This window comes from Nelumbo nucifera, chromosome 1 (assembly GCF_055504915.1).
Source record: "Nelumbo nucifera cultivar China Antique chromosome 1, China Antique-T2T, whole genome shotgun sequence".
Lineage (NCBI taxonomy): Eukaryota > Viridiplantae > Streptophyta > Magnoliopsida > Proteales > Nelumbonaceae > Nelumbo > Nelumbo nucifera.
The window spans coordinates 94,773,746-94,845,834 of record NC_142649.1 but is presented as its reverse complement, the minus strand read 5'-3'; the positions used below and the strand labels follow the sequence as shown (position 1 = coordinate 94,845,834).

Below are 72,089 nucleotides of genomic sequence, written 5' to 3'. Positions count from 1 at the left end.
AGGAAGAAACTTGATGACAAGGTTGAAAAATGTATCTTTCTTGGTGTAAGTGAAGCATCCAAGGCATATAAATTATTCAATCCATTGACAAAGAAAATTGTGACCAGCCGGAATGTTGTTTTTGATGAAGAGAACACTTGGGATTGGAATAGGCAACAACCTACCCAAGTCCTTTATGACAACAATGATGAGCTGGAAGAAATTTCAGCACCTTGTATGCATGAAAAATCATCAAGTACAACCCCAACAGCCACTGAAGTCAATGAAGAAGAAGCTCAATCTCTTCGTCGTGTTAGAAGAAGGCCTGTTTGGATGGAAGATTATGAGGTAACTGGAATTCAAAAACCAATTACTCACTTTGCTTTATTTTCAGATTGTGATCCTACTACTTTTAAGAGTGCTATTAAAGAAGAAAAATGGCGAAAAGAGATGGATGATGAAATTGATGCCATTGAAAGAAATGATGCGTGGGAACTATCTGACCTTCCAAAATGACACAAAAGAATTGGTGTAAAGTGGGTCTATAAAACAAAGCTGAAAGAAAATGGTGAAGTTGACAAGTACAAGGCATGCTTGGTTGCCAAGGGATACAAGCAGCAATATGGGATTGATTATACAGAAGTTTTTTCTCCCGTTGCAAGACATGACACAATCAGATTGGTGGTTGCTTTGGCAGCACAGAATTCTTGGCCTATTTTTCAATTAGAAGTCAAATCAGCATTCTTGCATGGGTACTTGAAGGAACAAGTATTTATCGAACAACCCCCTGGTTATGTCAAGATTGGAAATGAGCATAAAGTTTACAAATTGAAGAAAGTTCTTTATGGGCTAAAACAAGCCCCATGGTCTTGGTATAATCGCATTGAATCTTATTTTCTTAAAGTTGGTTTTAGAAAATATCCTTACGAGCATACACTTTTTGTGAAGATTGGAGATAAAGGGAAAATGCTCATTGTTTGTTTGTATGTTGATGACCTTATTTTTATTGGAAATTGTGATGCCATGTTTGAAGAATTTAAGAAATCTATGATGAACGAGTTTGAAATGTCTGATCTTGGTATGATGCATTACTTTCTTGGAATAGAAGTGGTGCAATCATGTGATGGGATATTTATTTCTCAGAAGAAATATGTGGGAGAAATTCTGGACAGGTTTGAAATGAAAGATTGTATCCTGTAAAAACTTCATTTGAGGTTGGTTTGAAACTGCACCAAGATCATGAAGGGAAGAAGGTTGACAGCACACTTTACAAACAAATTGTGGGCAGTTTGATGTATCTAACCGCAACAAGACCAGACATTTGTTGGTAGCAAAAAGAATCCTTCGTTACTTGCAAGGAACTAGGGACTTTGGGTTGTTTTACAAAAGGGGTGTAAAGTCTAATTTCCTGGGATTTACTGACAGCGATTATGCAGGAGACCAAGATGATAGGAAGAATACTTCAGGTTACGTTTTTATGTTTGGGACAGGTGTTATTTCATGGTCATTCAAGAAGCAACCGATTGTCACCTTGTAAAGAACAGAAGCTGAATTTGTTGCTGCAACATCTTGTGCTTGTCAAGCGATTTGGCTAAGGAGAATTCTTGAAGAATTGAAATTCAAACAACCAGATGCTACTACAATTTTTTATTACAACAATTCAGCCATCAAGTTGTCCAAAAATCCTGTGTTACATGGAAAAAGCAAGCATATAAATGTGAAATACTATTTTCTAAGAGATCTTAGTAGTGATGGCACCATTGATCTGAAGTATTGCAAAAGTAAGGAACAGTTGGCTGATATATTTACTAAGCCTCTCAAAATTTCTCCCTTCCAAACTTTGAGAAGGTTGATGGGTGTTCGCACTTTGAAGAATGTTGATGTTGCTGCTGCACAAGTAAACTGAAGCACTACAGTGTTCAGTTTAAGGGAGGGATTGTTAAGATAATATTAATTGTTTTCTGCACATTTATGTTTCTAATTGTAGTCTCAGTCAATGTGTTATAGTCTTTAGGAGATTAGTTACAGTATTTGAATATGGGTTTGTTTAGAGTCCATAGTTAAATTTATTGTGCAGAACGTGGGTTTGTTTGGAGTCCTATTTACATGCATTTTCTGTTATGAATTTGTCTATTTATTGGGTTCAAGACTTTTGAATAAAGATACAGAAACAGAGAGAGAAAGAAATGTATTTCTCTTATCTAAGTCCTGGGTTCTCTGTCTTTTCAATTGTTTTTGTTAACAATCTGCTCATTTAATTTCTTTTATTGATAAGGCCAACATTGGATTCAATCTAAATTTTTTTGAGGTATAACCCATGAGTCAAGTAGCAGCCAAATGGATTCAAAATCTTCAAAGGTATGCAGCAATAAGGGCTCTTTGAAAAATGAGTAGTTCTTATAAGATTAATATGGGAAGTGAGAAATGGCAAGTTTTTTCATGGCAAAAAAGTGGATCCCACGATCCCCTTACGTAACTAATATGTAAGAACCTTCTTCATGTTCTGTTACCATGATCAACGAGGAGGCTATATTGAATCAGAACGCTCTACCCTTCAGAGATAACACTTATTCTAGCTATTTATATTGATAGCTCTTTTGTTCCTAACTTGCAGGCTGGTATTGGCTTCGTGGTGTTATCCCAGCAAAATATTTTGTTGTAGCAATTGGAAAACATTTGAAGGTTATTAGCTAAAAACAAGTGAAGAGATGGCCAAAAGAGCCATGTTAATGGCATTGAATTGAATTTTAAATTTTGGTTTTGAGACGGGTTCAAATTTTCATAGATTCTACTACTCATATCTCCCAATTATCCAACAAAAGAAAGATTAGAAGATGGATGTAACAGGCATTGAATAAGAAACTTTAGTACATTGTTAATCAGTTTGCCCGTTATAAAGTAATTTATATCAAAAATCAAAAGAAGCCACAATATCATAGCTCATATACAATATCAAGAAAATCTAAGCAAAAAGGTGATATGGAATATTTTGAAAATCTAGGCATTAATGCTCTTTTTTTAGTTTTCCCAAAAAAAAAAAACTGACTTCCTCTTTTAATCCTATTTTTATTGTCAAAAGCAAATTCCATGCAAAAATAAGAAATAAAAGGAAAATTAATCTTAGGCAAATATTTCTAATTAGCCTTTACCCTTTACTCAACGAAGAGCTTTGCTTCTTGTATCATATTCTCCAATAGATGACGAACTCCACCTACTACTTTCCCATCCAATAAAATGGCTCCAAGTAGGTTTCCAATTGGTGGCATGCCTATTGGATCCGGGTTTGGTGGTGAATCCATTTTCATTATTAATTTCTCCTTCTATGATTTTATCCCGATACTGGTTCATACTTCTATATTTGAATCTTAAAATATTTATCTTAGTTTCCAACTATCCAACCTGATTATTTCATGAATTCTCTGTAAATGTTCTCCTTACCAAATGGTCTATAAGGCAAATTTGTTATTACTTATTAGCTACTACTTTGTCCCACTTCGTGAAATTCAATTTAAGGAAAAAGGAAGAAAATAAAAATTCTTAATCATGTCAAATAAATAACTTTGATATTTGATATTTTAAGCTTGATGACGATGATGATGATACCACATAATTCCTTTTTTTCTTTTAATTAAGAGATCTGGAAAAATAGAGATTTAGCTTTACACGGTATGGGCAACGTGGAAACCGATAGTGTCGTAGGAGGATTGCATACTAGCGTTAATAACAAACCTGAATACAAATACAGTCTCAATTTGGGAAGAATACAAATAGGAAATATATATATATATATATATATAATTAGTTGGGACCCATGCGGTGTACTAATTTTGTTAAGTGAAAAATGAATAATAGAAACACATAAGAGTAGGCAATTATTTTATATTTTAATTTTTTAAATGGTTAATAATTATCTATATTTTTATACTTTTTTATAATTTTTTGCAATACAAAAATAACAATAATTAATTTCAACTATGAATGTACATAGAACCAATGAAACCAATCAAACTGATCAAACTGACACAACTCGACCTAAGTTGATTGATTTTCTAGTATTTTTAATCAGCTTCTATTCAGCAATTTCCCAACCCCGATCAAGTTGGATTAGTTTCAATTTAGTCATTTTTTTAAATCAACCAAAATAATAATAATTAATTTCAGTTAGGACTGTTCATAAAACCAATCAAACCAATGCAACTCAACCCGAATTGGTTGATTTTCTAGTATTTTCATTTGGCTTCAGTTCAACAATTTCCTAACCCCAATCAGATTGGATTAGTTTTGGTTTGACCATTTTTAAATAGACCAAAATTGAACATGGTATATTAGTAATGTTTAATGGACAGGTAAGGGTACAACCGTCCAAGAGGCGGATCATGTATTGGGTCAACTACCTACAATAGTGAAGAACATATATACTGATTGTGATTGTGTTCAATGTGGGTACATTGAAATGGGCCAATTTTGGTTGCCTTCTTTGCCCAACTAGTAAAATGGACTATATAGAAACCATATCATCAACAAAGGCATTTTCTTGTTGTTTCTAGCAAAATATCAAAACCCATGAATTGAAAAATAATATTGTTTAGCAGATAGGACTGTTAATGCATGGATTGAGTTTACTCGACAAAATTGAACCGACAAACCATATATGTTGGTTTGGCTATGTGGTTTTATCACAATCAATAATGGCTTGAGACTGGTTTTTGTTGTTTCGAATTGATTAAGATCCAAACCAATCATATAATTAATAATGCCTTCTTTTATTTAATGTCTAAAAGAATAAATTTTATAAATAGCACATTAGTTAATTATTGTTAGAAACACATATTTTAGCATCTTAATTTCAGTTTTGTTAAGGTTATATTATCAAAGAAGTTTCTAGATTGTTATTATCATTGGTAATTGGGTCAGGTCAAACTTTATTGTCGCAATTAATATTAATTTGGTTTTGGGTTATTCTTATTGTCTTGATTAATAATGAGAATGGAATTGATACACTCTATTCTGAACCAGACCCAATCCATCGACAACTCTATCAATTAATGGACTTAGATTCTTATTTTAGAAATAAAACCTACTTTTCTTTTATCATTTTTATCTATCATGCTGGTTTGGCACCTGGCAAGTTAATGGACCTTAGATATTATATATAGTCATTAGGGTCTTGTCCCTTTCCCCACTCCCACCTAGCTGTGTGATATGTAAACTTGATGCCGAAAAGGTATGATATGCATGGGAAGAGCTTTTTGATCAATCAAAATACCACGTGTATAATACCAATTGATTCTTTATTTTTTGATAATTATATGGTACCGATTAGCTCTTTCCATTGGCCAATCAATGTGAACTTGATTGATGCCGGAAAGGTATGTTATGCATGGGAAGAGCCTTTTGATAAATTAAAATACCACGTGTATAATACCAATTGACTCATTTTTTTTTATATAATTATATGGTACCGATTAACTCTTTCCATTGACCAATCAATGTGAACTTGATGTCGGAAAGGTATGATATGCATGGGAAGGGCTTTTTCATCAATCAAAATACCATTTGTATAATACCAATTGACTCTTTTATAATTATATGGTACCAATTGACTCTTTCCATGGCCAATCAACGTGACTGATCATTTAATATCTCCTCTCTCTCTTAAGTGGAATAAAAGCAAATAGTGAAAACAAGAGAGAGAGAGAGAGTTTTGGAAAGAAATGTGAGGGTTAATTATTGAGAATATTAATTTATGAAAGGTTTTAGGAGTTGAGATATTTTAGATAGGGATGACAATTTCTACCCTACCCAGTGGGTATCCACCCCTATCCTCTCTGATGGGTAGGTTTTTTTTGCTTGAAGGATGGGTTTTGGGGCGAGAATAGATTTTGGTATTCTACAACCTATAGGGTATGGTATTAGGCTAAACCTAACCCTCCCCAACTCACATATTGTTAGAAGCATATAAACTTTATGTATTAGGTGCTAAATTTAATAATATTTTGAATTTTATATAAAGGGTAATTGATAGTTTATGTGTTTTCTACATGTCTTAATCAAATAATTGGAAATTTTGTTATATATTTGTGTTATTTTACTTATGTATTGTTTATATATGACAAGAAATAATAGGAAATTAGATGTAGGTTCTAAACCCAACATGCCCCTAACCTTGGATGATGGGAGGTCTAGGCCGGGGAGGATTTTGCATTTTCATGTGCAGGGAGGGTTTGGATTCTCAAAATCGAACTCGCTATGGGCTTCGGGACATGTATGGGTTTGGAGGTTTAGGTAGGCTGTTAGGATATAGAATTTACAAAATCCTCCCTGAACCTGCCCCATTGCCATCCCTAATTTTAGATGACATTTAGGAAAAGAAATAAAAAAAAAAAGAAAGCATATAATTTCCCTTGATAGAAACATAAGGCATCGAGGATATATCCAACGGGGTAGAGATGGTGGAAAAAACGGGTGATGAACTGATAATATGGCATTAAGGAGAGGTTTGGAAATGAGCAAGGGAGGAAGGAGAGAAAATTAAGGAGAAAGCAAGGAAGGGAGGATGGGAGAAGAAAAGAACCACTGATGTGGGACTTAATCACTTTATAATATAGTATAGATAGATACAAATACAGTCTTTGTAAAACAAAAGTGGAATTTCCTTATTCAGTCAGTTTGTGAAGAATACAAATAGAAATATATATAATGCATATACAACGTTTAGAAATATCATTAATCTTTAAAAAAGAAATACCATTTATAAGGTTTTGTATTGTACATATTTGTATTTATATCCCTCCCAATGAAACTCATTAGCCATATTTGTATGTTCATATCATTCCCAATGAAACTTAAGAGCCAACAATTCTGAAGAATGCAATTCTTAAATCCTTGTCTTGTTGATGATACTGAACCATAGCTTTCGATGAGCCTCTTCCAAAATTCACTCTCATTGATTAGACCTGTTTATGGCCAGGTAGCCCGACGGGCCAACCCGGCCCCTAAATGGGCTTGAACACACATTTGAGCCTACGGGCTTGACTTCGGGCCTAAAAGCCCGATCCCGACTATGTTGCGGGCTGGGCTTAGGATTTGTTAAAAAAGCTCGGCCCGAGCCTGGCCCGGCTCAACCTATAGGTTAAATAAAAAAACCCTAATATCCTAACCCCTCTTCTCATTCATCTCTTTCTTGTCTAACTTAGTTAGTCGAACCTCTTCTCAGTTTTCACAATGACTCACAACCTCACACTCTCAGGCAAACACAGAATTGGCGAACACTCACCGGCGCAACCAATAAACTCCAACAGACTGACGTTCTCTCTCTCTCTCTCTCTCTCTCTCTCTCTCTCTCTCTCTCTCTCTCTCTCTCTCTCGTTCCTCTTCTCACTTCTTCTCTCTCAAAATCCCAGACGCGAACTCAGGCACCGACAAGGCAACAAACACAGGCACCAACGGTGGCGGTGAGTCCTCTCCCTCTCTCTCTCTCTCATTCCTCTTCTCCTTCTTCTCTCTCAAAATCTCATATGTGAACTCAGGCACCGACAAGGCAGCAAACACAAGGCACCAACGGTGGCGATGAGTCCTCTCTCTCTCTCTCTCTCATAGATGCGAACTAAGCACCGACGAACATAGTCACCGACTGTGAGTCTTTTCTTCTGTTAGGTCGGGCTTCAAGTTTGGGCCCAAGCTTCGAGCTTTTTATTAGGACCGGGCTCGGGCTTAGGCCTAACAAAATCCTGTTTATAAAGAGTAAAAATCTGGCCTGGGCAGCCCATGAACAAGTCTATCACTGATGAATGTGTATTGAGGTATTATTGCTCTTCCTCCTAAATATCGTAAGTGGAAAAATCCCGAGGATGCTCATTCTCTTTATAATCATAAACACATTTATGTTTGGGATTAGCTGAGTACAAATTAAAAGTTGTGCCACCTGGCTAACACATAAAGACCTATTAGCTGAGATTTTTAAACTTGCAATGCAAAGTGGTGACAATAGGCAGATGGGTTTGGCCGGCTTGGGATGGCCCAGCCCATACTAGTAATTGCTAATCAGGACGGGCTTTGTTGGGCATGTCAAGCTTTGGTCGGCTCACATCCATATCACATAGTACTCTTACAATTTTACCCTCGTTGTACTTTTGGTTAAACGGCAGCACAGGTGTTTAGTTATATTGCACTTTGATTGGTAAGAGTGCAAAGGCTGGATTGAAGAAAATTGCATTAGTTTTGCATGCATTTGTTTGATACTTGTGGAAAAACAGAAATAAAAAAATAAAAAAAAAGTCAGAAAAATGGACTCTAAACCAGACATCATCCTTGACAAAGCCAATACTCAGGCCTCATTTGCATCTTAGTAAATGATTTACTTGCGCATCCAAAGTGCTTAATTACCAGTATTCTTTTATTCCCCAGCTAAAGGTGTACAATGATCAATTTATTTTAAAAAGTGACCTTATTAAAAGGATAATATTGCCCCATTGCATATTAGTGATTTTCAGCACATATGAGTAACTAATTTTCCCAATTTTTTTTAAGCCATAAGGCAAGAACTTTATTCAACTTTTAACTTGAAACATTACATGCCATCCAGAATAATAGACCGGATACACTCTGGGGTAGAGGACCAAGTAAATGATCGATTCTGTCTTAGAGCAAATTGGGCTAGCCCATGGCTGTTCTATTACAGGACCAAGGGGTATGATACCAAACACAGGATGAGAAATTTCTTGAAAGAGATTTGCAATCCAGGGCAACTAACAGAAATCTCCAGGGGGGTTCCAGATCTGAAGAGAGAACCTGGATAGCAACCTGTGCATCACTCTCTATGATAACCGGGTCCATGGATAATGATCTTGCCAGCTGAAGACCTTCTAGAATTGCTCTGGATTCAGATTCATTGGTTGAAGAACATGTCACCATCAATGCTCTGGCTACCAATAGAGATCCAAATTCATCTAGAGCAATAACACCAATTGCAGCTTTTGAGGGAGTCTATGCTCCATCTGTATTGATTTTGATGTGTAGACCACTCCATCTTTATTTCTTTTCTATGGGACCTGCCAATTTACCTACCCCCACTTTCCAAAAAACTAATGAGAACTTAAAAGCCAATAACGGGATGGTGTGAAAGAAAATGTTGTGTTTGGTTTGAAGGAAAAGGTAGGAAAATTATACAAACCTTGTACAAGTTTTCTTACTTTTTCTTCAAACAAAACCTCCCCAGTTTACATCAGATTACAAACCCCCCAAATCAATGAGATCAAAATAAATTTTGACGCTTCAAGCAAGATGGATCTCAGTGCTTATAGATGCATATATATATATATATAGCTAGGAATATATATGCATAGGAGATTCAAAAAATGACAATGCCTTCTCAACAAGACTTAACTAGGTTGGAGATGCTGAAATCCTCTGTCCCAATGAAAACAGATTGTGCAGAGAAACGTTGTTGAATACACGTTCAAAGACATTCAGGGTATAGATTGATGAGTAGAAACTACCCTAGCTAGGGATCTATTCTATATTTCTTGCATGGATGCTTGGGATCATTCTACCCCCAGTTTTTTATTTTTTTCTGCTTTTAACTTCAATTTTGCTCTCATTGATGAATGGGGTATGCTAGGCTTTTTATGTGGGGAAGGGATTTTTAACATGGAAAATTATTAGACAGAACTTTAAACATTAAACCTCTTATGGATGACATCACTAGGAATAAGCCAAAAGAAATTATTATAAACAGAAATTTTGATCCAAGCAGCGCATACACACTGTATACAAAAGCCAAAAAAATAAAATCAGCCTGTCTGTTTTATAATCTAACTTGAAGGCCGAAGCCCTTTTCCATCCGAATCAACGGGTCGGTGGTTCAAACTATTTGAATAAATCCATGATATCATCATTATAAATAATAATAATCGGTAACCTATTGAATTGATTAGGGATATCAACAGTCATCAACTGCTCAAATGGATGCGGGTTACTGATTCAATCAACAGTTTTTCTGTAATATAGTGGATTAGAGCTTGACCCCACCAGGATTCAGGATTGTCATGCATAAACACTGCTAAAGGTTTATTTGGTAGCATCTTAATGCAACATTATATTTCTAGAGTTGGGGAAGCCGGAAAATAAAAGAGCAACTACTTTGTTTTGGCATTTGGCTAGCAGGAACATGAAAAGCATTATGATGGAGCTTACCAAACCACTTAATTATGTTAAAGGAATTCAATTAGTGATTATTTTGTTTTTTGTTTCTATAGTTTTTTAGGCTCAGTTTGAAAAGAGTACAAATGCAAATATATAAAATACAAATACATACAAAAATAATATAAAATATAAAGCTTTGCACTCTACAAATTTATATTTGTACTCCTTCCAAACTGAGAATTAGAAAAGAAAATTTGTTTAGCTTTCACATTTTTTTTTATCAAAGTTGGTATACCATAAAAATGCACGACCTTCAGCTCGTAACTGTTACACCATGAGCAATTTAATGTTGCATCCATCCTACAGAACTGGTTTTGTAAGTATACATGATGATGAAATATTATTGTGTTCACGTTGCCAAAAGAATTAATTTGTTTTGATATTACACGGGAAAAGGAAGAACGAACAAATTGTGTGGTTTTGGACCTTTTGGACAATGTGTAAAGTCCAGATCAGATTGTTTACAACCTAAACTATATATAATAGGCCAAGTCTTACTCTCAGAGTACTAATTTAGAGTATTCAGCTAGTCATGCATTACTACGTCCACAATGCACATGTTTATCAAGAACCCAGATCTCCTCCGAGTAAAAAAAAAAAACTCAATGCACACAGCATTCAATTTATTGGAAGAAATTCCCAATATGCAACGGGCCGACGTTTATGCTTTCAGAGTATGTATAGAATTTTTCCTTGCAGAAGATCCTGTCGCATAAATCAATGGCCAGTTGCAGATTCAACTTCTTTACCTCAGATGAAGGGCTTATCCAGTAGTCTCCATCCTCATTGCTGTACTCCTTTCTCCCTATTCCATTGAAAATAATCACAACTACAACTACAGATGAAGCGAAGTTGTATTAGGGGTGCAACTTGGGTGGATATGGGTTGGGGTTTTCTCAAAATTTGATGAATGGGCCCAGTGCAATGTAAAATCTGAAATTCTGATACCCGATTTGCCCCCCCAAGTTGTATTGCGACTGTTAATAATGCTTCTGCTGGCGGAACTTTAAACATCAGCTCCTCAAATTACAATCCTTTTTATTCAAAAATATAACCATTAATCAATGTGCACAAGGGCATCTTGTGAGAGGACATGCAGTTGACACAAAACTGTGATGCGTTATTTTGTGACTTACAGATTCAAACTGTATTTGTAGGGTTTTCATCTACTGGAACGATATATAGTTGAAATTTCATTTTACCCTCCAATAAAATGTGAATGCAATCCCCATTTATTTTATGGCATCAAACGCAAAGTAGCCCCATTAATTCTAAAAAAAATAAAATACCCTTCTCTCCAAAACATGGACATAAAACAAAATCTTGAATGTGTCTCACAATTAAGATGCTGATGTGGCATGTCCAATTCATTCTATGTGGGGTTAGGTTGTAAGTCATTTCCTGCATTTAGAAGGTATGGGTTGAAAATGGGGAAAGGTAGGCTCTCCATGTGGGCTTCAAAGAGTTCTGATCTGCTTCTCATACTGACCTCACAGCATGTATAAACCGCAGGCTTCAAAAAAACCAGACCCTTGGGCAAAGCCACATCACCATGCTGCACTGTATTTAATGCGACAATAGGGTGTTGGGATGTGCTGATCGTTACCTACCAAAATGGGATCCCCGGCCATTAGAACTCACCTTCTTCAAGCCTATAAATGCAGGCCATATAATGGGGCAGTCTGTACTTACACAGTACACAGTCAAAGGTGTTTTTCTAGCAGATATGATATGGAGAAACGCTGTGGTCAACTGTAATCAGAATCCATTGGCGTATTAAGATATATTAATGTCCTCTAACCCCAAAGATGTTCCATCAATCCAACAACCATGCTTCATGTTGCTTAATCTTGTCTTTCTCTTGAGAAAACAAATACAAGAGAGGTGGAGGGGGGCTAGTTTTTCAGATTAAAGTACCACACCCACCAACCAGATATAGTCTGACACAACACCTTCATGCCAAAACTTAATCTGAATTAAATGTAAAGAGAAAGATACATACCTAACACAGAAATGCCTAAGGTTATATTTAATTAACATCGGCTGCATTGTTTAGAAAAAAGTATGGGATAATGAAAAACAAGACATGCATGTTTAATGTGAATGGTTGATAATTAGATTTAAGATATACATCATACATCATAGATGAACAAGTCTTATTTTATATTTATTGGGTGACTTTTTTCTTTTTAATTTTATTTTAACTTTACATTGACCCCCAATAGTAAGCTCTAAATCTGCCGCGTTGGCTCAAATCGAATAAATCATATATTTAAGGCTGCGTTTGGTTGTGATCAAATGTTATGTTCCCTAAAAATATTATCAAAACCGTTTAATATAGTAGGTGCTACGATCCTCCAACGACCAACTCCAATTGTTGACTTAATTTTGTCATGTTTGGGTTGAACGAGAAGTGGAGATTTATGACGGACGGATAAACAACGACAATTTTGCCTAGTTTAAGGGGGGGAGACGTAATCGAGGTTGATTTCACAATGTTAATGCAACAAGGAAAAGGCTGTATTTTAATTACCACTTGAGTAACCACATAGGATATGACTGACCAAAGGAAATGCTACCTATGCATGTATGGAGACTTTTAATTTATTTCCACAAATGCATCTTCATTTGGACTCAACATGCAGCAATTGCACCTTATTGCCATTGTCTTAATCCCCAAATGAAATTAGATACCATCCATGCAAAAAGGAGAGCAAATCAAAACTCCCTCTTTGTTTCAAACCCTTTTTCTAATTTTTTGTTTTTTCTTAATTTTTTATTTTTTAATTCCAGAACCTAAGGGTAGGGATTTTATATATATATCTTAATCCCCAAATGAAATTAGATACCATCCATGCAAAAAGGAGAGCAAATCGAAACTCCCTCTTTGTTTCAAACCCCTTTTCTAATTTTTTGTTTTTTCTTAATTTTTTATTTTTTTTAATTCCAGAGAACCTGAGGGTAGGGATTGTTATATATATATATATATATACTAGTTTTGTTAAGTGAAAGCTAAACAATATAAATACATAAAAGTATAAAATTGTTTTATATTTTAACTTGTTAATAACCAATTCAATATAACTCCACCACTTCGCCCAAGTTGGTCGATTTTCTAGTATTTTCGATCGGCTTTAGTTCAGCAACTTTCCAATCTGACCAAGTTAGGTCAGTTTCGGTTTGACCATTTGTAAACCGACCCAAATATGTATATATATATATATATATATATATATATATATATATATCTTAGTCTAAAATATTTTATATCATAAATTTATTTCTTTTCTAATTTGTTTTTATTAATAATACCATTGTAATTTATTAAATTTAAATTCAATTTTTAAGCTTAAATCTTTTGAACAAACAAACTAAACCAAAAATAGACCCAAAACGATACAACCTGAGTTGACGGGTTTTCCCTAATGGTTAGTCAGTTTTGGGTGGCAAACTCCCGACCTAACAAAGTCGATTTGGTAGGAAAAATAACTTACAACCAAACTGAATCAAGCCTTGAACACTCCTAATTTTAGCTAAATTAATAGTTTAATCTTCAATAATTATTGAAAATTTATAGCAAGAATACACAATTATTGAAAATAAATTTATAATGAAAATACAATAATTAGAAAATTAAAATAAATACTGAAATATATATATTCAATTAGTCAATAAATAGGGTAATTTCAAATAATAGTTTAATCTCTAATAAATTATTAAAAGTACATAATTACTAAAACTAAATTTATAACAAAAATACAATAAATTAAATTTCAAAATTTAAATAATAGTTGTTTACTCTCCAATAATTATTAAAAATTTTCTGTTAAATAAAAAACAAAAATAGATTTATAAAAAAAATTATTAAAATATATTTATCAAAAAATATAATAAATAATTACTGAAAATACAATAAATATTAATTTTAGTACATATAAATATATAATGAATATACACTATTATCATAAAATTATAACTAATAAATATTATTTTCTGAAAGTTATTTTCTAATATTACTAATTGATATAAGTGAAATTAGTTATTTACAATATTATTTAGTTATTTAAAAAATATTTCTATTTAAAATTATAAAATACTAACTATTCATTGAATTTAATAATCTATAAAATTATAATAAGTACTATTAGTACATAATTCGTGATTAATTTTGTAAAATATGAAATTATTATTAATATGAATACTATGAGATATACTATAATTATATTTCTACTTTTGAGATATTTTTTAAATTTATTACATGATTTTGTTATTTTAACTATTTAAAATTTATTCATGTTAAATATTTTGTAGTTTAGATATTTAAATAATATGTAAAATATTTAAAATTTTTCTTTTTATTTATTTTAAATTTATTACATTATATTAAATATTTTTTATATAATTATTTTTGCTATTTTTAGTGTTTTGTTATTTAAGATAATTCATAAAATTATAATTTTTTTGTTACTAAATAATTTCGATGATGGATTTTGTAAAAATATAGAATTATTAATAATATGAACATTATTAAATCTATTATAATAAATTTTTGTGTTCTGAATAAATATTTTAAAGTTAGTATATAATTTTATTATAATATTTAAATAGTTCTAGAATGTTTTTAATTGACACTTTCTTTAGATAGATATAGATAAAAAGTGGGGGAGAGGATAAATAGGAATTAGTGATAGTTTAGGAAATAATTTCTCTACTAAATTATAGATAATTTAAGAGATAAATAGGAGTTAGAGATAACTTAGGAGGTCAGTAGGAATTAGAGACAATTAATTTAGGAGAAAGTGGGGGAAAGTGAGTCCATGTTCTGTGCACCCATGGGTGCACTAGACGCATAAACCCGCGAATCATTTTCGACCACATAGTCCATTCAAACATTAATGGTTAAATGTACATTAACATGGGTTTGGCGGTTCAATTGGGCACGAATTGGCCACAACATGACCTATGGGTGCATCAAAAATTCCCCAAACCTCATATTGTGAGATTTTTCCCCTGGAAGTTTTCCTCCTTCCACCGAACCCTCCCTCCATCAGCGGCATTAAGGATAGCTCCAGCAACAAGGAAGTTTTCATCATTCTTCTTCTTTTTTTATGGAAAATTTTCATCATTATTCCTTCAATTAAAGAAATTTTCAAAAGAAAAAAGAGATAGAGCACTTCTGAAAAATAAGTTATTCTGTGAAAGAGACCTCAACCATGTATATGATCTATTTAAGCTATAGGCTGTGTTAATTATATGCTTAGTACTCTTCACTCTTGACTTGATGTAGTCACACTATTATACTCTTGACTCGTCTTTCAGCTTTCAAACTAGTGTCTTGAGATTGAGGTTTTAAGCAAAGAAGACCCTGAAAACCTAGCAGGTGGGCTAATTAAAAGGTAAAGAGAAAATCCAAGGAACACTTGGAAACCCACAAGAAATAGCCATGAAAAATGTGAGTACCAAAAAGAAAAACAACAGGAAAAAGAGGAATGGAAGGTGGTTGCAACACAGACATGATCAAACCAATAACTAAGAAGGAATAGTTTTTGAGGGAGAGTTAGAATAGAAATAATTGCAATCAATCATAGATTCAAACCAAAATTGAGGAAATCTAGAGATGTGCATCTCATATTTCTTTTCTTCTATGATGTATATTAGATTTCAATATGGAGGACATGAGGTGGGAGGCTACGACAAGACTTCGGGGGGATTTGGCAATTCAAAGGGCTCGAAGCTGCAACACTATAAACAGACATGGACATGCTACTCATGCAAGAATCGCTTCCAACCACCATGTTACTAGCTTTAATGTCCTCGCTTTCTTCATCTTCACTAGGAAGACGGTGGAAATTAGGGTTAATAAAAGATGTTGCAACTAGAACTACGATGCTCCTAGCAACGAGTGACCCTGCAACATCCCTCCAAAGTTGGCGTAGTCATTGTCTCTGGTAATAACAATTGGTGGCTTGGGTTTGTTCTTCAACCCAGGTGGTCAGCCTCTTGGTTTCCGAACAACTTCCACCGTCGACCCAACATCTCCCTCGATTGAATTGCCGAACCCATATTAACGTTTGGATGGATGACGTGGTCGAAGATGATTGGCGAGTTCCCACATACAGTGCACCCATGGGTGCACAAAACATGGACTCAAGGAAAGTGGTGCCACTTAGCTTAACATTAGAAAATCAAATCCCCCTTTCTTTATGGTTGTTAAAAATAGTTAGGCCTATGTTATTTTTATTAAAAAAAAAAAACAGGAAATTAGGAAGGGGTTTGGAGCAAGGAGAGGCATGATGAGGTGGACTGCTTTGCTATATATATATGCAGATATTATATTATTTATATTAAAATATTTTTATATTTTAAAATAATTTCCCTTATTTTCAATAAATCTATTTTTAAAATTAAAATAATTTTAATTTAGAAATTTCAGAGATTCAGGTCCCCAATGGGGGAACCCATCTACACCAGTGATATGGGATGGAGGGTTGTTTTCAAGGTTCAAAATTTTGATACGTATCATTTTAGGGACTTCCCAATATGCCCCTACAGGGGGTGTTTTAGAATTTAACCTGGTTCAGGGGTAGACAGGCCTTAAACCAAACCCTCTGAACTAGGTTTAAGAAAACTAAAAAAACTAGGGGAGCAAGCCCCAATACAGTCCAATACATCCCTATTTGGCATATCGGGTTGTATTTATATTTTGAACCTTGGTTATTTTATCTCCGATGGAGACTGGGATCACAAATAAGGATTTATTTCAAAATCGGGAATAGGACAAGGGTATGGCCCCTGCCCTCATTTCTTCTTTTACCTTCATGGCATGGTTTTGAAAATTGGACCAGACCAGATGATCGGACCGATTGACTTTGGAATTGATTAGGCAACTGGTTCCGTTTCACCTTAAAACCGCTCATAATCCAAAAATCATTGATTTAGTCAACAACCAACTGACCCCGACAATTGAACCGTCAATCTATTGACCTGGACAACAAATTTTGATTATTTTTTTATTTTAATTATTTTAATTATTTTTTTAATCAGAATGGGCTGTCCCTTCGAATTAGATGGTCAGACCATTTAACCTGAAAACGGTCCCCAAAACCGTGCCGTATCCGATTCGATTTCTAAAACCTTGCTTCATGGTATCATATCTCCACTCTTGTCTCAGGCCCGGCGTCCGACGTGACCAAAGCGCCCGTCCGGATTTCTTACATTTTCCGGCATCCTAAAAATGTAGCGATAGTTAAGAGCGATGTCCTCTTCAGAGTCTTGAAAAAAACAAAATGGAAAACGGTGCAAGTAAAGACAACCATCCAACTTGTCAAATTAAAAGCGGCCCCATTTTTGCTTATCAAAATCAAACACGCCTCTATTTATTTTTTTTCTTTTCTTCTTCTCTTTTATTATTATTATTATTTTTTTTTTTTTTATAAGCAGCCTGTGTGGATTGTTACGGGTCCATTCATCCATTGAGAATACTCAGCCATGTTTAATTTCGAACAAGCCATCAATTATTGTCTTCTTTTCCATTTTGTTTGGTAATCATATAATAAATGATAATATATTATGAAGCATTAGTTGATTGTCGCTTTATGCCCCACCTAACAAATCATATGATCAGGGAAACTAGGGAAGGTTTTTTCACCTACCCTCTCCCTATATTAGTCAAAAAAGAGGGCCATGCGGGTCAGGACTCAGGAGTGACCCATTTGGATTTTGGGTTGAAGGGAGCATTCGTAGTCCTTATCCAATATACATTTCGATATATCGTTGTAATTCTGTACATACAATATCTAATAAGTGTGTGCCAGTGCCACCCTATACATAACCTGATCCGATCCAACGGTGGGCTTCTCATGCAATGGATCCGGATTTTCAATTAATTACGAATTTTCTATTCTTTGTCCGCCCAAGGTTTTTATCAAACATGGATACTGGTCCCGGGTTTGAAAATAGTACAATCTGTGCACATCATTATTGGTTGTTGAGTTGGAATCTCCTCAGAAAAATAAAGAAGGGATGCATAGTGACATTGGTCATATGACTCGTTCTGTGCAACATATATACTTAAGCTGCCAGGGTTGTGGCGTGGGTTTGGCACCCATGCCGCCCGACAAATGAAGGCCACAATTTAATTGTGAAATTAGTTAATACTAATAGTTAACCTCTCTCTTTGTTCTCGCAAATTTAGATTTTGCAGGCCGAAAGATTAAATCTTCCGAATACCATATTACTTTGTTATCTATTACAACCGGTACCAGTATTACATATACTACAAAGGAAATATAGAAAAAAGAAAGAACAAGATGACCTACCGTCCCTTTGACCTACTTATATCCTCTGCTGGATGTCTACCTCCCTCTACATATCTCACAACCAACCTGAAGGGAAGAAGAAGAAGAAGAAGAAGACACCCCGGCCACCTGATTCAATCAACGGAACATATAAAACTAAAAATAACTGTAACGTCGATATCATGAGGGGCTGTGTTTGAGCTTCTCGGGGCTCTGATTCATCTTCTTCTCATAATCGTAATCGTAATCGTGGACTCCCTCGTCTTTGTTAAGAGAAGGATCATCTTTAGCAATAGCGACACTGATCAATTTGCAAGGCTCAGCGTCCTCCAGCATTTGAACCACCGTCCTCATGGAAGGCCTCAGAGCTGGAAGCCTTGACGTGCAATGCACCGCTATTCTCAACACCTTAACTGCGTCTTCCTTTAATCCATCCGGAATCCTTGAATCCACCACACCCATCACGCTTTCTCGGCTCCCCATCTTGCTCAATATCCACTGTACGATGTCCTTGTTCTCCCCGTATTCTGGTTCTATCGGCCTCTTTCCCGTCACCAGCTCCATTAGAACCACTCCGAAGCTGTACACGTCGCCCTTCTCGTTCACCTTGCACGTGTATGCGTATTCTGCACCACCCCCCAAACCCAAATCAAAGAATCAGAAGTCAGTCCCCTTAACATATAAATTGAATTTGATAAATGGGAACCAATCCAACGGTGTCAACCCATTAAAATCGCGATACTAAAAAATATCTGAAAATGAAAAACGTAAAAAACTCACCGGGAGCAATGTAGCCATGCGTTCCTGGGATGACTTGTGTCGAGTCCTTCCCGCCATTCGCCTGCACAATCTTCGCGAGCCCGAAGTCGGCGATTCGAGGTTTCAAAAACTCGTCCAAGAGTATATTGCTTGATTTCACGTCACGGTGTAAGACGGGCCTATCGTAACCGTGATGCAGATACTCCAGACCCTTAGCGGCTCCCACCGCGATCTCGTAACGAGTCTCCCAATCAAGCTCCACCTTCCGACACGTGTGTAGCCGGTCCCACAAGCTTCCATTCGGTAGATACTCGTAAACTAACAGACAGGAATCTTCACTCGTGATGCTGCAATACAGTTTCACCACGTTCACGTGCCGTATGGAGCTCAGCGCCGCCACCTCCGCGTCGAACTCCGGCGGGTTCCCCGATCTCTTCTTCAGCATCGCAGTGCTACTCTTGGCGCTTTTCCGTCCCATCGAGTCTGAATTCCAGATATGCTTCACCGCCAATTCATTGCCATTCTCCAAAACCACCCTATAAACGTTTCCTGACCCTCCCTTTCCGATCAAATTCTCCTGTCGTATCGAATTCAATATTTCTTGTTCGGTGAAACTCAAGACACGGAACGATTTTATGTCCCAAGAATCCTTTGACAAAGAAAATTCGTGCTCATTTTCTTTCTTCTTCCTCATGAAAGCGAGGCATCCCAGCAACGAGACCAAAACGGCTATTGCCGCTACGAAGCAAAATATCAACGTCCGGGAATCGACTGACCTGTCGGAATTCGACGAACATGCAGGGAAGTGATCCGGACCACAGAGTCCGGGGTTTCCAGCGAAACTACCGTTATAAGCATCCACTATAAGAGATTGTGGTACACGGCCCGTTAGCTTGTTGTTTGACAAATCGAGAAGGCTAAGCCGCAGAGAAGATAGGCTCGCCGGGATTGATCCGGAGAGATGATTGTTCGATAGGTTTAATGAGTTCAGAGAAGGCAATGACCCGAGTGTCGCCGGAATATTACCGGTGATTGAGTTGTGGGCGAAGTTAATGACGTTGAGAGAAGCACAGGAACCAAGCGAATCGGGTATGGCACCAGAAAACATATTATCCTCCAAACTCAGATCGTTAAGTTTGTTCAAACTTCCGATGTTCTCTGGAATATTGCCGGAGAAGTTGTTGTGGCTCAAATCAATTGAAACAAGGGCCGACGCTTCTGAGATTTCTGAAGGTAATTCACCGGAAAATCTATTGTTGTCGATCAATAACTGCGCAAGTGCTTTGGCATTCTTGATGTCAGACGTGACTGGACCTTCCAATTGGTTCATGGCAAGATCGATGATGTTAACTTTGGGCAAACCCCAAATTCCAGCAGGGACAGTGCCGGAAAGCGAATTATTGCTTACTCGAAAACGAGTCAGAGACGAACAATTCGCGTAACTTGCTGGAATTTCTCCGGTGAGATTATTCTGGAGTACGAGCAATTCCTTCATCTTGCCGTTCTTGCACATGTCTGGCGGAATCGGACCCGTCAAATAATTCTCAGAAACGTCGATGAAATCAAAATCTGCCCAAGATCCGAGCTTTTGAGGGAGTGTGCCTGTCAATCTGTTCGTGTAGAGCGAGAGATTGACGAGATACTTGAAATCCCCAAATTCTTGGGGGATCTCCCCCGAGAGATGATTCATAAAGAGTTGCAGACTAGAAAGACGAGTCAAGTACTTGAGCTCCGAGAGATCTCCTTCAAGGTAGTTATCAGAAGCGTCGAAGTTAGTGAGAATGGTGATGTTTCTGAATCCGACGGGAAACTTTCCAGTCAATCTATTACTATATAACTCAAGCTGCCAGAGCTTCCTAAGATTCGTGATCCCCGTAGGAATATTGCCTGTTAAATTATTGTCAGCGAGTTCTAGATTTGTGAGCTCTGCAAGATTCCCTATACCTTCCGGAATTTGTCCTTGGATACTACAATTTGAGAGATAGAGCCACTGAAGCTTGCGAAGGTTCAGAACCTCCACAGGGAAAGGGCTGGGATCGAATTGGTTGTCTCCGAGACTCAAGAAAAGAAGATTCGTCAGATTTTTTAGTGAATTCCATGGAAAAGGACCCGTAAATCCACTTAAGTTTAGGCTGAGGACCTGTAATTCACTGAGGGAGGATAGATCCGGCACCGTTCCGGAGAAAGAATTGAAACCGATATCCAACTGCTTCAGGCGAGTACAGTTCTTCAAGTTTTCTGTAATGGATCCGTAGAGTAAATTATTACCGAGGGAGAGCATCTGCAGAGACGGAAGCTGACAGATGGAATCAAGTGGAAGAACTCCAACTAGTCGGTTATTGGACAAATCGATTCCAGTAACGGATCCATCCAGCCCGCAAATAACTCCATCGAATTTGCAGGGGTTTCCATTCGGTGTCCATGAATCGAAAACATGCGTATCAGATTTCTGAAGCGCTGTCTTCAACTTGAGTAAGTTGTCAATCTCGCCGGCAATGCAACTGGAGAAAGGAAAGGCAAGGAACAGAAGAAAGAGAGGATGGAAGAAGTCCCGCCGAGAAGGTCGCCGGTAGGTGCAAGGCACCGACATATCGGCCGGTGAAGGAAAGGGGGAAGACTTTTCTCAGTCTTGAAGCTGAGTAAGAGTGCAAGTAAGACCGAGGGAGAAAACTTCAAAGAGTTCACATATTAGCACAACGGTGGGACCTTGTACAGTGCACAATTGACGTGGCGCTAAATGATTGATAGGCACGAGATTTTTTTTATTAATAGAAATTAATTATTTATCTATAATGAGACTGTCGGAAATTTATTTGTTTTATTTAACGGATAAAAAATGCGGAGCAGCGAGGGATGGAAGCTTCCGGCCGCCTGGATTGACTCAGCTCCCACAAGCTCACACGATGAGCAATCACGTGGTTGAGTTTATTTTGCTTTCGTTTTTTGTCTTGTTCAGTTTGGGATGGGATCCGTAATTACATTATAAATTAAAGTAATTATAAGTGTATCGAATGTATCAATGAGGATCCTTTTGGATATTGACATTCTAACTGATTGGAGGGTGGTGATTCACTTTAAAATTTTAAAATCGACACCAGATGATGTTCTTTTTTATTACACTTTTTTTTTTTTTTCTGAATGAATGCCGTGACTATTAATGATGCATTAATGCCTACTGGCTTTTGAATAAATAAGCAAAGTTGGTTGAGAGAGGTGAGAGTAATTTGGTATGACATGCGTGTTGTTTTCCGAGCTTGAAGTAAAAGTTGGACGAATGTTGGGTTTGGGGGTGGGCTACTACTCCCGACGGGCCCCGGTTGTGAACTGTAGCCCCATCCCATGGATCCAAAAATAAATAAATAAAGGGATGAATTGTCAATGTTGTATCCTAAATAAATAAAAAATAAAAAAGAATTGTCAATGTTATAGAGACTGTTGTTATCTACATAAAGCTAGGTGGCATTTCCGATTGATAAAAGTTCTTCCGCTATGATGTGTTTCGAAAAAGCATAGATTTTTCCTTGCATAAGATATCCACCCATAATGAAAATTGAACTAATACGAAGGGGAGTAACCTCTATTTTAGGCTGTACTTACTATTTAGTTCAAAAAATATAAGAAAAATGAAGGAAAAGGTTAAGAAACCTATTCAATATGTCAAATAAAGCGTTTTTTTTTATTGAAATATGATAGGTAAATTTCTTTGCACCAAATCTTTCACCACCAGTACAGGTCATAAAAAAGGAGAAACCGACCATGCATTTGACCTCAATAAAAAACGAGTATGTTTCGTCAAACAATTGGCCACAACATTACCATGATGTAGAGATAGTGAAGTGATCAAACTCCCACAATAGGTTTATGCAATTGGCTAAAAGATGATGACTTATCACCTTGATTTTATCACATAGTGATGACTCATCATTATCAAAAGGGCCAACTTATCTAGCAACGCGAGATGAGAGCTTTAAGAATTATCACTTTTTCCCAATTGAAAAATCTTTCTCCTTAGGCTTTGTTAAGATTCGGTGTGATGACATTTTACACTGAACCGTATATAGGTGACCATTACATTTTGAAAACCATGATAAAAAGTGTAACGTTTTGCATCGATAAAATCGATAGAAGAAAAACTTTATGCTTGATGAGGTTTTACATCGATTCACAATGTAAAATTTTACTTCATCAAAACGCATGTAAAACTATATCGGAATGGAGTTTTATATCAATTATAATTGATGGAGCGCAATTCGGTCGATCCTACCTGTTAACGATCTTGCCTCTGACTGGAGCAAAAGGTGCTTGAAACGGGGAAGAAAGCGAGTAGTCTCCAGGGAGGAACCCGGTGAGAGTGCTCCGAAGCTCAAGTTAGTATTTTCTCAAAGGCAAGATAAAAAACCAGATGGCGCAAAGTTATCGCGTATCTCCATTCTTGGGGGGAAGAGGGCCCTTTATAACCACTTCGCGCACTCACTCCCAAGCTCCTGTCAAGTTGGGTATCATTACCTCTGCACTTCTGCCAGTTCGGGTGTCATCACCTCTGCTGGGGCAGACAACCGCCACTGCTCTCTTTGTCGGAGCCGTCTCTGTAACTAGAGGTGGCAGTGGCAGGTGGCCGTTGAAGTGCAGCTGTCAAGCGTCAGATCCTAAGTCAGTCAGGCACGCCGCCTTAGGATACGGACTCCTTTGGTGTCAGGTACGGTTGTTCAGTTCGGCAGCCTAGAGACGAAGTACCGGAGTGGTGTGCGAGGTGAAGTCTTGAGTTCGGATAGAAGTGTGGCCTGAACTGCCCTGGGGCGGGCCAGTTCGAGTTGCTGCCCTTTGCACTCCTCGTAAGGCTCAGGGTCAAAGGGAGAGTTCGGGCTCCTTTTGGGGAGCTCGGACCGCTGGTTCCTCTTCTCGGAGCTCGCGCCTTGAGCGCACTACCGTGCCGAGCTGTCACTCCTACGAAGTCACCCTCGGTTGCTTCCACGTGTTGGGTGGCCAAGAGGTCGGGCCAAATCTTCCTCCATCAATTGCCCCCCACTCCTCGCACTAAGGGTCTTGCCCTAGTGCGGGGAGTTCGCGAGGTAATGGGTGGATTTGACCCGTACTTCAAACCGGTTGATTGATGGCATGAAGTGTGCGTACGCCAGGAGATTTCTGGATTCATCAAGCGCCAAAAAGTCTGAAAACGTGCCAATCCGTCTTTAAATGTTGGGAAACGTGACGGCGGGCGTTATTTCAAATTCAAAAAACGCGTCACTGCCGCCTTCAATGCTGGGAGACGTGCGTCGGCGCCGCTTCGGTTTCCAAAGATGTGCGGTCAGTCACGTCTCGGTCTTAGGAGGCGTGCGGTCAGCTTGATCGTGAGCCGTTGGATTTGCCTCGATCAGAGCCGTTAGTTTTTGGTAACTATGAGTATAAATAGTGGGGGACACCCAATCGCTTTCCATCGCCATTCTCCTGCATTCGCTTCTTGAGCTCGCGTCCAAGTTTTAGCTCGCGTCAACCTTCCGTAGTCCGTTAGCTTTTTCCAGGTGAGTCAGTACTTTTCTTCCTGGTTTTCCTTTCCTCCCGATGTCTAGCTCGGACAGCTTAGACAGCTTCTTGAGGGGGTCAGATGCAGGTTCCACGAACCGAGCTACAGCCCCCAACAGCCTTAGTGAGCCCGAGGTAGAGCTCAAGGGAGAGCTCGATGAAGAGTTCGAACCCGTAGGCCGAGTCACCTCGGGTAGTTTGGCGTCCTCCTCCCGTCGAGGTCGAACGTTAGACAAGTTCAGGTCATAGAGGTTCCTGGACGGAAGCGTCGATCTGTAGTGTCCGAGCTGGGTCCGCAGCTGAAGTTGGGATCGCGATCGTTTCTTCTGCAGGCGCAACTCGTGCTTCGCCTTGCTCCGTAGGCCGCTCCAGTTTGAGGTCGTCGGCCACCTTGGTTTTTCCCTTTAGGGTGGAGACATAGCACTTGCGGGACTCGAGTTGATCGCCCCGCGCTACTCCCACACCGAAGTCTGTAGGAAACTTCATTGCCAAGTAGTAGGTGGAGACCACTACTCGTAGGACGTGAGTGATTGGCCGCCCTATTATGGCATTGTATGGGGAGGGGGTCGTGACCACCAGGAAATCGTGGTTGAGCCTGACCACACAAGGCCATGTGCCGACTTCCACAGGTACTGTCACCTTCCCGAGGGGCCTGACTTCCTCTCCGCTGAAGCCCACCAGAGGAGTGTTTGCGGGCTTCAACTCACTTCCCCGTAACTGAAGCTGGTCAAATGCCAACTTGAAGAGAATGTTCGCCGAGCTGCCTGAATCAACAAGCACGCGCCTGACTTCGAAGTCATTGATCCTTAGTTTTATGACAAGCGCATCATCGTGGGGGTAGTGGACCCCTCGCGCATCGTCTTCCGTGAAGAAAATCGGTTCCTCCATCTTCGACCTCTTCGGAGGGTTCTGCTCTTCTCGGGCAGCTTCACGAACTGACGCTCGGGCCGCTGCCGAAGTACAACCCGCTACTACCGAACCTCCCACTATCACGTGGATGGTTCCCCGAACTGGCCTCTCTTCCGGAGGCTGTCTTTGCGACTGTTCGGCCGGCCTGCTGCTAGACTCAAGAGCATCCTTACCGTGCTCCCCTTGCCGACCTATCTTATTATTATTATTATTATTATTATTATTATTATTATTATTATTATTATTATTATTATTATTATTATTATTATTATTATTATTATTATTATTATTATTATTATTAGTATTATTATTATTATTATTAGTATTATTATTATTATTATTATTATTATTATTATTATTAGTATTATTATTATTATTATTAGTATTATTATTATTAGTATTATTATTATTATTATTATTATTATTATTATTATTATTATTATTATTATTATTATTATTATTATTATTATTATTATTATTATTATTATTATTATTATTATTATTATTATTATTATTATTATGCTGTACAAAATTTCATAAGTACCCGCGATGGATGAGTTCCTCTATCTCGTCGCGAAGATTATTACAATGTTCGGTACTATGACCGTGGTCTCTATGGAAACTGCAGTACAAGTTCTTGTTCCTCTCGTTTGGGTTCCCTTTTAGGCGAGGTGGCCACTTTACTTACGGGGCGTCTTTGATCGTCATCAAGATCTCAGCCTGCTTCGTGTTCAAGGGCGTGTAGTCTGTTTGACCTGCCATGGGAGCTCGGAACGACTGGCTCGGTTTCGGCGCTCAAGCTGGATCCTTCCGGTTGTCTCCTTGATTGGGGAGTTCTTCTCTCTTTCTTTTCTCAAACCCACCCCCAGTCTTTTGGTTGATCTCCTCCTCCCTTCGCATGAACTCAGCAATGGTCGCGGGCTGGTTGGCCACTATGTGCCACTTGAACTCTTTGTGTGTCACCCCCATCTTGGCCGCCGTGAGCTGAACTGCGGGGTCCAGGCGTGGGATCTGTAGGCATGCGTCGTTAAACCGCTTGATGTAGCTGCGGATGGGCTCCCCTTCCTTTTGGACCATGCCGAGGAGGCTCCCCTCGGTTCGGGGCACCGCTTGCTGGTGACGAAGTGTGCAGTGAAGACCTACACGAACTGGGCCCAGCTCCTTATTGACCCGGGGGCCAGGTTCCTGTACCAAGTGCGAGCCACTCCTTTGAAGGTGGTAGTGAAGGCTACACACATACAGGACTCGCTGGCCCTAGCCAGGTGCATCTGGGACTGGAAGGCATCAACATGGTCGCTGGGGTCAAGGGACCCATCATACTTGTCGAGTGGGGGGAGTTTGAAGTCTCCGGGCATAGGAACTGCAAGGAGTTCTGATGATAGGGGGGAAGGGATTGAGAGGATAGGGGCAGCCTTTACCTCGTCCGAGCTCGCTTCTTTACCTCGGAGCTCGGGCAGGACGCAGGTTGCAGTTCGACGGCTTCGTCGGCGGTGCCTTTGCTGCTTGGAAGGCCCGGCGTTGGCATTGCTTGCCTCGGTGTTCCCGAACTCGATGGGCCTGGACTGCTGAAGGTAATCCGCGGCTAAGGCGCTGAACCAATTTTCGGTGTGCAGGGGCCCGTCCTAAGAGCGTCGAGGTGATGCTGACTTGATGGATCGGGTTCATGGTCCGCTGGCGCGTGGCAAGGCGGGGGCAGCCGCTCTCTCTCTCCTGCCAGGGGATGAGGTTTGGCTTCTATAGGGGCTCCGAGCCTGGGAGGCCCGAGCTTGGGAAGCCTCCTGGTGGAGGTGTCCACCTTGAGGGGAGGGCTTGGCTCGCCTAACGGCGGGGTGCCGAGGTGGGAGCTGCGGCTGACTTTGAGGCAGTTGGGGGAACTGCTGCTGGTAGTGGTATTGGGATACATGGTGCAGCATCTACTACTGGTAGATTTGATGTTGTTGAAGGTGCTGCATTTGGGCTTGGATGGCCCGCATGCCATGCACCAGGTCATCAAGCTGGTTCTGGCTAGTTGCGGGGGGAACAATGGTTGGTTCAGCAAAGGTGGTTCCAACAGAGGGAGGAAGAGGGATGTTCATGGAAGGAAGATTCACGGGCGCCACTATTTGTGGCGCATTCAGGCTGGGGATCCCATCCACTGGAAGGGGGATGGTGAACTGTCCGATGCACACCACGGGGACTTGAAGTTGTTCCTCGGTGGCGTTCATCTCCGTGCTACGTCCGGCATTGCTGGAAGAAGCCATGGGTGTTGGGGTTTCTTGGAAAAAAGGTGCTATGAAAGTTTTAGAGGGAGGCTTTTAGAAGCGTTCCCACAGACGGCGCCAATTGATGGAGCGCAATCCGGTCGGTCCTAGCTGTCAATGATCTTGCCTCTGACTGGAGCAAAAGGTGCCTGAAACGGGGAAGAAAGCGAGTAGCCTCCGGGGAGGAACCCGGTGAGAGTGCTCCAAAGCTCAAGTTAGTATTTTCTCAAAGGCAAGATAAAAAACAGATGGCGCAAAGTTATCACGTACCTCCATTCTTGGGGGGAAGAGGGACCTTTATAACCACTTCGCGCACTCACTCCCAAGCTCCTGTAAGGTCGGGTATCATTACCTCTGCACTTCTGCCAGTTCGGGTGTCATCACCTCTGCTGGGGCAGACAACCACCACTGCTCTCTTTGTCAGAGCCGTCTCTATAACTGGAGGTGGCGGTGGTAGGTGGCCGTTGAAGTGCGACTGTCAAGCGTCAGATCCTAAGTCAGTCAGGTGCGCCACCTCAGGATATGGACTCCTTTGGTGTCAGGTACAGTTGTTCAATTCGGCGGCCTGGAGATGAAGTGCTGGAGTGGTGTGCGAGGTGAAGTCTTGAGTTCGGATAGAAGTGTGGCTCGAACTGCCCTGGGGTGGGCCAATTCGGGTTGTCGCCATTTGCGCTCCTCGTAAGGCTCGCGGTCAAAGGGAGAGTTCGGGCTCCTTTTGGGGAGCTCGAACCGCTGGTTTCTCCTCTCGAAGCTCGCGCCTTGAGCGCACTGCCGTGCTAAGCTGTCACTCCTACCAGGTCCCTCTCGGTTGCTTCCACGTGTTGGGTGGCCAAGAAGTCGGGCCAAATCTTCCTCCATCAATAATTATACACTCATTTTAAATGCCTATAAAACCAAATTGATGTAAATTTGACATCAATTCTTAATTGACATCACTTTCCAAAATGCAGCCTTAATTAAAATATAATACAAATAGTTTTTCTTCTTCTTCTATTAAAATAACAAATTGTAAGGCTTCACAAGGGCCATGAGTTGTAAGTATTGCATGTCAGATTGTTGGAATCGAATGTCAATCAACCGTTACAACAAGAAACAATATTTACTAGTTATTACTTCTACTACAAAGGGGGGAAAGCCCATTAAAAGTAGGTGAAGGTACGTAGCTAAAACCAGGGAAAATTTATGACTCAGGAAAAACATGGTATGTAAAGACTTTTGATCAATCAAAACCCACACCCATGAAATTTGATAGATAACACTTAATTGGCTACCACATTTGTTATTTTAATTAATTGGTCAGATGTTTTTTTGGATATCATATCTTTTTCATATCATGGTTGAATCCCTAAAACCAAGTGTTATTGATAAAAGTATAAGGATGTATTTGTTTCATTTCAAGAATTCGAATCAGAATTAGAATTGGAAGAATCTATTTTCATAACCTGTTTGGTTCAAATGGGAATTGAAATCAGTTGAAAATTAATATGATCTCATTCCCAAGGGAAGGGGAGAGAATGATCATTTCTTCAAATGGAGGAATATCATTCTCAACTCCGATTCTTTCCAACCAAACGATATAATAATAAACAATGATCCAATTGAATTAAATGATGGGACAAGGTAGTAGCATTTTATATCCTACTTTCTAATTCCTATGTAATGTTTATTTTTACCTTACTCTTTATTTCTTTGGTTTTCGTCCATTGTTTCAAAAATTCCCAAATTGCCAATGTAAAAGGGGATCTATGCAAGCCTACATATCACTTTTGCTAAAAAATTAATAGACAGGCAGCCGCCAACGGATGGCCGGTCACAATTTCTTTGCTTGACGAAATAAAACCGTGGGACTCTTTTCTCTTCTATATTTATCTTTTTGTTTTCGTGTACTGATGGAGACTATAAGCTAGATAAGCTAGAGGAGTACGTTGTGGAATCTGATTGCAACTATTGTTTTTATTTTTCATCCCAAATTTAAACAGAAAGACACCCTACATATACATGTTTAACTCGATCCGTTGTTTTCATTCAACCTATATGATGGTCCTTCCATCCGTCCAAATAATTCAGAAAGAATTACAGTAGACATTCAATCAACTCAGAAAAAGAAGGAAGTGGCACTTTTGTAGGTTCACCTTTTGGTCGATGAATCCACCCCACGGCCCACCCACCAAAGTTAAATACTTTGGTGTTTGACAAAAGACAGACCCGACGAAAGAACTTGTGTAACCATGAACACGCAGACAAAAGAGGAGTCAAACAACGCCAGCAACAGGACCATCTTTAGAGCCCAGTTGGCAGTTGGGCACCATCGACATAGAGCTAGATCGGTCAAACGTCATCAGAAAAGGAAGCCCACCCACTGAGGCCTAGGCAACGTAACGTGGGCCTCCACCGTCGATGCATGCCATTAATTCTCATTTTTCTTCTTATGTTGTTTCTGCACATTTAAACACAGATTCCTCTTCACTTTGTCAAATTTCAGCCTGATTTCTGGGCCCATGGTACGTCCATGTCAGTCACAGGCAGAATTCTAAAAGCCAACAACAAGTCAATAGAGTTATGACACTCTGCCGGAATCTGAGTCAGCCTAACAGGTTCTTTTCACACTTGTCAGTAGGAACTAGAAACTAAGTAGGAAGGAACACAAGCTTGGCCCAATTCACATCTGCGCCCCCACAGCATATCTCAACTGTGTATCGAGAACATCTCCACCTGCTGAGTCCAATGCACGCTGAGGTGTGCTTGTGAGGCGCAGATGTGATCTCAGATTGGCCGACTCGATTGAGGAGATAGAGAGATACTCACACAACCAAATTCTTACTAATTTGTCCTTTTGCTGGTCCCCGGCGAGCATCCGTGGCTGGTCAGAGTCTGCCTTTATGGCAATATAAAGCAGCTGTCTGGGGGAGACTGGGACATATATAAATCCGGGTTTGCGTACCCCATCCCCATGACCCACCAACCATTTATGAAATTCAAAAGATCAGGACCGAGATCATTCTCAGTCTCCCCTCCAAAAGCAAGAGGGAATCTTAGGATCAAAATCAGCGATAATTATTACATGAATTTTAATCATGATTTGATCATGATGAAATAATAAAATTACCTGATTTATTCAGAGATACATTCAAGCTTTTGCACTTGTGTGGACCGATGTGTAATAGGGTGTAGGGTGTATGTAGCCACCTTGTTTGGACGCCTGACAATCTTACACATAACACATTATTTATTTTTATATATATATTTTTTTAATTCAGCCAGTTGCCCCGTTTATCATAAGGTTTGGCCATTCTTTTTAGGGTTATATTAGTCTGTGAGAATCATTGGTACCCAGCATGCATGCTAAACATAAGGGTTGTTGTGTACTCTACTCACAATTCATTCTCATATCATAAAATCCACTCTATTTTTCACATACTAGCATTTGTCTTCTTTTTAGATCATTTTTGATTTTGGATATCTGTTACTTTTTAATTTGAATTAGGAAAATAAAATAATTTGATGCATCAGAATTTACACTGTGTTTTTTTGGATATCTGTTATTTTTTAATTTTGGTTCTTGTTGACTAAGAATTCCATGTTTTTTTTTTCAGATTTATGTGGGGTCAGAGAAAGTTTATTTTCCTGGGTATCACTTATCCGGGTAAGTGATACCCATCTCCTAGGTGGGTAAATAACTTTTCCACCTAAGGGGAAAGTTGTAAATAACTTACCAAAAAGCAAACAAAACCTTTATGAAAACTTTATATGGACCTAAATAAAATTCATGGAAATTCCTTCTTGTAGTCCACCACTCTCTCATTTGTTTCCATTAATTCTGTAGCAAGAAAACAGTCATGAGTAATTGGAAGGACGCCATGTTATTTTGAGTATCTAGGTGATAAAGTCATACTTTAACAGAAGGAAAATAGGTAATTTGAATTTTTCATATGGTGGTCAAGACGTGAAGCCAAGTATCAACACTATACAGCAAAGATAATGTTACAATTGTTGCTCCCCTTTTGCTTGGACCTCTCTTATAATTTTATGAGTGTATGTTAAACTAATACAACCCTTTATCCCTTTTAAAATTAATTAAGACTAAATACAGTATACACACTTCACCTTCCTCTTTCTCTTCTGCAACTATATACATTTTTCTCAGACCAGTTAGTCAAAGAGGAGGAATGGTTCCACCAGGTGGTGAATCATAAGGGTAAATGTCTATTCTAGTACTTGTCTCTAAGCCGTGTTTACAACCTTATTATGAACATCGATATACATTCATAATGGAAATAATCCCGGTTGAATGGATTAGGCGTCTAAAGTGGGCCTGGCAGAAACCTGTTGGAAGATGTTAAGGATTGATCAGCCCAGCCCACTCTCAATGTTACCATTTAGTTTTTGCACATCTAAAAAACTTAAAATATGCACACACTGTACATATGACAATTTCAAATGATAATTACAACAATAAATAATCAAAGCATTGCAAACTGGCGATTTATTGCTTTTTAACTTAAAGACTTTGTTCCAAGTCTTCTTACTTTGTAGCTTATACAAATGTTTTCACTTTGTTGGTCTAGTTGAACAATTGTTTGTCTAGAAAAAGATGAAACTGGTTGAATAGGTTCATTTTCCACCAAATTGCTTGTCTATACATTGACTCGACCAACAACCTGGTGACCTATCTAATCAACCTATTGAACCATTTGATTTGGCTACTAGGGTGATGGAATAGACATTAATTCTCTTTTTTCCTAATTTTTTGTATTTCATTTCCATCATTAAAAAATATTTTTTGTTTATCACATTTTGATATGATAAATATATAATATTAGAGACTATGCATTTTTTTCTATAAAATTTCTATATATTTTACAATTTATTGTACTTTTATCAATTTTTAAAAAATGTTATTATTTAGATATGACATCATGGGTTGACTCATTTTACATAGACAGTTGAACTATTAACTCACCACTCAGATGGAAAATATATTTTACGTTTGGGTTTATTTTAAATTTGGTATTCTATTTCCACCTTTAGAAAAAGTAGTTTCTTATTTTTACACTTATTTTTATTTAATATGATGAATATATAATATTAGTGATGTGCTAAAATGTTTTTTTTTCTACAAAATTGTTGTAATTTCTTGTTTTATGTTGTATTTCTATTATTTTAATATGCATTGATTAAATATGACATAATGTGTTGATACATTTGACCTAGAAAAAAGTTGGACAGCTAACCTGCCACTTAGACAAGGAAATGGCTTCGTTCTTATATTGGTCTTAAATTTTGTATTTCATTTACATCATTAATAAAAATAATTCTTGTTTATCACACTTCTTTTTGTTTAATATGATTAATATTTAATATTAGAGATGCGACTAATTTTTTTCTTTTTCTGTATTTTGCATTATTCTTTGTTTAAATATTTATTATTTAATTATATATAACATCATAGATTGATCTATTTGGCCCAATTGGTTGAACCATTGACCTACCACCTAAACAAGAAAGTGGTTTCATTGTTGAGTCAATTTTAAATTTTGTATTCGTTTTATATCAATAAAAAATCTTCTTATTTATCATACTTATTTTGGTTCATATTCCATTTCTTATTTTTTGAATTTTTATCTACTTTTAAAATTTTAGTATTTAGTTATGGCACCATGGACTGTTCCATCCCTATTGTTGTTCTTCTTGTGCTAGACATGTGTAGTTATTAAGATGCATAACAAAATTCCGTTTGTGACAAAAGGCGCAATTTGTCATATTCTGAACTCATTTTAAACAATCAACAAATACCTAATTTTCCCTCAAATTCAAATGCGAAAGCATTAACACAAAGGGGCAAAATACTTTTTATAGATTTGCTATAAACACTAGGGGTTTGGGTGATTTTCCCAAAAAAAAAGTCACTAATTTGAAGAGACTTTTTTAACTTGTCATGCAATTGCTCCCTTGCCTTCTCTTGGGCCTCAAAGAATTGTATTTGAATTTTATCAAACTTTTTTGGATATGTTCATTAAAGCATCATTTGAAATAGAGGAATTATATTTTTCTTTTTTATGCTTTTGCTTCATGGGCTACACAACAGGGGTAGCCATCCCTCAAACCCATAGGTGGGATTTGATCCCAAGTCTCTCTGGTACAACTAGCAAGAGACCTTACCAATCATCTAATTGGCATCTTGCAAATAGAGAAATCACATTCAAAACTTATTTAATAAGGATAACTCTTTCATTGTTAAAAAGAGTTTTCAATTTCAAACCCTAAAATTTCCTCTTCGTTTTAGTTGTGATGTTCAAGAGGAGGGTGAATTGGGTATAGCCTAAATTGTGAATGTGTTAAGCTCAAAAACCCTTCTCCCAAAAACTAAAGCCAAACCTTCTTGATGATTTAAAAATAAGATGCAGTAGAATAAATGATTAGTATTCAACAATTAATCAAAAAAAAAAAAGCTCTCAATGAAGTAGATGAACTGCTATGGAGTTAATGGTAATGCAATTAAATAAAGATCAAACAATAAATGTAAGTAATTGCAAAATGTAAATAACATCCGAAAGTAAATAAGTGAAAATCTAAATGGCAATTGCACTAGAAGTGTGTATCGATTAGTGTAGTTGGAGGTAAAGGACCAACCACAATGGAATAACTAAGAAATTGGCCAGCTATTCAAAGATAATCAACTTGAGATTTAAGTAGTTGTAAGACTGCTACCGGAATCTCAAGGTCAATTTAACTACTTGAAGTAAATGATAAAGTTAAGCAATAAATTGAACAACAAAGTAAACAACTGTAAATGTAAAGCGATTAAATATAAATGGATAGCAATTGGTAGAGGTAAAAGACCAACCACAGTGGAATAGTTAAGAAATTAACCAGTTATTCAAAGATAATTAACTTGAGATTCAAGAAGTTGTAAGACTGCTACCAGAATCTCAGGGACAACTTAACTAATTAAAGTAAATGATAAAGCTGAACAATAAAAGTAAACAACTATAAGTGTAAAACAATCAAATATAAATAGCTAGCAATTGGTGAATGCTAGTAAGCAATAAAATACCTAAACTATTGAACCAATAAGTTAGTGTAGTTAGTAAAATTAGTGAGGTTAGTAGTACATGCACTACACTAAGAAATTTGTATCTTATAGATCAAGAGAAGATGAACCAAATAATGTGCAATGGTTGCAAGATAATCATAGGTTGAAGCCTTTTGTAGTTAGCTAAAGAAGTTAATAATGTTAGTAACAAGTAACTATAGAAACTTCAAAAAAATAACAAAGAAAGACAAAATAAATAAACCACAAATGTAAAGGCATATAAGATTTATAGAGGTTTGGAAGAAACCCATGCCTACATCCTCTACCTCAGGCCACCCCTTCACTAACTAGCTGGACTTACAAGTGCCAATAAAAGCCTTACAACTAACAGGATTTCTAGCTACATGCAATACCTTAACCAATAGGGCTTGCGGGAGTCTACAATACCTTAAACTAGCAAGACTTGTGGGTGCCTTCAATACTTAACAGTTGGGATTTTGGATGCCAACAAGACCTTGATAGTGTTCAAGCTAGAATATCTACCTATACTCAAGATAATATAAGTGAAGTACAATAAAAGGTTACAGCAAGGGACCTCTAGATAGACAGATATGACAATATATAACTCAAGCATATTCAATTGCAAGAGTTTTTCTCAGGATGCTCAACTTAGTAAAGAAGAGACTCACAATAGATGGATGAAACTGTACAAGTTCAAAAGTAGGGCTGTTCACAAATATTTTCAAACCGGCCAAACCGAATCAACTCGACCTGAGATGGTCAACTTTAAAAAATAATCGGTCGATTTCAGTTCAATTAGCGTTAAAACCCGATGGTTTGGTTTGGTTGTGGGTTATGTGTATATAAACCCACAACCAAACTAACATATGAACATTAATGAGAACCAATGTGGATACAAGTCTATCACACTTTGACCCTTTTAAAATTACCTGGCTTCAACTATTATAATCACTAAATAGGTCAATTTGTTAGGTGGCAGGTGTCATCATTAAATATTCTTAGATCGTCAATATTACCTTTTTCAATGCTTCAGCTGTTATAATTAAATTAAACTTTATGCCCTCTCTCTCTTCACACAAAAACCAAGGTCTATTGTCCCTTTCTTTCTTCACACAAACCCCAAAAAGGTGATAAGACGTATAAATCTTAAATACTGAGAAGTGTGGAAATTGAAAGGCAATGTATTAGTCAGTTAACCAATTAAACCAACCGAATTGCAAATAAAATTTTTAATTGTTTTTTTTTCTTTCTTAGCCAGTTTCATTGACCTATTGATCAACTCGAGAGTATTGGTTTGATTGATATAAATAAGGAAAACCAAACTAATCCAACCCACAAACATCCCTACTCAAAAGCTTCTCAGCTTTTGTCATATCTGGAACCATTGAAGCTCGGGAATCTCTTTAACAAAAATGACTCTTGCTAACTTGCTATAAAAAACAACTATACACACTATAAAATAATAGGTTGTTTTTCTTGCTTGCCTTGAATCAAGCTAAACACCTCTATTTATAGAGGTTTTGAGAGCAAGTGACTATTTTTTAGTAGTTAGAGGGTTCTTTCAATTCTTACTAATGATTCAAATCTACTCCAATATGGTAGAAAGATTACCAAAGATAGCAATAGTTGTTTAAGTCTTCAAACAACCATATTTCTTTGAAATAATCAACTGCCAAATTTTAGATGTCATCTGCTAGATGAAGGGAGGAACATTTTTTTCTCTTTCTAGTCAACTGGTTCCTCTTAATAGTTAATTGATATCAAATTTAACTTAGTTTTTCTGGATTAGTTAACTATGCATTTTGGGATAGTCGACTACTTCTCTCAAACAAGGCATTTTTACGCACCACCTATCATAGGTAATTGACTATGCCTTTCGGAGTAGTTGACTATGTCTCACAATCTTAAAAAATCATGCCTCAACTATCATAGATAGTCAACTAACATTTCAGAGTAGTCGACTATACTATATAGCCTGAGCAATCTTGGCTTACAAATAGCCCAATATTTAGAAACCTTAGAAATATTCATCCAAAGGCTTGGAATTTCTTTCTTTGGCTTTTAAAATAAATTTTTAAGAATGTAAATACTTGTTTAAGTTTAAGAAAACCTAAGAACCAAACCAGTAATAACCATAGGTTTCTAAGGTTTTCTAAATTGAGTTTGGTCTTGTTGAGTATCATAGAGAGTGCATTTTGTGTATCTAATTAAATCAAGATCTTAAAAAATGACACTTTTAAGCACAACTTGATATTGTTGATGAGTTGTTGTAATAGTTTGCTTTTTGAGCAATTCCAAATCTTTTGAGTTCCTGTAATAGCCTTGTCATGCTTGAATTTTCTTAAAGCATATTTACTAAAAAGATTTGGTTATGGTATTAAGAATATAAAGATTAGGCAATTGATCAAGTAAACTTCCACTTCTACATCTTCAATAGTAAATTTTCTCTAATACAATTGAGACTTAGAGAAACTTACTTAGGATAGTTGCATATTTAATCACACCATCAGAATATAAGGCCCTCTCAAACATCTTGAGATTTGGCAAAAACTACTTATAAATCAATAGTAAAGCTAACCCAAAAACAATAGTTAGAACTGTGGAACCACACTCAAAATGCATACTTTTAAAATAATTGTTATTCTAAACCAAGAGAACAAAAGAATTATGATCAATTAAATAGTGACAATTTCAATTACTTTTAAAGACAATCAAATAATTTTATTTAAGATTAATTAAAAGAAATATAAATACATCCAACTAAAAACTCCATGCAATTTCAGTTATAATTCATTTAAGTTCCATGATTTTTATAAATGCCTAATCAGACACATTGTGACTTATCAAATATTTTGAACTTATTTAAAATTGTTAACAAAATACCATATTTTTCCTAAAATTCAAATATGAAAGCATTAACTCAAAGGGGAAAATTTTGTCCAACTAAAATATATAGATATAGATATATATTTTTACCTTCGTTAATTTTATTTTATTTTTTGACCTCATGAGATATCATCTGATAACCATAGATTTGAGTCATTAAAGTTGGATTCCCACAACAATCTTATTCCAATCTAATGGTTGTCTAAACTCGTCTTACATGAGGTCTCTCCCATTAAATCTTTTCCTTTTTTGTTAAAGTTGAATTCTATACTAGGGGTGCAAAATGATCCGATCCGATCCGTAGTCTGATCTTATTTCATCATATTCATATATCCCCATTTCGGATCTTCAAATCAGAGTTGAATTCGGATCACCCCCTATCCGATCCAACGGGAACCAATCCGATATATATGTCATTTATTTATTTATAAATATGTTATTTATATTCCATTTTTGTAAATTTGTTATATTATTTATTTTTTATAAAATGCATGTATATATATGATGAAAATAGTTGAAAAGATACTTGTATGTTTTGTTTTCTCTTTATTTAAATTGTTATGTTTTATTTTTCTGTTAATAATTTATTAATTCTTTTAAAATTTTAAATCAGATTAGATTAGATCTAATATCTGATTTCCTCATCATATTCGAATTCAAATCAATGTTTATGAGATCCAATCGAATTGGATCTGCTATTCATAATATTGGATTGAATTTAGATATGCCTTAATTGGAATATGATCCGATCCGTTTGCATCCCTACCACATACGCAACATACCCTGTCCAAATTAAAAATTGGGTTTGGAAATTTCAAACCTAGGCATAAATTGCGCCCATAATTTAAGACACAGTAGGAGTTTAGTCCAATCACAAATCCAACTAACTAATAACGTTGGTTTTCATCGAAATCAATATAAATATTAAAGTTAGCTAAGATTCGATAATTGAAAATTAAAGAACTGTAGGATTTAAAGAAACCAATACAAAAGGTGGCTTGAAGCTAAGACCAGAATATCGCCTGTTTGCAGATAGAGAAAATGGATTCGTGTGGGAGAGGCTTTCTTCCTTTGTTCATAGGTGAATGAAACCCAATAACGAGAATTACTTGCTGTAACAGTTAGAGTAAGTTAATTCTATGGCATCATCATTTTATCTCGGAATTTATCCTGTATGAAAATAATTGGAAGACGGACCTCTCAAGTTAATTCTGTTAATTATTTGCTATTTTGCAGATTTTACTGAAGTTACAAAATTGGAAATTTGATGAAGTCTATTTATATTTTGATGCTCAGCAGCCGATAAGAGCGTTTAGGCAGCATGAGCTGGTCATGCTAGTGGCTTTTGTCAAAATCCAGGATGTTACTAAAGAACCTCAAAAAAGTTAATTTTTATATAAATAGACAGTTTAACAAATCATCCCATGCGGTATCCCAATTAGCTAAATCTTACTCTTCTTCTTTTGTAAGTTTAGATTATCTAGAAGGGATTTGAGGATTTTATTATTCTTTCTATGTGTTAATATAGTATTCACCTTTCAAAAAAAAAAAAAAGTGAGAGTAAGTAAATTACGGAAATATCTACGTCTTTTAAAAATTGATGATAACGTCCTATCCAAATGACTGGAATACCCCTCAATAGAGTCCATAACCCCATCATGTGAATTTAATAATTTTATTTATTTTTAATAAATATTAAATTAATAATAAAAAATTGTTGTTAATTAATTAAAAGTATTTAAGGATTTTGTTAATATTTAAAATTTTAATAATTGTATTTTTCATTTAATGTTGATTTATAGAAAATAATTATTGTTAATCTAATATGAATAAATATTTTTAATAAATTTAGTTTTATTAATAATTTGTAGTAATTTTAATATTGTTATTATTTTTAAATGATATTTTGATTAATTTTAAATAAATAAAAATAATTGTAAAAACTAACATTTTTATTAATTTCACTAATAATTAACAATTATATAGGAATAACAATAGGGTGGGGCACCCCATCCCTGTCCTCGCCCCAATAGTCAAGACACTCTACTCCATCCCCGCTCCGTCCCTAGTGTCAGGCGAGTTCAGGGCAAGGCAACCACTCCCCAATGTCATGCGAGTTTAGGGTCAATGCACCCCACTCCTCATCATGGATGAGGGAATCCTTGAATTTCCCCACCCTATCCCCAGTATTGGGCGGGTTCAAGTAGAGGTGTAAATCAGGTTGTGCTGGACCGGCACGACATGACTCACATGTGGCCCGCACAAAGTGTGGGTCGTGTTGTGCTAGACCACGGGATATCCTGGGCCGTGCCTTCCTCCCCTGGGATAATTTGGGGGGTTGGTTCACACGACCCACGACCCGAGCCTGCATGGGCCCATGCCATGCCATGGGCTGGGTTGGTTCATGGGCCAAGCCTTGGCAAGCCAGGCTGTGGACTGGGCCAAGTTATGAGAAGTCCATTTAAAAAAAATAGAAAAAGATGTTTAAATTTTTATTTCATATGATTTTTTATGTATACAATTGTTTATATATACAATTAGACCTATTCATGGGTCGGGTAGCTCGATGGCCCGACCCAGTCCTACTTGTTATTTTTTAGGCTTGGACAAAATTTCAGGCCTGTGGGCTCGAGCTTGAGCTTTCTCAAATAAGCCCGACCCGATACTATTACATATATAAAAAAGTACTTATGTTATATATAATAAATATAATATATATTTCTTAAATTATTAATAAATATCAATTTAGTATTAGAAAGTATAAATTAGTTTATTAATTTATTAAATTATTACTAAATTAATATAATAATAGTTTATAAAAGTATAGTAAAAAATAAGACATTTTATGTACAGATCGGTCTTTGGGCTTGGGCTCGAGCTTTAGAATTTTTGGATTTTTAAATAATTTTTGATGTTTTTCATTATTATTCAGTAATTTTTGCATATGAGTATTTTTCAATAATTATCAGTATTTTCAGCATTTATTTTTGCATATTAGTCACTACAACATTAATTTGTATTTGTTTTCAGTAAAAATAAATTAAATAACTAAATAAATACCATAGTTAATAAAAAAACACAACTAATTTTCAATATTTTTCAATAATTTTTGGCTTGGGTATTTTTTAATAATTTTTGGTATTTTTAATAATAAAATACTATTAATTGTACTTTCTAATCATTTTTAGTAAATACCCTTATTAATATAAAATATTGTTAATTTTAACTATTTTTAGTATTTTAATTATGTTTAGGTTTTTTAGAATTTTTCAAATTTTTAATTAATTGTTGGTATTTTTTCACTATTATTTAGTAATTTTTGCATATGAGTAATTTTGCAATAAAATACTGTTAATAATTTTCATTAATTTTTATCATTTTTAATGAGTTCATTATGCACAATAAAGGTCTCAACTCATAAAAATTATTAATTAATTAAAAATACATTAATACAAAGTTATATAATAATATTATTAAATTATCAATTAATATTTTAATATTTACATTTTTTAGTGTTAATAAAATGAGTTCTACATTTTAAAATTTCATTAATTTTTATCATTTTTAATGAGCTCATTATGCACAATAAAGGTCTCAACTCATAAGTTATCTAATAATATTATTAAAAGTGTAAAACTATCAATTAATATTTTTATATTTAAATTTCTTATTTTTGTTAGCGTTTATGAAGTTTGATTTTTAAGGGGAATTGAAACACATTTTTATTATTTAATAAGTTTTGTACATTTTTAGTGAAAGTTTAGTGAATTTTTAAATTAATAAATTTTTTATTGTTTAACATTAACCTATTTATATTATTTAATATTTATTATTACTATTCTCTCTCTCTCTTAATTAAATGTCTTTTTTAAATATAATAATAACATGCATTAAAATAAGAGGCCTTAGATCAAGCTAATCAAGATAGTGTACTTTTTTATTAATCTAATCAAGATAAATAATGATTATTGTTTTATATTTTTAAAATTAAAGACAATAATAAAAATACAAAAAATGAAGAAAATAGATAAATAGCTTCTCTAGAGGAGAGACATGACCAATTTTAATATAATATATATAGATATGTAGTTTCGTCCTTAGATCAAGCTAGGTTGCGCGACTTAAAGCGTTAGAGTTTCTTAATTCAGAGTCTCCCAACTCTCCAACAGTTCTTCTCGGCGTCTATCATCCAACATATTATGGAAGCACATATAAAACCAAGTCAGTTGGCTGATCTACCCATCTGGAAAAACAAAACTTACTGTTAAGTCGGCCTTTCATCTTTTCTCTTCATTTGGTGCGTCAAGCACAGCCACTCATTTTAAGTGGAAGCTCAAAATCCCATACCGGTTCCAAGTCTTCCTTTTCTGGGATGGAGTTCTCACAAAAAATAAATGTCCTTGATTACTAGGACCGGATAAACTTTGTTCATTTTGTGGCAGTCACGAGGAAACGCCACATCACCTCTTTTGTCCAGTGTACGTTTGCACGGGCTGTCTGGTGCGGAGCTCAGATTGGTTTAAACCCCTCTATAATTTCGCAGTCACCCATCCACATCATTGTTCAAGATTGGTATAACTATCTGGCTCATAACCTAGGAAAGCAACAAGCTTTAATGAGTCTCAGCAAGTTTGCATTAATTATTTATTGCGTATGGGAAGCCAGAAACAAAAAAATATTTGAGAATGATCGGCAGGAACCGATTCAAGTGGTAAAGGCAATGAGTTCCTTCAGTTTGGAGTACAAGCCCTCTGTACAATTATCATCCCAAGTCCGTCGCATGCATCGTAGTAATCTGCCCATTTTCTATACTGATGGTTCTTTTGATCCGGTTACAGGTCACGCAGGATGTGGGATCATCCTCCAATAAACCAATGAACAACTCACCTATGCAGAAGGTAGACCATGTTGGAGCTATGATGCTGAAATACTAGCCCTTCTCACCGGACTCCAAATGGCGATCTCTAGAGAAATGAAGCATCTTTTGGTCCATGCAGACAGCTCAGACTTAGTTGAATTTGCTAATGCTAACCGTGTTAACCACCGGATAAAACAGCTACATAGGAGCTATTTAAGAAGATTAATATCTTGTTTTGAAGTTATATATTTTGTACGTGATGATGGGTGATTTGACCCGACCTAATAAAGAGTAGATACGTGGACACGACCTGACCAAGAGATGACAACTCAGCCTAATATGACTAGTCCACAATAGATTAAGTTCGGATATCCAACCACCTTGGGATAAGATGACCTCGGGACAAGGTCACCTCAGTACTAGATCGCAATAGGATCACCTCGATCCCAAGGCACTTTGACATTCAACCTAATTTGGAACTTAAAAGCATCAACTCGGGGATACCAACTCAGATCACTACGTGGTGATCCCAGAAACCCCTCCAACGGATTCCGAACCTCACGGGATCACGCCGCGTAACGGCTAGCATTATCTCATCCCCTAACTCGGGCGGAATTAATAAGCCTTATCAATTGACAGCGTTACCCTCCAATTAAAGCGGAAACGGATCTCATCGTGATGAAGATCCCGCAACCGATCCGCAAAACCCGCGAGGACTCAACTATATAAAGACTCCGCCCCTGGTGGTTCAAGGTACGCGTGATTTCTCTGCTCTCTAGCTCTCAATATTCTCAACAATTTTCAGCTCGCAATAAGTTTGCTAACTTAAGCATCAGAGCGACCTCACCGGATTCTCTAATCCTCGTCTTGCAGATCAACCTAATCCGTCGTTCAACTGGAAGCCAAATCTCCAGCAGGGAATAGCTAGATCGCACTACATCTGTACATATACCTAGAAGCTACAATCCGGCAACACGTACTTTCGCCTACTTATCCTATAAGGGCCAACTAAAGGTTTCTTAATAGTAGCTCGGGCCCGAATCATGTAAGTTTTAAAAGTTAATATAATAGTTTTTTCCTGGTTAAAAAAAAAAAGAGACATGATGATAATGAACACACCAATTTTAATATAATATATAGATAGATATATAGATATATAGATAAAACAAAAAATTGCTGGAAAAGCCGTAGCTGCGTAGGAGATCAATGACAGAGTTTGGGCCTTTGGGGTGAATTGGAGAGGAGGGAAGGAGAAGCTACTTGCTCTAAGTGTTTGATAACCGCAAGAACCATAACGCAAACATAAGGCTTCTCAGCAGGAAATTTCAATTTCCACGCATCTCGACTTTAGGATATCACCGTCATCCTCACGTCAGTTTTCAGCCTTCCACAGTTCCACTGTTTCGCACTTTCGCTTGTTTATTTACTTGTAATAGACTACTAATACCAATAGATCAACCTACTTCCGTTATATAGTGACAAATCTTCCCTTCTCCATTATTCTTCAGCGATACGCCAAGATGCAACCGAGCGCGAAGGTTAATCAACGTATTGCAAGGATCTCTGCTCATCTCTGCCCCTTTAATCTCCAGGTTGACTTCCTTCTTCATTCTATTTTTCCTCTGTTTGATTTCTTTTCAGAATTCTGTTGTTTTCGGATTATTTGCTTTCTTTCTCTTCCGGGGTTCGAATGGTTTTCGATCATTTGATGGAAGATAGGGTTCTTTATGTTGTGCCTATTTACAAAGATCTGATTTTTTTTCTTGGTTTCTCGTTATTTGGAAACATTGTATGGATTATGGGCTAAAAGACGGATGAAACTTCAATTTTGAGGCGGGAAAATTGCCGAACGAAGGGTGGTTCATCTGGATTCAAGGTTGCTATCCTGGGTGCGGCTGGTGGCATTGGCCAACCTCTCGCAATGTTGATGAAGATGAATCCACTGGTTTCTGTTCTCCATCTCTATGATGTTGTCAATTCTCCTGGTGTCACAGCAGACATCAGCCACATGGACACTAGTGCTGTGGTAATTTTCTTCTTTCAACACTCTATTATTTCTTTCCTTAAAAATTGAAATCTTTGGAGACTTTTGAAGATTATTTAAACTTCTATTGTTTAGATTGGAATTCCTTCAGTTTCTGACGTCATCTTTGGTGTATCTCACAGAACTTTGAATGTTCTTGTAGTCTGTTTGTTGTTTTACTCTGGGAAAGAAGCACCACATTTTAGTATTAGTCCTAGGATTTGATAAATGGAGTTCTGAGTTTCTATGAACAGTATCAGTTATGTCGGGTTTGTATTTTAAGGATTTTCAGTTAAAGTTCTATTCAATTATCAACCATAACATTGAAGAAATTTTCTGTAGGTCATTTTAGAAGCACTTGGAATGAAAAGATCTTATTAAAGATTTCTATTGGTTTGAGAGAGGGGGTAGCCCATATCCCATCCTTTCTTCCTCCCCCAAACAAAAAAAGAGGGAAGAAAAACAGTTTCAAAGAATGAGAGGACTGATTTAAAAGTTGTGAAAAAGGATAAGGTATCAGCAACAAAGAGAGAAGAAGAAGAAGAAGTTGGCGGCAATAGGATTTTGGGAGAGTTGTTGTTCGAACCTTACTCCCTTCCCTAATCCTTTCATTAAAAAGTAATTTACAAAGTTTCTGAATTTATAGAGAGGCCCTTAATTGGACAATTAACTTTATTTAACATAAACATAAAGAAACACAAAAGGCCCATTAACAAAATAAACAGAAACATAAAAAAATAAGAACATCCTATGGGCCATTCGGCCCATTCTCTCTACACTCCCCCTCAAGCTGAGCATATATGTCAGTCATGCCCAGCTTGCCAGTGTCATGTTGTAGTTTGGCCTTGGAGATTCCCTTGGTAAGAATGTCAGATAACTGTTCTTCAGATGTAATGAATGGTAGACAAACTTCTCCAGAAGCCACTCTTTCTCTGATAAAATGCCTATCAACTTCAATATGTTTAGTCCTATCATGTTGCACCAAATTGTGGGAAATGTTGATGGCGGCTTGATTATCACAATATAGCATCAATGGCTTATCATACTCAACACCTAGTTCCTCCATCAAGGATTGAAGCCAAAGTAACTCAGAAGCTCCATGAGCCATAGCCTTGTACTCGACCTTAACTGAAGATCTGGCAACAACAAATTGTTTTTTGCTTCTCTAAGAAACAATATTACCTGCCCCCATTCTACAATATCCAGATGTTGACCTCCTATCATCAATATTTCCCGACTAGTCAGCATTTGTGTAAGCCTCCAGTTTCATATGACCATGCTTAGAAAAAAGAATGCCATTCCCAGGAGTACTCTTCAAATAACATAAAATTCGTTCTGCTACTACCATATGAGTGTCCCTGGAAGCATGCATGAACTGGCTAATGCAGCTGACAGCATATGTAATGTCAGGTCGAGTTATACAAAGATATAGCAGTTTCCCTAGTAACCTTTGAAACACTCCCTTATCCTTCAACAGTTCTCCATTAGAGGTAGAAAGTTTGTGACTCATATCAATAGGAGTAGCCACTGGTCTTGCACCCATTTTGCTTGTTTTAGTAAGCAAGTCTAGCACATATTTTCGCTGAGAGATAAAAATTGCATCCTTAGACTGAGCCATTTCAATGCCAAGGAAATACCTCAACTCCCCCAGATCTTTGAGCTCAAACTCTATATGAAGGAAAGATTTAAGATCATCAATTCCTATCAGATCAGTGCCAGTCACTACAATATCATCAACATAGATTATGAGATATACCACCAATGAACCTCTCCTCTTCACAAAGAGGGTATGATCAGACTGAGTCTGTACGTAACTAAAGTTAACAAGGGCAACCCTAAACCTTTCAAACCACACCCTAGGTGACTGGTTGAATCCATAGAGAGGCTTCTTCAACTTGCACACTTTTCCCTCTATGTCTGTGCCATACATCCCTGGTGGGAGATACATATAAACTTCCTCATGTAATACTCCATTCAATAATGCATTTTTCACATCCAACTGATAAAGAGGCCAGTTTGAATGAGCAGCCAAAGATAGTAGAACCCGCACATATGTCATCTTTGCAACAGGAGCAAAAGTCTCTAAATAGTCAATCCCATAAGTTTGTGTATAGCCTTTTGCAACCAACCGAGCTTTGTACCTCTCAATGGAGCCATCAACATAATATTTGATGGTATACACCCACTTATAGTCTACTGTCTTCTTCCCTTCAGGCAAATCAACCACTTCCCATGTGTTATTCTTGTGTAGAGCATCTATTTCAGTTCTTATAACATCTCTCCATTCTGGAAAAGTAAGGGCTTCTGATATAGACCTAGGTATAGGGTTAGAAGCAACAGAAGAAAGAAAGGCATAATATGAAGGAGAAAGCAGGCCATAGGAAACATGTTTGGAAATGTAATGTGCAGTACACTTCCGTTTACCTTTCCTAATAGCAATAGGGACATTAAGATCTGGGAAGGGAGCCTGTAAAGGGATGGTATTAGTACCTGTTGTCTCTTCACTAACTGGAAGTGTAGGAGGCTCATGTGATGTAGAGGAAATAATTTGCTCACTCTTGGTCCTTTGCCATTGGTACCACCTGGGATTAAAAAGGGGACGAGGAGGTAAAGGGATGGTATCAATACTTGTTGTCTCTTCAGTAACTGGAAGTGTAAGAGGCTCATGTGATGTAGAGGAAACAATTTGCTCACTCCTAGTCCTTTGCCATTGGTACCACCTGGGATTAAAAAGGGGACGAGGAGGTAATGGAGGAGGAATAGGAATATTGGAAGGAATTGGAGATGATTGTTCCCCCCTTGACCCATCAAGAATAGAAAGAGACTCAAGAGGAGACTCAACAGGGACATGAAGGGGGAGTGAAAACAACTATGACAAATACTCCCACTGTGAACAATGCTTCCCCCGAGAAGTATCATAGAAAGGAGTGGACTCATCAACGGTAACATCCATTGAAACATAACGAGTTCCAGTGTTAGGATCAAAACAACAATAACCCTTCTGTGTAGAGGCATAACCAAGGAAGATGCACTTATGGGCCTTTGGTTCAAATTTATGTCTCTGGGTACTAGAAATGTATACATAACAAGTACATCCAAAGACACGAATAGGAATAGAAAAAAGGTCCTTATCCGGATGAAGGAGGTTAAAGGGGGACTTAAAACCCAACACTTTGGATGGCATACGGTTGATTAGATAGGTTGTAGTGAGAACAACATCCCCCCAAAATCTTGTAGGGACATGTGTGGCAAACAAAATGCTTCTTGAAACTTCAACTATGTGACGGTTCTTCCTCCCAGCTACTCCATTTTGTTTTGGAGTACGAACACAAGAACTCTGGTGAATGACCCCAAAATCAATGAGATAAGAGGTTAGGTTTTTCTCAAAGTATTCTTTTGCATTGTCAGATCTGAATATTTTAATTCTTGTATCAAGCTAGGTAAGAACAAATTTATGGAATTGCCTCACAAGCTTGGGAACTTCATCTAGAGATCTCATAATAAATAACCAAGTATATCGAGAAAAATCATCAATGAACAAGATAAAATATCTATAACCTCCCATAGAGGGCAAGTGATATGGCCCCCACACATCAGAGTGCACAATATGAAAAGGAAATGATGATCTTTTATTACTCAAAGGATAACTGTTTCTACATTGTTTTGATAACTCACATGACTAATAGTGAAGGCTATACAAGTTAATTCCCTTGAACAATTTTGGGAACAAATGACTCAAAGCAGAAAAAGATAAATGACCTAAACGAAAATGACATAACATGACACGACTAAAAGATTCTGAAGAGGTAGATCCAAAAGTAGCTTTTCCAGGTTGCCCTTGGCTTTGTCCAGGAGTATCCAACAGGTATATTCCATTCGCCTCATGGCCACTCCCAATCACTTTCTGAGACTTCAGGTCTTGAAAAACACAATAAGAAGGGAAGAAGGTTACACTGCAGTTCAAGGATTTAGTTAGGCTACTCATAGATAATAAATTAGTATTCAGTCTAGGGACATGAAGGATAGAAGAAAGAGAAAGAAAGTCTGTAGCTTTGATGGTTCCCTTGCCAGAGATAGGAGCAAGTGAGCCATCAGCTAGGGTAATCTTATCACGGCTAGGAAGCAAATCATAAGAAATAAACAAAGTGGAGAGACTGGTCATATGATTAGAAGCACCAGAATCAATAATCCAAGAGATCCTACGATTACCTGAGATAGTTGCATGATTGGCAGTAGCACGCATACCTGAACGTGTAAATGCAGAAGTAGTTGACTGATCATCCTCCCATACTTCTCATACTCTGTCTTCATAATTGCTAACTGCTCACTAGTAGTCCTCTCATTTGTGAAGCACCTGTCATTATCTGAGACTGTGGCTGTGTTGGCACTTCCTGGCTTCCCATTATCAACCTTCTTTTGAAAACGAGGTGGAAGGAGTTCTGGATGCAGTTTCCAACATTTGCCTTTTGTATGTTTTGGTTTCTTGTAGTACTCACATATAACTTCCTTTTTCCTTGAACCACCTGAATTGCTTGCAGTCACCTTCGATTTCAGCCCCATATTAGCAAAATGGTCACTTGGGATGGTCCCTTGAACCTGTACCAGCCTCCTGCTCTCTTCACTACTCACCATGGCATAAGCCTGAGACAAAGATACATTATCCTTAGCTAGGATATTCTAGCTGGTAATGTCAAACTCGGGATTCAACCCTGTCAATAATTCAAATACCCTATTTCTCTCAACTAATTTCCTGTATGTGTCAGTATCATTTGTGCTTTCCCAAACAACAATTTCCATTAGGTCTATCTCTTGCCATAGGGATTTCAGCATTGAGAAGTATACTGCTAAAGGTCTCTCCCCCTGCCTTAGATTATTCACATCACTCCTTAACTTATAAGCCCTGTCCACATTTAGTTTTTGAGAATAAGTTTCAGCAACACTATCCCATATTTCCTTGGCTGAATTCATCCATAAATAATGCTGACTAATTTGTGGTTGCATTGAGTTCACTAACCATCCAATAACAGTATAATTCTTTTGCAACCATTTCTCATAAGACGGGTCATCTTCCGGTGGTGCTTTCTTGCTCTCAGAGATATAACCCCACTTGCCTCTACTACAAACATGTATTTTTACTGACTGTGACTATGCTAGATAGTAAGTTCCATCGAGCTTGACTGTGGTCACAGCCGATAGTGAGTCTACGAGTGCTCCCGGAACCCGTCCGGATTCTATGCCACACTTATTTTCAACTCCCGAGATATCCATCTTCCTCAAACAACTCCAAAAGAACTTCAAACAGCTTCAAATGATAAACAAGGAAGATAGGAAAAATCAAACACCAAGTACCAACCTCTATGAAGTCGTATATGCTAGCTGTGTCTCACCCGGAACCTGGGAGAAATAAGAAAACAACAGCCACTCCCTGTAGGCTTCACAGAACACCACAAGACTTGGATCGATCTTCAAGATAAAGAGAAAGAACCCCTTCAATCACTGAGCACCAAGGTGAAGCTCCTTGTGGGGCCCGCAATCAGAATTCTCCAGTTGATTAGGGTTTTGGGCAAAAAACTCTAGGGACTATCAGAATGATGACCAAGACAGCATCCTTTTCTCCAAAAAACCACTAACAATTGGGCTGAATAGTTTCTTCAATCACTCATTCGATTCAGCTCTCCATACACACTGTGTATGGGAAAAAAAGAGAAAAAATAAGAAGAAAAGAGCCCGCTCTGATACCAAGAAGAAAAACAGTCCAAGAGAATGAGAGGACTGATTTAAAAGTTGTGAAAAAGGATTGAATATCAGCAGCAAAGAGAGAAGAAGAAGAAGAAGTTGGCGACAATAAGGTTTTGGGAGAGTTGTTGTTCGAACCTTACTCCCTTCCCTAATCTTTTCATTAAAAAGTAATTTACAAGGTTTCTGTATTTACAGAGAGACCCTTAATTGGGCGATTAACTTAATTAAACATAAACATAAAGAAACATAAAAGGCCCATTAGTTAAAGGCCCATTAACAAAAGAAACAAAAATAAATAAATAAATAAGAACATCCTATGGGCCATTTGGCCCATTCTCTCTACAAATAACATTGAAGAAATTTCATTTTTTCCCCCTCCTTTCTTTTCTCTAGGTCATTTAGAAACACCTAGAATAAAGGGGTCTTATTACAGATTTCCATTAGTTTGAGATGTGCAATATTTTCTTTGTCCTCTGCAATGAGGGTAGCCAATCTCCCAAACCCCCACCCTACCCCCGAGAAAATATGATTAAAGCAGGAGCTGACCCCAGTCTCTTTTTCATCAGGCAGGATAGTTCAATAGCAAGTTAATGGGGATGCTAGGGGGTTGTGGGTGATTAGAGAGATGAAGAATATGGATGAAAAAGAAGGTAGAATTCTCATTGTTAGGGTAAACAGCAAAAAGATAGATTGCCTAGAAGAAGAAAGAAGAATTGGTATGGGAATTGGAAAAATGGGTTTGTTTCCCCATGAATTCTTTCCTTGCTTCGAGACTGAATCAGGCGTTCTTTAGGTTCAGAGATGGATGGTATCATGCAACAGCAAGGAGCTCCACAGCAGGGCCTTTATTATCAGATTGTTCGGGTTCCCTTTCAATCTTTGGGAGACAACAGCTCTGGAGAAGGTTGCGACGACGATTGGAGGTGTCTTCATATCTTGACACCTTGAATCTTAGTTTTGCAATGGTTGTGGTTGCCAGAGTGAAGCCGGAGGAGGTTCCTCGAGCCCTTGATATCTTCTTGAATGGGGCCTGGACGAAGGTTTGGATTTCTGGAGCATGAAACGTCACTTTGGGGGGAAGGTCGAGAGGTTGAAGACGAAGCTGATGTGGTAGGACAGAGGCCATGTGGAAGCAAAGGAACGGAAGAAGGTCTGTAGAAAGATGGTTCCAGCATGGAAGAAGAAAGGTTGGGGGCAAAAAAGAAGAATAATAATCGCTTTTTGGAAAGAACAAATAATTTAATTGGTGGAGAGTAAGCTCGAGAAACAAAAGGTCATCAAGAATTCAAATTCAGTTGATAGATCATAGGTTAGACCCAAGTGGGTTGGGTGATTGATGTAGGACCAGCTCAATTCTAGTTCTTAGAGAATGTTGAATGGTCTTCTTTGATCAGAATTTGATGGCTGTTGATGGCTGTAATGGCTTCTTGAAGGAATAAGAGAGAAAATAGGGAGAGAAGGAAGAGAAAAAATACATGGAATCACTTATAGGGTGCCTAGAATCACTTTAGGGCATGGGAATCACTCACCATAGTTGGCATAAACTAAAGAAAACTCAATAAACTACACTGCCCTTTGTGTAGAACGTCCATACATATTTATAGACTCTAAACTCATAATAAACCTAGGAGTCAAAACTGTTAGACTCATAATAGTCCTAGTAGTCAAATTGTTAGACCCATTAATCCTAGTAGAACTCCAACTAAGTTGTCTTGTCATATCCTATTTCAATTCAAAGAAGACTCACTAACTCTAATCCTGCTTATGCAATGACTGAAATTTTAAACATAAACAAACTATAACTAGAAAAATTAAACTCTATCATGGGACCCTATAGAAAATTGCAAAATGACAAAAATGCCCCTATTGTCCAAAAATACGGAAATACATAAAATTTCATAAAATTCCAATTTTGACTCTTCAGCTCCTGCATCAGTGTTAAAGTAAGTGAAGAGAATGGATCGGGTATCAGGGGCATTTGCTCCGAACTAGGTGGAACTCATAGGGACTTTAGTAACTTGTCAAATTATCCTAAAGAGTACGCTTTTAAAGGGGATGCTCGAGAGTTTAATGGAATCAAACTTATTAATTTTAACAGCTCTCTGTCGGGTGTAGTAGATCAGGGATCTCGCCTGAAAGACTCATCTCACCCATTAGGAAGGTTGAGAGGTGATCAAATTTTCAAAGCTGCCTCGCATTTGGGCAGGAAGGAAAATCGCTTCAGGAATAGGAATGACGGCAAGAGGTGGCTTCTAGGGCCTATCAAACCAATGTTGAAAAGTGTTAGAATTCAGGTCTGCCTTAGGGTTTGGCCTGACTGAGTTCAGTTATGTAGAAGAAGAAAAGGTGAGAGAGAGAGAGAGAGAATTCTGGTTCGAATTGAAAGAGTCAACATGACTTCTCCCAGTAGGCCAGTAAGTATTTATATTATTATTAAAACATAACTGAAAAGACCTATGTGCCCTTACTTAAGTTAAGAGCACTTGTTCCAACACAACCTTACAAATCAACAACATTAATCAAGGTATAAAGATAGAAATACCCCTACGCTAACACTCCCCCTCAAGCTGGTGAGTATATTACATATGTAGTTCACTCTTCCCCGACTCAAGCCTTTTGTAAATAAGTCAGCCCACTGATTTCTTGTATTACCATGTGTAGTGTCTAGCTCTCCATTCAGCACCTTTTCCCTCACAAAGTGACAGTCAACCTCAATGTGCTTGGTTCTTTCATGAAACACTGGATTAGAGGAGATATGAACTGCAGCCTGATTATCACAATAGAGCTTCATTGGAGTGTTAATGTTGTACCTTACTTCCTATAGAAGGTTCCTTAGCCACACTAATTCACAAGCGGTGTGCGCCATAGCCCTATGTTCTGCTTCTGCACTGCTTCTTGCCACAACCGTTTGCTTCTTACTTTTCCATGTTACCAGGTTACCTCCCAGAAATGTGCAATATCCTGTAGTAGACCGCCTGTCAAACATAGGTCCGGCCCAATCAGCATCAGAATACCCTTCTATTTCAAGTTCCCCCCCCCCACTCTTGTATATCAGACTGCGACCCAGAGCCCCTTTTAGATACTTCACAATTCTCAGAACTGCATTCCAATGAGGAATCAGAGGTTTTTGCATGAACTGGCTTACCACACTAACTGCAAATGAGATGTCTGGTCTGGTGATGGTTAGGTAGTTCAGTTTGCCCACAAGTCGTCGGTATCTTCTAGGGTCTTCAAACACTTCACCCATATCACTACTTAGCTTGGTATTTGTGTCCATGGGTGTGTCAGCTGGTTTAGCACCCAACAGGCCTGTTTCTTCTAGCAAATCAAGCACATACTTCCTCTGGCACAGGTTAATCCCATACTTGGATCTCGCTACCTTTATCCCCAAGAAGTATTTCAGTTTACCCAGATCCTTTGTCTGAAAGTGATCCTGCAGATAAGTCTTCAGCCTGTCAATACCAATGTTATCATTCCCAGTAATAACAATATCATCTACATACACCACTAACAGTATTTTTCCTCCCGGAGAGTCATGACTAAATACAGAATGGTCAACTTTGCACTGTTTCATACCAAACTTCTTTACCACCTCACTGAACCTACCAAACCATGCTCGAGGAGACTGTTTAAGCCCATATATAGCCTGCCTTAGTCTGCACACCTTACCATCCTCCCTCTGAGCAACAAACCCTGGAGGTTGCTCCATGTAGACCTCATCGAGTAAGTCACCATGCAAAAAGGCATTCTTGATATCAAGCTGATATAGTGGCCACTCATACATGGCTGCAAGAGAGATCACAACACGAACTGACCCTATCTTAGCAACCGGTGAGAAGGTCTCTGTGTAGTCAATACCATAGGTTTGGGAGTACCCTTTTGCAACTAATCGCGCTTTCAAGCGTTCAACACTACCATCAGGCAGATACTTAACCGTATAAACCCATTTACAACCAACAACTTGCTTCTCAGGAGGAAGAGCAGTGAGGTCCCAAGTATGATTATGATGAAGGGCTGAGAGTTCTTCTTCCATGGCATGGCACCACCCTGGAGAGGCAAGGGCTTCCTGGACATCTTTAGGAACAATAACTGATTATAACAAGGTAACAAACTGGCGATGGGAAGAGGAAAGGTGAGTAAGAGAAACATAATTAGAAATGGGATGAAGGGTGCAAGTGCGTTTACCTTTCCGCAAAGCAATGGGTAGATCAAGTTCGGATGCTAAGTGCGGGTCTGGTGCCGGATCCGTCGACGGAGATGTAGCCGGAGGAGTAGTAGTTGGTGCGCGTGGGCGATGTGTATACACATGACGGATAGGTGGGCATTCAACAGGTGGTGGCACCGGAGGCAAAGATTTGGTCACGACTGGAACAAAGGAAGGAGGATCGACAACGGGAAGTGGAAGAGGAGGAGGTGATGAGGAGGAAGAAGCATCACCAGACCCCAAAAAGAACGAAGTAGACTCAAAAGAAACTGACATCAGCACACACAAAGGACCGTCGAGAACCAGGATGGTAACACCTATACCTTTTCTGGGTCCGAGAATAGCCAAGGAAGATGCACTTGAGAGAACGGGCATCGAACTTGTCATTCCCGGGACCTAGATTATGGACGAAGAAGACACACCCAAAAACTCTCGGCGTAAGAGGGAACAAAGACAAAGTGGGAAACAAGACCTGAAATGTAGAATGACCATCAAGGATGAACGTGGGCATCCGATTAATCAGAAAACAAGAGGTAAGCACTGCATCACTCCAAAAGGGTTTGGGAACATGCATGTGATGCATTAGGGATCTTGCTGTTTCAAGGAGATGGCGATTCTTTCTTTCAGCCACCCCATTTTTTTGTGGGGTGTAGGTACACGAGGTCTGATGTATAATGCCGTGTTGGTCCAGGTATTCCTGAAATGATGAGGATAAATATTTGCGGCCATTATCAAAACGAAAAACTTTGATGTGGGTACCAAATTGGTTACGAATCTCAGCATAAAATTTTTGGAAAATGGTAAACAATTCACTTCTTTCTTTCATTAAATAGAGCCACGTCATCCTTGAAAAATCATCCACAAAAATGACAAAATATCTGTATCCATTATATGACATCACTTTATAAGGACCCCAAACATCTGAATGAACTAAAGAAAAAGGACTCGACACACGGTTATCAACCCTAGAACTAAAGGGAACACGATGGTGTTTCCCAAACTGACACGACTCACAATCCAAAACAGAAAGCTGACTCAAGGACGGGACCAAGGACTTCAAGACTTTTAGCGATGGATGACCAAATCGGCAGTGCCACTGGAGAGGAGAAAGAGATGACTGGAGAGCTGTTGAGGTTCTACCACCACCACCGTCAAGATAATACAGTCCACCTGCTTCATGCCCTTCACCAATCTTCATCCCCGTCTTGAGATCCTGAAAAACACACATAGAAGGATAAAAGGTAATGGAGGAGTTAAGTGATTTGGTCAGGTTACTAACAGACATAAGGTTAAAAGGCAATTTAGGAACATACAGAACTGAAGAGAGGGATACAGGATCTAGGTCAACATTACCAACACCACAAATTGAGGATGTGGAGCCATTAGCAAGGGTGACAGATTGTGATGTTGAGCAATGAGATAAGGAGGAAAACACACCTGGAGTTCCAGTCATGTGATCGGAGGCTCCAGAGTCAATGATCCAGGGATTGGGTGTAGATGCCAGACAAGCCATACCTGAGTGAACAAAAGTCGCCGTGTTCTGCTGTGATTGGATAAACCTCTCATATTCATCACAGGGAACACTCACCATCTCCTTCATGGTACCATCTGTGGATGTAGGAGGCATCTGGTCAGATGAATGATTCTCCTGTCTAAAGCTGGAACTTGAGTCACCGGTCGCGGCATGATTGGCCCAGGTTGAGGGAGGACCATGTAGATCATAACAATAGTTGATGGTATGTCCATCCATACCACAATGAGTGCACTTCCTCGGGCCTGAGCTACGTCCTCTACCACGGGCTCCCCCTGAATCTCTGCTCCCAGTACAACCACCACCACGGTTATGAGTAGACCCACCATTGCCACTTCGGCCATATGCAAAACCACTACCACCAACACGGCCAGACTGAGCTCCCTGATCTCCACCTCTAACACCACGGCCTCTCAATGCAGCAAAGGCAGATCTATCTGAGATATTAGAGTTCTCAGTAGATCCGATAGAAATCCTCCGGAGTCGAGCAAATACCTCTTCTAGGGACGGAAGAGCTGATCCCCCTAATATCTGAGCCCGTACTGGTTCATATTCAGACTTTAGTCCCACCAAAAATCTAGTCACATCAAGCTGCTCTCTCTGTTGTTGCTGAATCTTGACATTAGAAGTGAGAGGATGATAGACATTCAACTCATTACGTATGTTCCTCATGTTGGCATAGTACTCCTCAAGACTCTGATTGCCCTGTTGCAGGTTAAAGTACTCTTGATAAAGCTGATAAACTCTGGTTGTATTGTCCTGCCCCGAATACAATTTCTTCGCATGGTCCCACACATCTTTGGCAGTATCAAGGAACATGAAGTTCACACTAATCCTGGGTTCCATACTGTTCCACAACCACGTGATGATCTGAGCATCCTCTTGCTCCCAGTCTTCATACTCGTGAGAGTCAGAGGAGGGTTTCTCCTTTCTGATGTGTTTTACCTTCTTCTTTGCCTTCAGAAAGACTTCAACGGATTTAACCCAAGGCACATAATTCTCTCCATTTAATTTAATGGAGGTCATCTGGACATTCAGGTAGTCTGTAGGCACCATCACACTAGGTTTATAATCATTATTGTCTCCCATTATGTTATCACCAATTCTGCCCACTTGCTGAATTCTATTATCACTGAGATCTGCACACTACACACCACTAGGTCACACCTGTCACACTGATTGCAACACTTATTGTTGCTGGAATGTGTGCTCTTTACACCACAAACCCTAGATCAAACCTGTCACACTGATTTCAGCACTAGTTGTTGCTGAAAAGTGTGCTCACACCACAAACCCTACTCCTACAACTACCTGAAATCTCACCACTCTATGATCATATCTCTTCCTTCAAAATGCACAAAGAAACCAGCATAAACCCTAGCACTTACTGGCCGAAACCCTAGCATATGGTCTGAAACACACCTCCTATTTAATCCATAACAGATATCATGCACTGAAATCTCTTACCTTATCGCTGAAGTAACACCCATACAAGCAGGAAAGCAGTCCACACACGACAGCCACTGCACACACAACAGCCACACACAACAGCCACTGCCCACACAGTTCGGCCCTCTATTCTTCCTCTACTAGGAGAGGGCGATCTTAGAAATCACAGCAACCGACCACATACGACCTGACTGGAGGCATAAAGACCCCCAAGGGAAGAGGGCGATCACTCCTTTTCAGCCCTCTCCCTTATCTCCAATCGAACACAGAAAAAAAGGAAAACCCTAGATAGGGTGCGTAGAGAATGAACCCTAGGCAAGCAGAAATCTAGGCAGATTCAAGATGCTCTGATACCATGTTAGAATTCAGGTCTGCCTTAGGGTTTGGCCTGACTGAGTTCAGTTATGTAGAAGAAGAAAAGGTGATGGAGAGAGAGAGAGAGAGAGAGAGAGAGAGAGAGAAGAGAGAATTCTGGTTCGAACTGAAAGAGTCAACATGACTTCTCCCAGTCGGCCAGTAAGTATTTATATTATTATTAAAACATAACTGAAAAGACCTATGTGCCCTTACTTAAGTTAAGAGCACTTGTTCCAACACCACCTTACAGATCAGCAACATTAATCAAGGTATAAAGACAGAAATACCCCTACGCTAACAAAAAGAAATGGAGTTACAAAGAGGGTCTCAATTGAGGCTAGAAAAAGGAAAGGAAGATAGGTAGATTTGGGTAATAGCCAGGTTTGACAAAAGTGGCAAGAAGAGGATCATTGGTGCTTCAAGAAAGCTTTTTGACAATGGTCCATCTCCTGTGAATGGCGATGCTGGCCTTCTATCTCTGGTCAGTAGGGGGCCTGATGGGAACTGTGTATCCCCAGAGCTCGGGGGAATAAGTAAGACACCTTTAGAGATTATCTGTGATTCTGGAAGCCTAGTTTTGCTGCGTTTGGGGGATGTGGCCTCTGTTGAAACAGCGAGGCTGGAATAGGGGAGGAAAAGGCTTGGGAAAGGTTTGTTAGCACTGGTATTGAGCTGGAAATTGAGGGCGAGGTTGAAGGAAAGGAAATTTCTTGTGTTGATGAGCTCGCTGGAGGACAGGTTGAAGAAGGCCTGCATTATGAGGAGGATGAGGTCAGAAGGCTGGGTGTAGATTTGGGTCGAAGGAGTAAACATGAAGAGAAGGAAGAGGGTCTGACTAATGGGATAATCCGCAAGAAACTGTGCAACTTGAGATCTCACAATATTGTTCATGCGACAAAGATCTATTCAAGGCTAAAACTCGGCTTGGCAGGGGCAGGACCTACAAAAAACATTTAAATGGGTGTACAGAATAAAAAGGTTGGGAGGCAACGGGACTTCTGACTCTGACCATAGGGGGGTGATTGTGCCAGTTCAGTCACTGGCTACCCTTATGTTGAAGAAACATCAGGAAGACAAGAGTGGTGAGGTTTCTGACTCTAGTGTGATCCGGCCACTGCTGAATATTGATGTAGTTGAGAAGAATCAAGAGGTGTGGCTTTACAGAAATTAATTGATAGAGAAGTTATGATTGGGACTGTTTTCTTGGGGTGGTGAGGAATTTGCTAGGAAGGCGTTCAAGGAATTTGAAAGAAGAAGAAAGGAAGAGAAAGAAAAAAGAGAAAAAAAAGCTCTTTCACAACGGAGAGGGGAATGGGATGAGGATTTCTCAACCCAAGAAGATATGCTCACAGATTTATCAAAAAAAAAAAAGGATATGCTCACAGATGAAGACTGATGCGGGCTTCAGGATAGGCATCTTTACTTTTGTTTAGTGTCGGGATAGTGGCCCTTGTTTTATGGGGATATGTGTTGGGTCTGTGTTTTCGTTTTTCTTTTGGGTGTTTGGGTAATATTCATGGTTGTAAGCTGTGGTTTTATTGGGCCTTTTTGGGTCTCCTGAGTTGGCTTTCATGCTTTTGGTGATATCTTATCACCTTCTGCTGTAAAAAATATTATTTCCTTGCTTCTGCATCAGCAAGCCAGCTGAGACCTTCAACTTGAGAGTACAAGTTCACCATCCAAAAAGCGGAGCCATTTCTAGCTGTTGAGAAATCTTGATCTGTCATTTTCAGGATTTTAAAAGTTCAACTCATTTCCCCTTTTCTGTGATTTCAGATTATAGGGCTGCAAATGGTTACTGATTGTCTGAATTTGAATTCGAAATCTGTCCTATTAAGGGTGATCCGAATTTGATCCCTTTATAATTGGATCAAATATTGGTCCTCCCCTATCCAATCTGATACATAGTTGCCAGGGCATCACCTAGGCATTGCCTAGATGACTAGGCGCCCTTGGATGGGTACCTTGCCCAAATGCCTTGACTTATAGCAACTAGGCACTCACTTAGGCGACAAAAATGACAAGGTGGGCACCTTATATGATATCATTTATATTGCCGTATCTTATTAATGTATGTGTTAATACATTTTATTATATGCTATATATATTATTTATACTTTGTTTTAATGTTTTACTATTGAAATTTAAAAGATCAAAGGGTTTTGAGGAGAGAAAAAGAAAGTGGAAAGAAAGAATAGAAGTATAAAGGTTTTTTTTCCTATTCTCTCTCTCTCTAATTAAAAAAACAAAAATTCCATCCTTGTTTTTTTTTTTTTTTCTATTTTACTTTCCATCTTGAATATTTACCATATAAAGTTAATATCCTTCATTAGCTGCTAATTGATATGGAATTGCTCTATTAAATACTTATTATAGTAGTATTATTTTTGAAAATAATGAAATTAATATATGTAAAGATTTTTATCTTTTAGATGTGATGATTTTCCACGTTTTTAGAGGAAATTTAATGTTCTTAATAAAGAGAATTGCTATTTTTTCAATTAATATACATGCTGAATGGTATATAAAACTGGGGAACTAGCCAAAAGTTAGTTCTTTATATTATAAAATTCTTATCGCCTAGGCGCCCCAGTGTCATCCAAATGCCTTGAAAACTATGATCTGATATAATCCAATTCAATTTGATTAATATATATATATATATATATATATATTATAACAGTAAAGTTGGTTTGAATGTTGTATTTTCACAAAATTGTCAGAAGGTTCAAGTTTCATACAAGTAATTTTTAATTCTTTTTTTTCATAAAATATAATACTAGTCTTTTTTAGTTCATTTTATTAATAAAATATAATCCTTTGATTATGTTTAGTCATTTTTTCTGAATATTCTGTCATTTTCAGGTACGTGGTTTTCTGGGACAACAGCAACTGGGGAGTGCTCTTACTGGGATGGACTTGGTTATAATTCCAGCTGGTGTTCCCAGGAAGCCAGGAATGACAAGGGATGATCTGTTCAACATCAATGCTGGAATTGTTAAGACCCTTTGTGAAGGGATTGCTAAATGCTGCCCTCATGCTATAGTCAACTTAATCAGCAATCCTGTGAACTCTACAGTACCAATTGCAGCAGAGGTTTTCAAAAAGGCTGGCACTTATGATCCTAAGCGACTTTTGGGGGTTACAATGCTTGATGTTGTTAGAGCCAATACTGTTGTGGTATGTTCTACTAACTGTGAGATATTCTGTGTCCTATTAATCTTGGTAATTGGAAAACCTTTTTGTCATCATGGACTATATTGAAGGGGAAGTATCAGGTAGTTTGTGATCTAAATATAGATGATCCACTGGTTCCATTTATATGAAACCCTTAATTATTGTCCCATAGACTTTGATGATATAGGCTTCAACAGGTTTGTTTCTTACATAACACTGTTTTAAGCACCATCAGCTGCAAATATATCTCATGTTGGAACCTGCAACATTACATCTCACAATATCTTTGCATTGTTGAAAAGGGCATCATTATTACTTTTAGTATTCCATTTTCTGCTAACTTGGGGTTTTCTCACAGGCAGAAGTTTTAGGTATTGATCCCAGGGAAGTTGATGTTCCAGTTATTGGTGGCCATGCAGGAATTACAATTTTACCTCTTCTGTCACAGGTTTGAGAGAAATTATTTTGCAATTCTGACAGGTTTGAGAGAAATTATTTTGCAATTCTTTAACTTAAGGTTACTTTATGTAGGTTAAGCCTCCTAGCTCTTTCACTCCTCAAGAAATTAACTACCTGACAGACCGCATTCAGAATGGGGGAACAGAAGTTGTTGAGGTAAAAAGTGTACTATCTATTCCTTGTTATGAACATGACATGTTATGGACATCTTTCTGACCATCTGTTGGAACTACTTAGAGATTGAAGGCCATGTTAGCCAGCACAATGTTAAAAACTAATCATTCACTTCGGGGAGTTGTAGTCAACAATGCCATATTAAGATCGGGATTGGCTTGATCTTACTCAAGTTGAGTTGGTTAATTTTAGTTTTGGCTTAGTCAGTGACACATTGAAATTGAGAATGGGTTGATCTTAGTGTGGTTGAGTTATTTAATATTAGTTTTTCACTAGGATGCTATTTGCATCAAGCATTTTCTTTCTGCTAATGTCTTATGTATGTTTTGATAGAACCTTTTTGGGCTAGGTGTGGTTCCTCCATCCAACTAGTTTCCTTTTAGTTCTAAATATCTTGTTTTTGTTGTTATCCCCATTTTTATCATATGATTTTATTTTTGGACATTGCCTTCTTACTGTAATAATGTTTTTAGTTCCTCAAAACCCAGAAACCACTTCTTTTTTCCCTAGTCATGGCTCTCCTCCTACTCTGTCTATAGACCTCTGCCCAATTATATTCTTATATGAAATACTACATTGCTGTGGTTAATGATGCTCAGATTATGGATCGTCTTACTACAATCCCATATTTTCTCTTGCTTAGTCCTATTAGCACCCCAAATCGTTTTCAACCATGATCCTTTGAATTTCAGTTTACATTCTCTTTCACTTTAATCAAGGAATTTGTAGTAAGTTTAAAGGAGATTGGGGGTTTCCCTAGATTCCTGAATTGATTCAGCTGATATGATTTCCAAATATGCATTGCAAGTTTTAACAGGAAACTGTTGGATTTAAGACATTATTAGTGTAAAAGCAGACTAGAAATCCGGATAAATTTGCTAGCAGGGCTACAAATGGCATCCGCTTCTCCAAATTCAAAATCAGTTTGGTTAAATTAAGGCAACCCAAATTCTATCTGATTCAAATTCATTTTATTGTTATACGATGCAAAATTCATTCTTAATTTATTTTAGGGTAAAAGACTTGAACCTCCCTTTAGATTTCTTCTAAATACTGAAACATCCCATCTTTTCAAATTGGACTAAGACTTCCCCTATTAGGTGACATCATTAGACAAAACTCCCCTCCATCCTAATCCGTTTGCATATGACTTCACGTACTTGTTATTTTTTTTAAATCCCAGTTTTGTCCACCCAGAAAATTCAATCAGATAACAAAAACAAAACAACTATTCCTCTGAGAATTAGAATCACCATAACATTAAAAGAATGACTTCTTCTGAGAATTAGAATCACCATAATGTTAAAAGATTGAATTAGAATCACCATAACGTTAAAAAAATGACACCTGTGATAATAGCAATGGTGGTTCCACAGCTGCTGCTGCCATCCCTATACTTCTACTGGGATCAAAAAGGTTTCAGTGAAGAAAAGCGTTGAGGTTGGTGGTGTGCTTAGGACAGCAACATCGCCTTATTCTCAATCTCCTACAAATATTAGATCGAGTTTCCAACTAGAATGCCCGCCATCGTAATTATCCTCCACAGGAGTTAATGATCACAGACCTGAGAATTCCAGAGCAAAGGAGACACAACAGAAGTTTGGGGAGGAACAGAGGCTAAAGAAATACCAACAAAGGCCAATGAGGTTGCAGCAACTGTAGCAGCCCCAGGAAACGAAAGCTTGAAACCTCAAACAATAAAAAGAAATATGTCCTCTAGGAGATTCAGAATCCTCAAATTGCCTTGGCTTTCAACCCAGACAGTCATCTCAATCCCAACTCTTACGCCTCCTTGCTTGAACATATTCAAAACCTCCACCAATGGAACAACAACACTGCTTTTCTCTCCTAGCTGTGTTAGATCTGTTCCATATTAGTAGCAGTTGCTGACCTCAACTCCTGCACCAGTTTTAATCTCTCTATACATTATCAGAAGACAAAATTTTCGGGGAAGATGGATTTCATAACAAGAATGTTTCTTTCAGTTTTCATATTGGTAAGAGGAGAATGGTGGCTAAGTTAAGAGCCTTTTTGGAGTCTCAGGTAGTCTTGAGCAATGATCTAATGGAGCCAAGCCTCTACAAGTATGTGATTGTGAGAAAGGATTTGATAGGTCGAGATGAAACAACAAGAATCGTTGGGAAGTAATAGCTTTGTGGGTCAACGTTGGGCTGCTTCTTGATGGAACCCAACTCAGTTGATTTGTGGAGGCATGCCTGGGTGACACAAATTTGTGACCTCGGAGCTCCTCTTTGGACTCCACTTTTCAGTTTCTTTGTGGTTCTCCATTTCTATGAAAGTTGTTTTTCATTTGTCACTTTGTTTGTGGCTGTAAGTATCTCGAACATTCATCGGTAGAGCCATCCCGTTCGTTTTTTTTTTCCTTGAGTTACAGTCTGTGTGGTTTTCTTTAAAAATTTAAAGAATAATGAAGGGCAAAAATGTATTTTCAATGATTCTGCTAATATAACGGTGTCTTATTTTAATAGGGGAGGTTTAAGTCTTATAATAAATATGAGGGGAGGAACAAGTATTTATGTTAAAATTCAAGGGAGGTTTAAGTCTTTTACCCTTTATTTTAGTAGGATTCTGCTGAATTAAAAAAAAAAAAATTGAAAGAAAGTAGTTTCTTGAAGAGAGAAGGAGAATAAGAGAAGAAGAGAAGTTGAAAAGAAAAGAGAGCAATAATCTGACCGCCTTCACTTATTATTTATACTAAAATAATAGAACAGTACAAAGACAACTATGCCCTTATAGGGTGGCAAAACATAAAACAGCATATATAACACTCAAAAAACATAATAAAATTTGGACTCACATAACTACAGTGGTCCCCACCTCCTATCTAACAACTAACATAAAACATCATAAAACTAATTAATCTTCAACACTCCCCCTCAAGTTGGGAGTAAATGTCACACATTCCCAACTTGTGTAGATCATGTTCAAGCTTGTTTCTTACCACCCCTTTAGTGAAAACATCAGCCAGCTGCAACTCTGAAGAGACATAAGGCAAACAAACTTCTCCGGTTGTTATCCTTTCTCTTATAAAGTGTCTATCAACTTCAATGTGTTTTGTCCTATCATGCTGAATTGGATTGTGGGCAATATTGATTGCAACCTGATTGTCACAGTATAACATCATAGGTTCCTCTACTTTCACCCCAATCTCACTCAAAAGAGATCTAACCCAAAGAAGTTCTGAGACACCATGAGCCATGGATCTATACTCAGCCTCTGCATTTAACCTTCCCACAACCGCTTTCTTCTTACTCTTCCAGGAGATCAAGTTTCCACCTAAAAAGGTACACACTCCTGATGTAGACCTCCTGTCATCTAAGCATCCTGCTCATTCTGCATCTGTATAGGATTCTAGCTTCAGATTCTCATGATTTGAGAAAATAATGCCTCTGCTAGGGTGCTTTTTCAGATATGCAAGTATTCTGTCAATAGCTTCCCAGTGCTGAACCCGAGGTGCATGCATGTATTGACTCACAACACTGATAGCATAAGAAATATCTGGTCGTGTCATACACAAATACAGTAGTCGGCCCACCATTCTTTGATATCTCCCCACATCCTTTACCAATTCACCATTAATTCTGTGATTTGGATCAATAGGAGTGTCTGCTGGTTTGGTCCCCAACTTCCCAGTCTCTCGCAGTAGGTCAAGTACATACTTTCTCTGTGAAATGAAGATCCCATGCTTGTATCTTGCAACTTCAATCCCTAAGAAGTATTTGAGCTCAACAAGATCTTTGATCTCAAATTCTTGTTGCAATGATTTTTTGAGATAATCAATCTCCTTTAGATCATTTCCTGTCACCACTATATCATCCACATACACAATCAGAATTGACACCAAAGCATCTCTCCTCTTCACAAAGAGGGTGTGATCAGACTGTATCTGTGTGTATCCAAAACGGATGAGTGCCCCTCTGAACCTGTCAAACCAAGCCCTAGGTGACTGTTTCAGTCCATACAGAGATTTTTTGAGTCTGCATACCTTTCCTTTACCAACATTTTCATAAAAGCCTGCTGGAATGTCCATATATACCTCCTCCTGTAAGTCACCATTGAGGAAAGCATTTTTTATATTAAACTGGAACAAGGGCCATGAATAGGTGGCTGCTAGAGATAAAAGGATACGAACTGAACTCATCTTAGCTATGCAAAGGTTTCCAGATAATCAACACCATAGGTCTGAGTATACCCTTTTGCTACCAACCTTGCCTTGTACTTCTCTATCTTGCCATCGGCCTTATACTTCACTATGAATACCCATCGACATCCGACTGTCTCCTTGTTTGGGGGGAGATCAACTATTTCCCAAGTTTGGTTTTTGACCAAAGCATCAATCTCATCTTGCATGGTTGTTAGGTTTGGAGAGAGCCTCAATAACATACCTAGGTATAGACACAGAATCCAGGGAAGAAAGAAAAGCACAGTAAGAGGGTGATAAGGCATTGTAGGAAAGATGGTGTGAAATGCAGTGGGCTGTACACTCTCTTCCCCTTACGAAGTGCAATGGGAAGATCAAGGTTAGTGGGATCAACTGCAACAATGGTGTTAGGGACAGAAACATTATCATCAGAAAACATAACAGGCTCAGGCTCAAGAGGAATACCTAGAATTGTATCTGCCGAATCTGAAGTTTCAGAAGGACTGACAAAGAGTAGTGTGGGTTGAGGATGTGTGGAGTTAACCATCATCTGTCGGCGCTGATATTGCTGTGAGGCTGCCCGTAGTGGCTCAGGTAATGAAACTGGAGGTGTAGGTGCTAGCTGAATTGATGCTGGCTGAACTGATGGTGCAGGTGGTGGCTGAACTGATGTAGATGCTGGCTAAACTGATGGAGGCACCACAGAAACAGGAAGAGGAACAGATTGTGAGTTCTTCTCCCCAAAACTCTCTCCCTGAGGAGAACCACTCAAGAAGAAGAATGTGGATTCAGAAAAGGTAACATCCATAGTGACAAATCTGCTCATCGACATTGCGTCATAACAGCAATACCGTCATAACAGCAATACTCCTTTTGGTTCTGAGCATACCCAAGAAAAACACATTTCTTGGCCTTAGAATCCAATTTCTTGCAATGAGGGTCAAGAATGTAAACAAAAGAAACACAACAAAAAACCCTCAGAGGTATATGAAATATCTCTCCATCTGGAAAAGAATGCTAAATGGCACCTTAAACCCCAAAGTCCGTGAAGGAACACGTTTAATCACATGTACGACTGTAAGAATTGCATCTCCCCAGAACTGCACAGGAACTGAAGCACACACCATAATACTCCTTGCCACCTCCACAATGTGTCTGTTTTTCCTCTCAGCAAGTCCATTCTGTTGCGGTGTATATGCACAACTGCTTTGATGAACTACACCATGTTCAAAGAGATACATGGCTAGGTCATTCTCAAAGTACTCTCTGGCATTATCTGATCTAAAAGCCTTAGTTCTCACTCCAAATTGTGTGGGAACCATTTGGTGGAATTGTCATACTAAGTTAGGAACCTCATCACGTGATCTCATCAAATATATCCAAGAATATCGTGTATAATCATCCACAAACAAGAGAAAGTAACGGAATCCTCCCATAGAAGGGATTGATATGGCCCCCATACATCAGTGTGAACAATATTAAAAGCAGAAGTACTTATTTTATTACTTAGTTTAAAAGACTGTCTACAATGCTTTCCTAACTGACAACTCTCACACTCCAAAGTAGATAATTGAACAGACTCAAATAACTTTGAGAAAAGACATTTCAAAGAACTAAAAGAAAGATGTCCCAAGCGATTGTGCCAAAGCATAATCTGGTTCACTGACTCTGACCCACTACTATTGCTGTTGCTAACATGATGGCTCTGATGTCTCAGAATCCCATCCAGAAGGTAGATTCCATTCACCTCACGACCACTCCTGATCATCTTCTTTGACTCCAAATCCTGCAAAACACAATTACCAGGAAGAAAGGTCACAGAACAATTCAATTTTTTTGTCAAAGAACTAACAAACAGTAGGTTGGTATGAAGTCTAGGGACATGTAAAACAGAAGATAGAGTTATATCATTGGTCACTCTAACTGTCCCCTTCACAGCAATGGGGATATGTGAACCATCTGCTGTAGAGACTCTGTCTCTACCAGAGCACAATTGATAGGAACTGAAAATGGTAGGGGCATTAATCATATGCTCAGATGCTCTTGAGTCTATCAAGATTTGCAGTTGCATATGAACTACCTGTATGTGCAAAGGAAGTGGTGTAGTTGGCTCTTGCATTATGTTGTCCATCTAGAAGGCTAGAGCTGGGTGAATCTTTCTTACTCATAAGCTGTCCAAACCTCTCCAGTTCTGTTCTCACTACTGCTACTGCAATGGATTCCCAATCAGTTTGGGAGAGAGGGGTTAAAGAGTCTCTTATAGTGGCTACATTTGCATTTCCCTTCTTGTTTCTTATCCGAGCAGGCATAAGATTTGGATGAAACTTCCAACAAGTGTCCCTAGAATGCTTAGGCTTCTTGCAATAATCACACACCAAGTCATTCTTATCTTCCCTTCTAGTCTCACTACTCCCCCTGTCTCCATTCGGCTTAGGTTTTGTTGTACCAACCATAGCCGGCTGGTCAATCCCAGGCTGTCTTAGCATTACATTCCTCCTACTCTCCTCTCCAGAGACAAAAGTGTAGGCCTGAGAGAGTGTCACACCCTCCCTAGAAAGAATATGCTGCCTAGCAATGTCAAATTCAGGGTTCAGCCCTGCCATGAACTCAAACCCTATTCCTCTCTACCAATTTGTGATAAGTTGCTGCATCATTTACACTTTCCCATACCACAGTTTCTAAGTGATCTATTTCTTGCCATAGGGTTTTCAACATGGAGAAATACACAGCAAGAGATTTTTCTCCCTGTTTCATACTTATCACCTGATTTCTTAACTGATAGACTCTGGTTTCATTTTGCTTCTGAGAGTAGGTTTCATTCACTCCATCCCAAATCTCCTTAATAGTATTAGCCCATAGGAAATTTTTTGCAATGTGAGGTAACATAGAATTACACAGCCAGGACATTACCATGTAATTCTCTTGCACCCATTGGGAAGAGTCTGTATCAGGTTTCTTCTCCTCCCCAGTTAGATACCCTAATTTTCCACGGGCACCAATAGCCATCTTAGCTGATTGTGCCCACTCCAAATAATTTGTACCATCAAGTTTTACTGTAGTAATGATCCCAGACCCAAAAATATCACTACTACCTCCAACACCCTGTCCCACAGTACCGATAGATTTCATCTCGGTATTCCAACTCTCCATTTTACTTCAAACAGTTCAACAGTAAGAAAAAAATAGATTGGAGACCAAAAAATAATTTAATACCACACACACAAAGACCAACCCTTCCGGAAGAAGAAAACCCTAGCTTGAGGGAAATCTCTCTCCTCCCCACGCCTCCCAACAGAGAGAAAAGTGAATCGATCACTCCGGGAGGCCTAAAAAATTTCAGAAACCAAACCGCCCTCTTTAGAAAATCAAAAGAAAACTAACAATACCTGGGCGCCCAAGATCAGATAGAAAACAAAGAGTCCAACTTTTCTGGGACTCTTCCCCGTACTCCATTCTTTCTGATTTTGATGTCGAACATTAGATCACCTTCTTGATGTCTAGACCCCACCAAAAACTCAAAGAACTGGGCAATCTATAGCAGATCGATCAGCCCTTTACTACTTCATGCAGTCGGCTGATCTAGGGCTGCATGAGAATGCTTCAAGAAACCCTAGCCGATGCTCTGATACCAAGTAGGAATCTGCTGAATTAAAAGAAATATATATGAAAGAAAGTAGTTTCTTGAAGAGACTTGGAAGAGAGAAGGAGAAGAGAAGAAGAGAAGTTGAAAAAAAAAGAGAGCAATAATCTGGCCACCCCCTTCACTTATTATTTATAATAAAATAATAGAACAGTACAAAAACAACTATGCCCTTATAGGGCGGCAAAACATAAAACAGCATATATAACACTCAAAAAACATAATAAAATTTGGACTCACATAACTACTGTGGTCCCCACCTCCTATGTAACAAGTAACATAAAACATCTACTCAGAAAAACATCATAAAACTAATTAATCTTCAACAATTTTATTAATAACATTTAACATTTTGACAAAATTTAGTTCAGTTTATTAATGGTACTCAGTATACAAATCTAGTCTGAGTTCAATTTAAATCTGATAGATAAGATTCAATTTGAATTTGAATATTAACAAATGAAATATGGATCTGGCATCCAATTTGGTCCAGTTGTTTGCAACCCTAAGTTGGTAGCTGTGGTTAGTTTTGTGGGACTGTTTATTATTTGGATATATGCTCCGATCCATGTTCCTTACCTGCAGTTATCTTTTAGCAGATGTCACTGCATTGTTTCCTATGCTCATTGTTGCAGTCAGAAGATTGCACCCTTTCTTCTTCCCACTTAAGTGATGTTTGTGTTCAGTTTTATCATTGTGTATGCCTAAAAGACAGTTGAATTGAAGTTATTCACATCCCTTGCAGGCTAAAGCTGGGGCTGGATCTGCAACTCTCTCTATGGTTAGTAATTTTGATTCGTTCAACCTTTCCATCCATTTCTTTCCATCATTCCCACATGAACTCTGCAAGTACTTAAGTCTTCACTCTTCTCATACACTAAAATCAATTGCAGGCATATTCTGCTGCTAAATTTGCAGATGCATGCCTGCGGGGCTTGAAAGGAGATGCTGGAATTGTTGAGTGTGCTTTTGTGGCTTCTGAGGTAATTGTTAATGATTCATCTCATTTTGACTATTTACTATTTCCATTTTTAAATGTACCTACATACAGGACGTTTTATAAGCAATAAAAAAAAAAACAAGACAAAACAAAATGCTGCCTTTCTCATTCTATTCTGCCTTATGTTATAGGTGATCGAGCTCCCCTTTTTTGCATCCAAGGTACGACTTGGCCGTACTGGAGTAGAGGAAATCTATCCACTGGGTCCCCTGAATGAATACGAGAGGTTTGCCATTACAACTGCTGAAAATGTACCCATGCTTTGATATTTTTGCTGTTATGAACGTGTTTAACATTAAGTTTTTTATTTGTTCAAACAGGATGGGTTTGGAGAAGGCAAAGAAAGAGTTGGCAGCAAGCATTGCTAAAGGAATTTCTTTTATTAGGAAATAATATGAAAAACAATAAGTATTAGGAAATAGAATAAAAATAGGGGAAATAAAAAAGAATCTGTATTTCACCCTTCCTTCCCCTCCATCTGTAAACATCAATTATTTTGAAATAAGTAGTCTCTTGTTGTATCCTAAAGCAGATGGAGGTGAATTTTCTCCAGTGGAGGTAGATAATTAAACCAATCGCAGATGAGGCAAGAATGAGATTAATTCAATTAGTGCAAATAAAGCTAACACGTAAATTCAAAACCCTGGTAGGGGATACAAATCCTCTTTCACAGACGGGTTCAGGTTGCTCACCAAATATTGAAAAAAAGGGGTGAAAATTTGCATCTAGTTTATATTTGTATTGTAAACAGAGCCGAATGCACCACTTTTCATACTTTCCAACACAAAGAAGATAAGCATTTTCAGAATATTAGATGAAATATCTCCACATTAGGATAAGATCTAATAGAATTAAAAACAAGAGTTGGCCTTGGGATATTTGTAATGGACTAATGGACTGACCATCCTGGTTTGCTGGGCAACCTTTTCAACTTTTTATGAAAGTACAAATGAGGAATGCAAATTCCGGTCCACTTTTGCTTTGGTTTTTGATTTTACTTCATCTACACTGCAAATAAACAAATTAAAGAATGAGTTGAAACAAAAACAAATCAGAATTTGCACCCCCCCCCCCCTTATTTTTGCACCATGTGAATGAAATTGCAGTGCAGATACACTTGCATGGCAAACAAATCAGGCATTTCATTTCCAGCATTTTCAGTCTCGCAACCTCCCTGAATAAGAAATGAATGTAAATTCCACTGCACATTTGTGATCACCATCTACTATATTGCGCTCCATTTTGATGCTCCATCTGGTCTTGTTAGTTCTCATGTAATTTAGTTTTGCCTGAGACTGACAGTAAACCCCTCCCCCGGATTATTACTCCAAATCTGCCGTTCACCCTTAATTCTTTTTTTCTGGATCCATTTTATCCATCGGATACTGGCCTAGTGGCCTCTTGAATCCTCTATGTGAACTGGATAACTACTGGGCTAATTATGATATACCACAGCAGCATGATAACTG

The 72,089-nt window shown here is 38.1% G+C and overlaps 2 protein-coding genes across 2 annotated transcripts; one reads left to right on the top strand and one right to left on the bottom strand.

The window, feature by feature from the left end:
* Positions 1–18,377: 18,377 nt before the first annotated feature.
* On the bottom strand, positions 18,378–21,910 carry LOC104605539 (receptor-like protein kinase 7). Its single transcript, XM_010270347.3, has 2 exons — positions 19,260–21,910; positions 18,378–19,105 (listed from the first exon to the last, which is right to left on the bottom strand). Exons 1-2 carry the CDS (start codon positions 21,826–21,828, stop codon positions 18,660–18,662), a joined length of 3,015 nt encoding a protein of 1,004 aa, XP_010268649.1. The 5' UTR covers positions 21,829–21,910; the 3' UTR covers positions 18,378–18,659.
* A 21,950-nt stretch (positions 21,911–43,860) lies between these two features.
* Positions 43,861–71,148, top strand: LOC104605538 (malate dehydrogenase, glyoxysomal-like). Its single transcript, XM_010270345.3, has 10 exons — positions 43,861–44,076; positions 44,214–44,297; positions 44,516–44,731; positions 60,874–61,188; positions 61,544–61,633; positions 61,717–61,800; positions 70,366–70,401; positions 70,514–70,603; positions 70,752–70,846; positions 70,941–71,148. Exons 2-10 carry the CDS (start codon positions 44,226–44,228, stop codon positions 71,011–71,013), a joined length of 1,071 nt encoding a protein of 356 aa, XP_010268647.1. The 5' UTR covers positions 43,861–44,076; positions 44,214–44,225; the 3' UTR covers positions 71,014–71,148.
* Positions 71,149–72,089: the final 941 nt, after the last annotated feature.

Excerpts from the sequence above, each read along its gene's own strand:
- LOC104605538 (XM_010270345.3), top strand. The coding sequence starts at position 44,226 with ATGCAACCGAGCGCGAAGGTTAATCAACGTATTGCAAGGATCTCTGCT. Across the intron at positions 61,634-61,716 it reads TTTTACCTCTTCTGTCACAG|GTTAAGCCTCCTAGCTCTTT; the intron begins GTTTGAGAGAAA and ends TACTTTATGTAG. Across the intron at positions 70,402-70,513 it reads GATCTGCAACTCTCTCTATG|GCATATTCTGCTGCTAAATT; the intron begins GTTAGTAATTTT and ends AATCAATTGCAG.
- LOC104605539 (XM_010270347.3), bottom strand. The coding sequence starts at position 21,828 with ATGTCGGTGCCTTGCACCTACCGGCGACCTTCTCGGCGGGACTTCTTC. Across the intron at positions 19,106-19,259 it reads GCATGGCTACATTGCTCCCG|AATACGCATACACGTGCAAG; the intron begins GTGAGTTTTTTA and ends GGGGTGGTGCAG.